The sequence below is a fragment of the Fistularia commersonii genome, chromosome 4, assembly GCF_037954325.1.
Source record: "Fistularia commersonii isolate RoL2024-O1a breed Wild chromosome 4, RoL_Fcom_v1.0, whole genome shotgun sequence".
In the NCBI taxonomy this organism is placed as follows: Eukaryota; Metazoa; Chordata; class Actinopteri; order Syngnathiformes; family Fistulariidae; genus Fistularia; species Fistularia commersonii.
In genome coordinates this window covers 7,244,103-7,307,105 of record NC_141287.1, presented here as the reverse complement: position 1 = coordinate 7,307,105, position 63,003 = coordinate 7,244,103, and the positions used below count along the sequence as shown (strand labels likewise).

At 42.1% G+C, this 63,003-nt stretch overlaps 1 protein-coding gene across 6 annotated transcripts; it reads left to right on the top strand.

The window, feature by feature from the left end:
- The first annotated feature begins 21,786 nt into the window (after nucleotides 1-21,786).
- klf12b (Kruppel like factor 12b) lies at nucleotides 21,787-62,142 on the top strand. Of its 6 annotated transcripts, none has more exons than XM_086144971.1 (7): nucleotides 21,967-22,245; nucleotides 28,627-28,712; nucleotides 39,153-39,235; nucleotides 44,656-45,184; nucleotides 48,400-48,535; nucleotides 54,774-54,931; nucleotides 56,969-57,265. In XM_086144971.1, the coding sequence occupies exons 2-7, from the start codon at nucleotides 28,673-28,675 to the stop codon at nucleotides 57,169-57,171; spliced, it is 1,149 nt and encodes a 382-aa protein (XP_086001097.1). In that variant the 5' UTR covers nucleotides 21,967-22,245; nucleotides 28,627-28,672; the 3' UTR covers nucleotides 57,172-57,265. The 6 variants fall into 6 exon arrangements, with proteins under 6 accessions (XP_086001100.1, XP_086001097.1, XP_086001102.1 ...); XM_086144972.1 differs by lacking the exons at nucleotides 21,967-22,245; nucleotides 56,969-57,265 and adding exons at nucleotides 26,390-26,935; nucleotides 58,009-62,142; XM_086144970.1 differs by lacking the exon at nucleotides 21,967-22,245 and adding an exon at nucleotides 26,390-26,935.
- The last annotated feature ends 861 nt before the right edge of the window (nucleotides 62,143-63,003 follow it).

The window sequence follows — 63,003 nt, the reverse complement described above, 5'->3', positions numbered from 1 at the left end:
GATGTGGAAATTGAATGGAGCCTTTCAGTTCTACTGCTCGTCTCCCCGGGGGTGAGAGACTGGTTGCCATGGTTATCCTGGAATCCTGCCGCTAATGGGTGGGAGTTTGTGTAGCTCTGGCAACCTGGCTTGTCTAGGGTGGTATACGTGTGTGTTAGTGTGCAACGTGTGCATGTGTGTGTGTGTGTGTGTGTGTGTGTACAAGGGAGGTGTGGTTGGGTGGAGGCAACATTTTAGGACACAGCAGGTTGTATGTGAAGACACAATCTTCCATTCCCCTACATGTTACCTCATTCATACATGTACTTTACACTGCAGTGTAGATTCGGTTTCATCAGCATATAAATGAAACCTCCACGCCCTTTGACATACAGTATCTCTCGCTCTGTCCATCCTGATGTAATAATTCAAACCAAATCCACTGTATCGCCCAATAGTTTTGCAAAAATGAGGGGATGTTTGAATTAAAAAGTCAAATTATAAGCACGGTGGATATCGTAATCGTGCGGTGATGAAATAAGTCTCTACTTTTACACTGTTATTGCAAGTATAAAATATAATGCAGTGAAATGGTTAAGCCCTGCTCTCCCCTCATCCCCATCACCATCCTTTAACCCTCAGGCTAGCGGGACTCTTAACTGGGCACAGAGACCCCACCGAACAGGAACACAGTGGCTTGCGGATAATGAAAACCTCCACACCGAGCAGATTAGTGTGGGCAAGGAAACATTCGCTCCCAGTGTCTCCCCTGCTTCACTTTGTCACATTATTTCAGATAAGATTATGAACGCTTGTCCATAACCGAGTTCCACCTCACAATTAAGTGCTTGCCATCTAACGGCTAACATCTGAAAGCTAATTGGGATGTGTTACTCAAATTCCATTATGAATTTGACACAGGACCCTTCATGGGTAGCAGAAAGGCAGGACATACACTGTATAGCATTATGCAGACATTATGCCTGTGATATGCAACGTGACCAGATAATCCTGGTTTTCCTATTCTCAGTGTTCTGGTAGAGGGGATCAGTCTCTGATAGTCACACAGATGTCTTGGCTCCTGTTCTTCCTGGAAGTCTAATCCATATGCTGCATGAACCCCTTTGGATTTAAAGGAACTTGGCTAACAATTTGCTCTCCTCCATTCCAGTCATTATGTATGGCCAACCGACTGTGCCTGGAAACACTGGGGAAAATGTTTCTCTTGTAGATCATCCAGCATGCATACAAAACACAAAGCAATGGCAATATTTTGATTATGATCATGCGTGATATCGTCAGTAAAGGCTCTGCACGAGAGACCGTGAGCTCGGGACGAATTCGTTTCGAACCCCTTTCGGTGCATGAGATCTCCTACGAACACAGTGACCAGAGGCTGAAGAATGTGGGCTGGGTTTGTGGTCGAACCCAGAAAGTCACGGGGGGTAGAAGGACAGCGTAGGGCCACCCCTCGCTCCTCAGTCCAGATTTATGCTAAACCATTATATAATTCAATAAACACTTCCAACTGTGTAGCTGAACTTCAGCCCCGGGCACTCAGAAACCACATGATCATCATTTTCAGTAGTCTTATTTTACCAGTTAATTACAGAGGTATCGGAAAGAAATAAGCACATAGAAGATATTTTGGCTGATTTTTTGCTAATCTGATTCACATAACAGCTGCCGAATTGACTATATGTCGGTTTCCCACATAACGGTAGCTCTCCCTTCCCCGTTCAACTCCAGATGAACTCGAAACGTGCAAAAACTTCCTCCGTGTTTGCCGTGATCAGTGAATATCTCCATGAATCCTCTCCCACGTGTTGATTTTACAACAAGCGAAGGATCGGTGACGTCAGTCATTGCAACTTCTTTCAGAACCTCATCTGGGTACCTGTTCTCCTTCATCTGGATATTCTAGGCCTTGTAGCCTGCACACTTTTTGTGAGTTTCCTCTAATCTCCATTTTTTTTTTTTTTTTTTTTTCTTTTGCATGTTCTCTTCCCCTCAGCCCCTCCCCAACCCTGGGGCTTTCTTTTCTTTTTTTTTTTTCTCTTCAGATTTCCACTCTCGAGCCCAGACAGCCTTAGCCTTGACTTGGGGCCACCCCATGCTCTCACTGTCCAACTATTTAACTAACCACAGTGAAACAGCTTTAATTTCAGTTTACTGCTCAGCCCGTCTCAATGCAGCATCGCTTGGGGGTCTTTCTGGAAAACCATAGTATGGGGCCCAACAGGCCAGACAGGCAGACAAGAGAGAACAACAGCCCTGTGCAGCCAGACCCCAGAGACACATACGTCAGTCAGAGAAGCTTCCCTCAGGAGTCATTCAGTTAGTTATGGCGTTAGCTAACCAAATGTGTGTCCGTATCCCTGCTCCATACATCAAGGTGAAGTTACTGGATAGCCAACAGCCGTGGGTGAAAAAAAAAAAAAAAAAATCAAATTATTCAAACCTGAACACCTTACAAGAAAGTTGTGCATGTTCGTTACTTTAAATATAAACACACAAACAAAAACAAAAAAAACGTGTAAAATTATTATGTGGACATTGGAATGTGGTCATATATTTGGTCATTTAACATCCAGTGCAACACAAGCCAGCTGAAATTGTCCTTTTTTTTTCCAATAAAAGTTGTTCAGATTTTAATGACTTCTAAACCCATTATTTGAAATAAAAATAGAATAAATAAAGACAGAAATCACACGAATAAACATTTTAAACTTGGACCATATTCAGAACTCTGTCTTATAAACTTACACGGTCCAGTCCATAGATTTGGTAAAAATTAGTTAAAAAAAAAATAATTTCACAACACTGCAAAAAAAAAAAAAAAAAAAGGTTCATTTTCCTCCGTAAAGATTCCAGTTTGTTCTCTATTCAAGCGACATCTGATCTGGGTGTGGCTGAAAGTGTGCTGAGTTACACTTGTAATAATAAAAGTGATGTCATGTCACAGCATATTGACACAGCAGTGATGAGTCACATGATGTAAAGTCACTAAAAACTGTTTTTGCTTTTAATGCGTTTCAAATGAATGGACTCTGAGAAGCTTTTATTTTTCCTCCCCCCTTTTAGTGGCACTATCCCTCTAGAATTTTAGTCATATTGTTAAATCCCTTTTCAATACTGATATGACAGTAACACATGCATTTATAACAAATAATAAAGTTTTGCCGTAATCTGAGTGTAAGTCAAAACAGAAAGTAAAGAATCCATGTTCCAGCAAAGGTGGACGTGTGTATGAATGTGTTTTTGCTGACACAGTGGACCGGATTTGTCAGGATGAAGGGGAATACATTTATGGTTTTGTGGAGTGAGGGCCCACACTAGCCACCCTAGGGTCTTGTTATCCTCTCGTATGCCTGTGCTCTTGGGGCAACTTTAATGAATACTCCTGTTCCCGTCTTCTTCTTGCTCAAGTCAAGCTATCTACAGGGCTGAACCCCCCCATCCCACCCCACCCCGCCTACCATCCCAACCCACCCCCGCCAATCCCCTCCTCCTTGACTTTGCCTGCTGAGCAGGTCCTTCTACAGGACGAGGGAAAGGCTGAGATGGAGACAGCGAGGAGGCCGGGTGATCGAAACTGAATAATTGATGTGCTGAGTTCATTTTGGAACGCCCCGTGAGTTTGTCTGAGCCACTGAATGAATGGTTTCAACAAACACTGACCACAGCGTGCACCTGCTTCTTTACAGATTTGAGGGAGAATACGGTTCAAATGTTACTACGCTGGGACACTGCCTGAATGATTGCGCTGCTTTTTATCAATCAAATTGGCACAGGCGTCACGGGGGATTATATACGAAAGTAGCCAACAAAAGAAAGCAGTGAAATCATTCTCAGCGCTCCGGCTGATAAGAGACACTAAATGTTTCCAATGTGGACGACTGATAGAGTCAAGCAACAAGTGTCGGAGCACCTCCGGTAACCTTACAGGTAATGGGATTTGACAGTATGAAATAGCCAAGGAATATGAGGCAATAACATGCAGTCGCAATATCCCCCTATTACGATAAAAAATGTCTCACAAATGGTCTCAATAAAAGTTACACGGCAGTTGAACTGAACGAGGAAACATGCTTCATTTATGAAGTCAAGTGAGAGGTGAAACAACAGCTGTCGGTAGATGTGATGTTAGCAGGGTCTGAGCAGATACGTTGATCTACGCTTGACCAAAATAGCATATGTATCCCAGAAAAAGAGCTGCGATAGTATCTGATATTACCGACTAATATTACGCAATGATTTTTTTTTTCAGTGATAGCGGCATGTAAATTACGACAGCGTTATAAAAGTACAAATGAGCCTGTTTCTTTTTTTTTTTTTTTTTAACACCGCTCTGTCTATGTGTGTGTGTGTGTGTGTGTGTGTGTGTGTGTGTGTCTTTGGTTATGGAGGAAGGTTTGGAAAACTAACACTTCTGGAATGCCCCCTGCAGAGTTAAGACTTAAGGATTGGATGTGTGTTTATGGGAGCGTTTTGGCAGGAAGAGGCAGGGACCTGGTCCAGAATAACGGAACAACAGTGGAATGTGGTACAGCGGGGAATATCCTGAGTCAAACACAAGGCAATACTGGGGTTTGAGGAGGAGCACATTGTGGCAAGACTTATATAAACTACATTTTGAAATAAAGATAGATGTCTGTGGCTGACAACACAACATGAATGCCTGAAATCGGTTTTCATTTTACCCTTTTCATTTCACACCGTAGCTAAATTAGAAGACCATGTCCCATGGAATATCTTTCAAACCTGTGACTCATTCACTGAAAATCTCAATCCAAATGTGAGAGCCTCAACTGTGGCGGTGTTGAAGTCACAGTGAATATGAAGTGTTAGTATTTCTCTCCAGGCTGTGCATTAGGCCGGATGCCGCGCACCTTCGCCCACATGCCTCCCACGACCCAGCGCCCATATATAGAGGGCAGAATCCGAGCCCAAGCTGCAAGCAAGCAGATAAAGACAATCTCATTGATGTAGGAGCAGCTCACTGGTAAAAAGAGACTTCTCTGACAAAACTCTGCCTGCGTTACCCTTGCTATAGAATCAGATTAACCACCGCAAACATTTTTTTTTTTTTTTTTCGCTTAGGCTTGAAGGCATACAGTCAGCTTTTACATACATATCAAGCGGTAATAGTGCATTTCTCAGTGATGTTTGTGTACGTGGCATCACACCTGGTGATTAATGGGAAATTCTTGTGACTGAAGCACTTACAACCGACTCAAAGGCAATTCATCGCTAGAAAAACTTTGGTATTAAGCTATTTATATCCATAGTTTATATTGGTTCGACGATCTGCATTTTGTAAATATAAGCATGTCGCTCTCAAATGGAACTAAATTGTATTGGTTTTGTGGTGCTCCTGTGCCAACGAGCTGGGGTAAAAAACAAAACAAAACAAAAAAAAAAGGAACGTTTCCCTCCTTATATCATGGTACTTTTAATCAAGATAATCCACAGACTCTTCTGTTACGTTGGCATTTTGAGGTGAAATTCAACTGAGATGAACGAAAAAGTCCTTCACAGAACTGCCATTGAGTAGTTTAGGGATTGAGGTGATTGCTGTTGCCAGGCCATCATTTCTTAGAAGACACATCGCTTTTTGCGTAATGTTATATGAAATCTGACAGGAATTCGGTTCCATCTTTAAAGAAAGACGACAGCCCTCAGATGATGAATGAAAGAAAGATTTAAATTAAACTACTGGCATTTTTTTTTTTTTTTGTTGAACTCTCCTTTTAAACTATCAATCCCTTCCGCCACCACTTGGATGTTTGTAAGGACCTGAATACGCTTTACGACTCTTGGATTCCTTGTACATTTTAATCTTCAAATAACACATGATGGTCATTTAAAGTACCACACAAAAACAATTTCGGCTTAAAACCGGAACAACTGCGTTGGGTAATTCGAGTGACACTACACCTGTTAGCCTGCTAACATTTGGTTTTGAGGGAGCGACAAGCTTTCTGTGATTATATCGTCGGATCTCCTTGAAGGTATTCAACCTGATTTGATGCCGTTGTTGTCGATGTTGTCGTTGAGCGTGTCATATTGAACGGGACGGCAGAATGTGCCGAACCTGATGAGCAAGAGCCGGCTGGACTTGCTTAGCCTCACTTTTTCCCCCCCTGTATCTCATATGCTTTCTCTTTTTCTCTGGCTCCTTTGCTCTCTCCTTGTCTGTTTCCTCTCGCTCTCTTTGTCTTTGCTTTTTTTTCTCTCGCTCTGCCTCTGCAAGACCTCTATTCTACACTACCCCTCCTCCCTCCTCTCACCCTTGAAACCAAGTCCTTGGCAACCGATTTCAGCGTCTCCCAGAAAGGTAGACAGCCTCTCTGTGGTGCCACAGCAACCTCATGCAACATCAGACAGTGAGAGCATTCTACATTATTAACTAGAAACAGGCAAAAGGCGCTGTCGAGGATAGACTCATGGACAGGAGGAAGAGCGGCTGCAAGGGAAGGAGAACCGAGGGAGTCGTACTCCCAAACTTATGGTAGTTGCAGTGTCGATTTCACTGGGAAAAGCGAACTTGCAGCCTTACCTGGATATTCAAGACCACAGTCATAAACGCAGAGTAACTTGTAAGAACACTCAGTGAGCGGTGTGAGTTTACAAGACGGACAGTGAGAGAGAGAAAGAGAGAGAGTGAGAGACATTTTGGAGCGGTTACATTCAGCCATATCCACAGGGGGATCAATAAGGAACATCTGGGTCTGGGGTGGACAGGGCAGCTTTTGTTTGCAGGCAGTATATTAGCCTGACACCTCACCCAGATTCTCCAGGAGGGAGGAGAAAGGGCTAAGAGTTGATTGAGCCACAGAAGGTGTTTGCTTCTCTTCGAGAAAGTCTTTGCTTCTCTCCGAGCACATTTTTTTTTTTTATTCCGAGTCCAAGGGTACGTTACCGATGAAACGGAGCCGAACTGTTCACCGGTGAATGTATTCAGATAGAATTTAAGATAGTATTCCGATAGAATTAAGGGATATAATACAACAAGACTCTTGACTCCGAATTAAATTCGAGGCACGTATTGTATGCATTCCAAGGTTGGAAAATCAGAGGTTATACAGCATTCCAAAATTACTAATACTTACACTAGAATGATGTTCAACACTATATTACATATTAATAATAGCATGATGTAGTAATGTATTCCCTGATGGAAACATGGACATTTTCTTTGGCTTTATATTTGTGTAGCTTAAAAACCTTTTACCAACATACTACCACGTGTGTGATATTGCACTGGTTACTTTTTTTGAGCTATATGCTGGCATTTACATGGTGTCTAATTCACTCAAAGGTAAAGCAGAGATGCTATTTTTTGAGCATGTCTGGTCGTTTGAGTAAAAATATATAATTCATATGATATTCACATGACTATTGTTTTGCAAGCTTCAAACATTGTTTCTGTTTTTTTAGATGTAAAACAAGACAGTGTGTCTTTTTCAGGAGGGAAAGAGGAAGTAGCTCAGAAAGCTTCGGGGGACATTTGGCAGGACTGTCAGCTGTAAAAAGGCGATTCCTTTGCACACTTTCTCCTCTCATCATCTCAAATAGCTAGTCTAATATCCACTTCATTTGCCTAATAATAAGAAAAGTTGTCCATTTTGACAAAGGGTTTCATTTCCATTCTATTTTTCCTTGGACAGATTATGACACATAATCCAAAGCACCATTTACAAAAAAGAATATTGTCTCGACCGGCCACGATTTTGCAACAAACAGAGACACTGCAAAGATGAGTAAAGGTTTGACCACAAAGGGAACCAACCAAGATGGACTAATTGGGATTATTATGCTTTACTATGACAATGATGTAAATGAAAATGTAATGTTAAAAAAAAGCACAAAGACATTTTTTCTTTAAAAATTGCAATTTATAACACATACTTTCTTTACATGACATAAAGTGGTTGCATTGTGTTAACTTTGGCTTCCCACTCGTGTTAACTATTCCCCTTTATTGTATGGTATATACGGTAATAATGCCACATTCCAGTCCAAGGGAAACCAAGGGAGTGATGTGTGTGAGTGGGAAATTGCTTGTGGATGTACAGAACTTCCTCAGTACCTGCGGCTGTTCTCACCACCTCTCTCCGGATGCATTTGATGCATTTAGCCGAGCTAAGCTTCTGAAAGAGCTCACAGGTGCTGCTAGTTTTAAACAGAGGCTATAGCCAAATGCCATGTCCGCAGTTTTCTTTCACAAGCATACAAAAGGTCCTCGGGAAATGAATGAAGCCCGCTTGAAGAAACACCACAAGCTGGAGACACTGCCCGGCGAGGATGTGAGCAGCCCGCTACTGTAGAAGAAGCATCTGATGGTGAAAGACCGGGCACCGGCACGATCACGGAGGACACTGACGACGAGTCACCTGGTCAGTCAACACAACAACAGTCCGTAAGTCTGCAGTGAGCAGCCAATGACAAAAAGCAGAGCTCCTTACAACAGATGCTTTCTCTCCCTGTCAGCAAAGTGAGCCAGTTGCCACACAAACACCAGTGACATGGGTCGACTCTCGCCTCTTCGCACCTTTGTTCACTTTTCATTTTGAACCTTATTTTGACTCCTGTCTTCAGAGATATTCTTGGGTTCATACTGGAAGGGTTCCACAGATTACATGTTTTTTGCAGCATAGGGTAAAACAGGGGTGTCCAAACTTTTTTCACTGAGGGCCACATACAGGAAAATATAAAAAGGACTGGACCACTCACTAGTGCTCAGGTATATAACTTAGCTTCTATTGTATTAAAATTAGCAAACTCAATAAAATGTTAGTTAACTATGCTTTTTAAGTGAATATGGTTAGAGTAAAAACAACAGCATACATCACAGCTTTCTATAATGGATTTTCATTAATTTTGTTACCAAAAGGGTAAATGTAATCTGCAGTAATCTGAGAGACACAAAATAGTACACAGCAACATCATTTTTTTCAATATTCAAAACAGAACACAAAAAATGTACAACTTAGTAATACAGTGTGAAGAGATTTAACTGCAAGTTTCATGCGTCGGACATATTCAATTACCGTATATTTTTAGAATTTGCTGCGGGCCAATTTAAAATTGACCACGGGCCGCAGTTGGCCAGCAGGCATTGGTTTGGACACCCCTGGGGTAAAATGAATGGGACCAGTGTATCCACATGACATCACAACCCAAAAAACAAAGCGACGTAAACAACAACGGTGGCTTATGAATAAAATTTTTGTTTACAATTTTATACAAACGGAGACGACAGAGTAACAGGGGATCCCTTTACCTTTCCATTGCAGATTCAACAGAGTGTCCACAACCTTGTAGAGATAGTTAGTGACCAACCAGTTACTAGTTGTTGGATCGTCTCAGTGACCATCCTCACCTCTACTATCAAAATGCTTGTTAAGGCAACTGACTTTTCATTCAGAGGCCCTTTAACAAGAACTCAGTAGGTCCATTTTGAGCCTCGATGATATCATTGTCATCACACAATATGTGCCCACTTGCACATGAATCCCCAAACTAGATTCAGAGCCACAGTGTTGAAGAGGGGAAAAAGTGCGGGATGTGTTTTGCTTCCTTTTGAGTGGGAATTCCTTCCCATCCCTCAATGAGACCCAAGGCCTTTGACTGTAGCCTCAGGAATGCATCAAACGTCCAAATAACTATCCAGGGGCTTGAGATTTGCCTGAACAACAGCACCCGAGTCAAACCCACCAGGCAATTTCAAGGCTTGTATTTACCCACATGGTATCTTAACTTGAGGCCTCTAACCGATTCTGAGAGTCAATCCCGTTGACAGAGGAGATTCGAGAGTGCAAATCGGTACCTGACTCTGCAGATGCTGTGGCCTGTGTTGAATTGAAGCACTGCAGGAGAGTAGCAAATTTAGTTTCTTGACCAGCAGCCTTGATGAAGAGTTAAGGTTTCCTGCACAAGAGAGCATGGATCTAGCTGGAATCCAGGGACTCAAGGGTGGAGGAGGCAGCCATTATTCTGCACACAAGTTGGAATTGAGGAGCCAAAAGGGCCTAAATCTTGTGAAACACCAAGGATTTGAAGGAGCACTGGTTAGAACATTTTAAAACCTTGATGTGAAACGGCTCATAGCAGAACAGATACTGTGTAGCTGTGGAGGATGTATGGCAGGGGTGGGCAATTATTTTGGCTGGCGGGCCACATTTCATATTTAATTTTTATGCGCGGGCTACCTCGGTATCATGTAAATTGAACAAAATGAAAATTGTAATTTAAATATTTGAATTTTTTGGCATTTTATTTCAACTTTAGAATCATTAATGATCATATAAATGTACCGACATTATTCGGGGGTAATCATCCATACAAAATCAAACACAAGTAAAGAAATAAGGAGATTCTAAATTCAATATTGATTGAAAATACTAGTTAAAATATTCAAAGAAAATTGTTTAGCGGGCCGGATAAAAAAGCTAAACGGGCCGGATGTGTCCGTAAAATGCCCAGGTCTGATGGATAGGATGGTGTTGAGGAGGGACACAAAAGCAGGGCAGTGATTATGCATTTGGTTTAGCATTTGGAAATTGCACAACCTACTCTACAACCTAGCTACAAAAAGACAGAAACTATCAGTCAGTGCGCTGCAGTCCATCCAACTTGCGTTCTGCCTGTGTGAGAACGAAAGGCAAGGAAACGGCGAAAAAAAATACCAAAAAAACAACCAGAATTAAAGTTGAAGACTGGGGAAAAACTAAAAATCTAACTGAGAGGTGAAGAGTGGTTTCCAAAGTATGAGAAAAGGTAGCGAGGGGGGAGAAGAGGGAGGAGAGGTAATGAGGCCAGTGACTGGCTTTACACCTCATCTCTGTGGAAACTAATTGGGAGAAAGCTGGAGGGCACTAATTTGACCACTCTGCTGGGTAAATGTGGTGCAACGAACTATGAAGGGTAAATCAATGTACTACCTCTCCCTACACCTTGCCCCCATCTCTACACTCCCCACCCCACCCTCAAAAAATATCTATCTAATAAAAATTCCATTGACTCCAACTATGCTTGTGGGCATAAAGGTATTGACCTGGGTATACATCATGCTTGCTGATGAGGTGCAGCTCACCGCAGAGTTATGCTTCTTAATGGAAAAAATACACTGCATCATCAGACGCAAGATTTCTGTTCAGTCAAGCTGGAACACTGAGGCGTCAACATGTGGCCTCTAGACGCGCTGCTATTCTGAACATACTGTAAGATCGGCCGTGATCGGCCAACACATTTCGGTCTGAAGAGACACGCAAAGCGAACTGTGATTGAAAGCTCACAATGTACATGAAGTACTATGAGTAGCGTGTGTGCGTGTTGTCTCCCAGGAGGCGACGCTCCCTGGTGGAAAAAAGGAAACAAAGTGTGCTGGTACCCCCTGCAGAGAGCCCAAGGGTGGCTGAACAAGGAGCCAGAATTTGGGAGGTCTAAAGACGAATTATCCTCACCCCTTAGGCTTGGGGCTCCATCAGGTCTTTCAACGTCGCGTAAGAGCGGAACCCTGCTCTTGTCGACACACACGGGGAGAAAATACAAATAGTCAGCCCTGTATTCAAACTACACTGCTCAAAAAAATAAAGGGAACACTTAAAAAGCACATCCTAGATCTAAATGAATGAAATATTCTTATGAAATACTTTGCTCTTTACACAGTTGAATGTGCTGACAACAAAATCACACAAAAATGATCAATGGAAATCAATTGTATCAACCCATGGAGGTCTGGATTAGGAATCACACTCAAAATGAAAGTGTAAAAACAAACTCCAGGCTGATCCAACTATGATGTAATGTCCTTAAAACAAGTCAAAATGAATCTGTGCTGCTTCCTGAGTGGACACTATGATTTCACAGAAGTGTGATTGACTTGGAGTTACATTGTGTTGTTCAAGTGTTCCCTTTATTTTTTTGAGCAGTATAGTATTGGAGTTTCAGCGATCACTCGTTTGTCAGATGCAGAATTTTTAATTTGATTTGGCATATTTATCCACTGAGCATTGTTGCACGTTTTTATTTTTTGTTTTTTACACCGTGCATGTTAACAGAACAAAAAGTCGCTCGCTTTAAGAAAGAATGCATTTCACACCTCCGTGGTGTAGTGAGTGATCATTTGGGATTGTCTAATTCCACCTTTCATTGTGGTACTTGAAGGATGCTGATCTGCTCTGTTCAGCACCATCTGCCCCCTTCTCCTGGCGACTGTGCCTAGCAGCTCGGCCTCCTGGGAAATAGCTGCGGATAAGTTATTCAATTAGAGGGGCATTATTGGCCCGCTCTCTCAGAGGACACAGCTGATGATGCTGTGATTATACTTCGCCGCATTCCTTTATGAATCTCAGACCTCTGTCCCCGTGTGTGCGACGTATCACGTACATGTCCTTACATTTAGATGCACTCAATTTGTGGCGCAATGTGTCGGATACCTTTATTTTTACAACTAAATGTCCGAAAATCCGTTCGGTGAGGGGGGGGGGGGGGCGCAAAGAGGCCGGTGGTAGTCGGGATCAGTGCTTTTTCACGATTAGCTTGCTTTCAGAAGAGCCCATCAAAGTTTGAACTGAAGTACGTGAGCAAACACTCACGTCGGCACATGTTGGCTTCTCATGTATCACGTCGGAGGGGACGGAGACATTTCACAGCTCATCCCGACTGTCAAAGATAGCTCATATTCAACCGCATTTATATAAAATGGACACAGAGGTATGAGTTATTTTAAACAAGTATTGTCATGATTGTTTCCTGATTTTAGTGGACAACAAGTGGCACGGCGTTATGACTTCTGGCAGATTCATATTTGGACGATTTCTTTTGTTACCAGAATCCTGGTATAATAAAGAAACAATGACGCTTGAGACAAAGATGGAAGAAGAGACATCGCAGCAGGCCAACACAGAGGGCCACTCACCCAAATCCAAATTCATCCCCCCTCCACGGACCAGTGAGGTGGTCTTTAAAGTGCTGCCATGATGGGTCTGCCCTATCTACCCAGTGCAGACCCACAGATGCCCTCCCGGGGGGACAGGCTAGAGGGGAGCAGGGCAGCGGGCCTGGAGCCTCATCTGCTCTGCCCAGAATACAAATAGGTCAGTGTGTGGTTAGAGAGGAGGGGCACAGGGAGGGACGCACACACACAAACACACACACATGCGCGCACACACGCGCACATACACAAACTGACCATGAACAAGAAGGGGTTCTGCCAACTGAATTCCTCCATTAGCCATGATGGGTAGGGCCATCTGGTATCAGTGTGGTGAAGCAACCAAGTTTGCAAGTGCGCACACATTCACACACACCCTCACACAACAGACATGATTTTGCGTTATTCCAAAGAAATTCAGGACAGCATCTGAACATTGTGTCAGTGACCTCTTAATGCAGCATTCACCTAACCAATAGGAAGACACATCGCTGCCTTCCATAGTATTGAAATCAGTTATGATAACGGACCGTCTGTTGCATAGCGACATTGGAAATGTCAAGTCCATTTTATGAGCTAATATTTATACATGTGTGTTTTTGTTTGTCCTTTCTAACTTCCAATGGAGCATCCCTTTACTGAGATTAGATTAGATTCAACTTTATTGTCATTACACTGTACGAGTAAGGGGAAACGAAATGCAGTTTAGCATCTACCCAGAAATGCAAAAAAGCAGCAGGTGCAGATAGAATGAATAAATTAAATAAAGTAACAGCCAGGCATGGTGAGTTATGTCAGTGATACACCAGTGATAGAAAGATTGATTACTATGTACAAATTATACAGGTGGATATATACATTAAATGTCATAGGCAGAAACTATGGACATGATTTCCAAGTGAAAATGTACAGATGATAAATCATGATATCCAAAATACACAGTCGAAATGGAAATCAAATAATGCATAATTGAATAAATATACGCAGTAGGTACCTAGAGTTACCAACTAGTGTGGTATTGTGTTGTAGTCTAGTTCTGCAGTGCTCGTGAATGAGAGGAGAGTGGAGTGGAGTGAGGTGGTGTGTGGTGGTCACCAAGAGTTCATAAGGACATAGTTCTGAGTGGGTGGGTGGGGGGGGGGTGGGGTTGTTCCTCAGTTGCTGGTTCTTGTCTGGAAAGTGCCAGAGGGCAGGAGGGAAAGCAGTCCATGGGCAGGGTGGGAGGAATCCTTGGAAGTGCTGCAAGCTCCATGCAGGCAGCGATCAGGACTTCAGGACTTCAGGACGCTCTCAATGCTGGAGATTCAAGATTATGAGACTGTGGAGCAATCACATTTAAAGTACCAACCATTGTTTTGCTTTCTCCAGGTAGGGCTTGAACATGTTAATCTCATTGGCGACTATATTTCTCATGCCATATTCATACTGTATTTATATAGCAGGCTCAATGCATTTGCTGTTTAAACACTCTTCCAACTAGGAAAAGAAATTGTTACCTTTTCCGAGGCAGACACTTGGAATCAGTCAACTCAGCAATAATCTTTACACCCGATAGATTTAAATGTTTAATCCATGTTCTAACCTCGCTTCTATGGTCACACTTCGATTCAAATTTGGCAGATCTATGCTCAATCTTTTGGGTTTCTCCTGTTTTGGTAATTCCTGGAAGTCAGAAAAAAGTATCAGCCAGGTTAAAAATAGAAATTGTTTCGCTGTGATGTAATTCTGTAGCTGTAGTCTAAAGTTTTCCTTTTTACCACTGGTGCAGGCTCATCGTATCGGCGAAAAAGGGAAACTCATTTATTTTGGCCTTAAATCAAAACCCTGGCCTGATGAGGGAAGGCTTGCGCAGAGTAAATCAAGTAGAAAATAAGCAGTGTTGAATTATTTTCAAAAGCCAGCGTGTTATTAAGCCAGAGCAGTCATTCGGCAGCGACTCACGAAAAGAAAATATATAACAATTCGCCGTATAGTTTCATGTTTTTAATGTCATCACCTCATGGTAGATACCTAAACAGAGGGACATCAACCTGCTGCAGGGGAGGAATGAAACTTGCGTGCTAAAAAGCATGTGCGGACTCCTGTGTGCAGAGTATCTTCCAGTTACGAAGTGGGCAAATTAGAGTTGAAGAGGTTTGAATAAACACGACCGCTCGTGCACTCCGCGTCGACGTTTCGAAAACTAGCAGAGACGTATCCTCGGAGCAACCTTTGAAATCATATTAACGGTCATCTCTGAACAAGGAATTGATTCGGCTTCCAGACATTGACGTCTTCTTGCTGAGACTTTGCATTTGAAATGATTGTGACTTTAGCTTTCCCTTCTGCACTCGCATTAGTGTGATAAGTCCTGCATCATGGCCCACAAATATCTCATACATCCTTGTCTCCACCCACCACAGTCTTATGTCTGCACAAAAAAATAAATTGTTGTGTAGCAATGTGCGTCTTTTTGATTAACACCCCCATTCTAGTTCCTTGGCGTGCCCGTCTCACCTCTCTTTCTTCCTCCTCTTCTCTTTTTACACACATCCATCTCTATGATTATTTAAACGGGTGCCAGAAAAACACTGTGACACGTCTAATTTGGGCTGCTTGAGAGAGGAGAGAGGGGCTCTGCAATTCTCCACACTCCCTTTTACAGAGTGGGAAGTGACGGGTGAGAGAGAAGCTGTTGCTATGGCTACCGGCTGGCAGCTTCTGTCCTTGTGTTTGGAGAGCACTGGCTGTTCCCTCTCTACCAAACGCCTGGGAGGGAGGAGAGGGGAGGGAGGTGAGGCAGAAGGAAGTGAGGGAGGAAAGAGGTGAGGAGGTAGAGTTTGGGAGGGGTCGGGCTGCCAGAGGGGAGCAACCCGTGGTCTCTCTGCCACGAAAACCTCCCTGACTGAGAAAAGAGCTACAAAAGACCAAGAGTGAGGGCTCCGCTTGATGATCATCCGCTACTAAACATTCGGGCAACTGTTGATGACAGGCTTGACAGCTGTGGGGGATGTGAAGGAGTGGCAGTGGATAATTGTTTCCGTGCTAAGGAACAATTCAGGTGTCTCCATTGCCGAGAGAAGACAGTTCGCGGCGTCTGTAAACATCCAAAACCGCACCTCCGGTTTAACATTGTCCTCATCATCACGTTACAGCAATCGATGCCACCATTTTGGTTTCAGGGTGTTGCGTTTCCACCTTCGTAGCTTTTCATCCTCGCTCCCGATTTCTCGTCATTCGGCGTTCCTTGAGTCCCCTGTCTTGTTTGACTTAAAGTAGTTTCACAATGACTTCAATGTTAAATCCTCTGAAACGGTCTCGCTGTCCAGTCAGATGATCCGTGTAATGGATAGCTACGGAACGGGGATCGTACAAAGCTACTATTTTTTGGACACACTAGTCTTCCTTGCTACTCTCATAGCTAGCCTATCATATTCTTAAGCTCCTGAGCTGAAGTTTCATGAGCGACTACTTCGACTCTGACTGCGCCTTTGGACTTTTCTTTTTCGCCTTATCTCAGTCGAAGATTAAAACAAGAGAGCCGTTTCAACTGGCTCCATTGCATCATATTGACCGTATATCCATCTCTGCTGGCGTATATGTGACTCTACGTGCCCCTGAATGGGTGATAAAGTTCATTGTGTGTGAGTGTGTGCGTGCGCACAAAAGAGAGGGAGGAAGGTTTGCGGTTGCTATTAGATACATCGTGCTGAGGTCCTGGTGGTCATGCTGACGCGTCCCCTTCCCCGCTCCAACCCCCCTCCTGGCAGGAGGCTGACCTTGGCAGGGATTGACAGAGAGATGGCCTGGAGGGGGATCCACAGAGTTCTACGCCAGCCCACTGAGCCATCCCACTCAGTCCGTGCAGGTGTACTGACGCCTGGACAAATACACAGCGAGCCCCACACGCAAATCCACTGGACCAGAGGAGGCACCCTGAGCAAGCAGATGTGCTCACGCTCCATTTCACCGTGTTATCGTTCTTCTTTTTTCTTTGTATCATTTTATACCGTCTTATTCGTAAGCACATTTTTTTTCCCTCCCTCATCAGTTTTGTGAATCACCTTATGTCACATTATCATACTCTGCAGCATGTTTCAAATCTGTTGTTCAGTTAATAAATAGATATATGTCAAAATCAATATTTCATCGCTTAGTGCACGTTCAGTATTATAACACTCACGACGCACAATACTGTGTAACTTAAGCAAAGACCCCTGCGGATGAACAGACCTGCTACAGTATGTTCATTATGTGCGCCGCTTCATCCAACCACAACCCAAGTTATTTGCCGTCAAAATACAGAAATCGATTGGAAATAATCTTTTCTATTGTAAGTCGCTTTGTCTATTGTAAGTCGCTTTGGATAAAAGCGTCTGCCAAATGCAATGTAATGTAATGTAATGTAATCTAAAATCTAAGCCGAATTACTTTGAAGTCACCAAGACACCACATTATATAATGTGAGGCCCCTCTGAGTTGGATTAATCTCTTAAGAAAACATGAAAACAAGATTTTCTCTTCCTATCCTTGGTGTGGACGAATGAGTGACACAGTAATGTGCCGCAGGGGGAAAACATCCTCCAAACATTTTCGGCAGTTTAAGTCACCTTGTTGTAAAATGTAATTATAAAAGAGTTGTGATTGTACGCAGCTGTGAAATGCAGTATTTCCTCATGTTTTCTCAAAAACTGAATACATTACGGGATAAAACAGCTGTCAAACAAAGAAGCATATACATATAAATGCAGATCTGAGACTGCATCAAAAGTGTTTGATAATATAAGCAAAGAGGACCTAAGCAAACAACCACAACATGCATTATTCATCACAGGCCCAAACCGTCATTCTTCTCCGATTTAACGTCGTGATATCATTTGGTTTTACGAGGAATTTAAAAAAAAAAGAACACCTTGCGAGGCTGTGGGCGAGCTTTCTTCCGTTTTTTCCCCCATTGTGTTGAACATTTATAGTGCTCGTAGCACCGTGGGAATGTTGGGGATGAAAAGTTGCTCAAAGTGAGTACTTTTTATTTCCTCAAAACCGCCCTCGGTTTGTGAAAAGAATAAATATACGCTACGTTATTCTCAATCTCTCTGTCGATGCGGTTCTCTTTTTTTTAACTCTTTGTATTGCTCTTTTTTTTTATTACCTTTGGATATTGCTTTGTTTTTTTTCTGCATAAAGTAAGCATGAAATATTTAAAATGTAAAAGAAAAGAAAGAAAGGAAACAGAGAAGAAGGGCGTGTGTTCTATACAGTATATTCTTTCACCCGCTGACTTGGTGTCCCAAGCCGCCTCCGCCCTCACAGGTCTTTCAGTCCAGTGTCTAAAGTTCAACCAGAGACATTCGGAGGGAAGCATCACACAACTCACTGTCCACATTTCACAACTCGCCAAAGTTGTCTTTTGCACGGTGACGACCGCTGCCTGCATCTTGTTGTGTGAGCGAATAAATATTGAATGGGCTCGGGATAATTTGATGAGATCAGGTTATATGGATGTGCACTGATATCAAGAATAACTTTATTTATCCCGAAGGAAATTGTTGTGTCAGAGTTTCAAGTAAAACATTAATAATAATAAATAATAGTAGGAAATTGTATAAACAATTAAAAAAAAAAGGGGGGGGGGATAAGAAATCCAAATACAAAAATACAAATAAAACAAATAAAACACAGCTCATTAAAGTGCTCTAGAAATGCTGTCCTTCGACAAACTCCTGACACCGCGCAGTGAGCGAGCTATGACCGACCCTCCCGGGGCTGACATACGGACATGATGGAGGTTCCCGGTCCTCAGGTATGTAATAAGCCCGGTGAGAAGCTTCTTGTCACTTACCTGAGGATCCTTTCACCTTTGCATACCACTGCCAACCTCTCATGACCCCTCCCCTCAGACCCTGAGACCACCTCCTGTCGTCTTGTCACATCCACCGTCCCTTTTCATCTCCCTCCTCCACCATCCCCCCGCAGCCCGCAAACAGCAGCGCAACCCATTTACCCGCAATTTTACAGGGCGGCTTTCACCGAGCAAAAGCGGTCGGTATAGACGATTAAAGTGAGGCTAGACTTGACAAGTGGGAGAAGTTTGTAAGCCTTCTTCCTTGCACTGACTTCTGTTCCCGCATTTGATATTTTCACACAGTTTTGGTTACATGGCACCTTCTGTTGGGCTGAAGAATGCAGCATAGTTTCTTTGTCTCTTTCCTTTTTTCTTCCCTTTTCGCAACATGTGTCTCTTTTTGAGAACATCTGTCTGTGCTACTGTGAAAATATTAGAATAAGGTTCAATAAGGATGCAGCGATGCTCACGTGTCTTGTGTAGTGTCTTTTCGGGGGTCTGTGCACCTCGGTATCACAGAACATGTTGAAAAATAAAATATCTTGAAGTTTGAAGGGGATCATTTGTAAATACCTGAGCCAGCCAGTGCTGCCCTGTTTTGTGTTTTAATACGGCTCTGCAACTTAAAAAGTGATAATGAGCCAGTGTTGTACCACAGGGTAACTGAACATTTCTAAATTATTTGGTTGAACAGACACTGCATTGCTCACTTCAGGTAAACTCTTTGGGAATTTTCACACCCCTGTTTTTTGTCATGATTTCTTTGGTCAAAATCAAAGACGGAGTTGCCGTTAGCTTTATTTACCCTTTGGTACGGGTTTGTTCACATGAGGGCAAAACTAGATGTAAATTAAAAGACATGTGAACAGTTTCCGACAATTAGGAAACTCCTCGGTTTGTGGAGCAAAAAAAAAAAAAAAAAAAGGATTGTCACAGGATAGCTATGTTATCCAAAATGAACCGACAAAAATGGCTGCTTGTTATATTTTGCAATTATCATTTGGCCCGTATATGAAGACAAAATATGGTTCGGTACATGAATTTCGAGGCAACGATGCGTTCCTTCATATTATTACCAACACTTGTTTGAAAGGAGAAAAGCGGATATTACGCAGAACATTTGCAGCACAAAACCAGCAATGGAAAGCTCACCCTCAGGCCATAATGGGAAGATATATTTTGTATGACAAACAAAGTTTATCATAGATTTTGTGTCTCTTCTCTGAGAATGGCTCTCTCATGAAACCACAATCCTATTATTTTGGCCGATTCCAGGATCAATAGCAATGTTTACACCCATCCAAACAAGTTGCATCTGATAGGATAATAAACAATTCAACAGAATTAAACAAGACAGGTATGGAAATACCACCAGATCCCAACGTTATGCGATGTAACCATGTAAGCTGAAGAGAGTCAAACCGGGCTGGTGAGAGACTGCGGCATCAGTATATAACCTTCAGTAAAAATACCAGGATTGGGTCAAAGACAATTCTATTCATTTACCTCAGAGCCATGGTGTTATATAAGTAAAGTTAGATGAGTGAGTGAGTGAATGAGTGAGTGAGTGTCGCTTGATGTTTATGCGTGTCATTTACAGAAATGGATATAGCGGGTGCTGCTTCACGTTAACTGTATACTTTTGGACCATTGGATGTCCTATTTTTTTTTTTTATATGTGATTTACACTTCATTTTAGATGAATTCAAAAAGTAAATTGTTCAAATCGATCACTAATGATATCTTTAGTATCGGCAGACGTTCGAGGAGGTGATCACAAGACTGCAGATGCGTGTTCGCTTGCTGTCGAAATGCTCAAAACAAACCTTGAAAGTCATATCTAGCCCACCCGTGGATGGATTGGGAGTCTGCAATTTTATCCCATTAAATATCATCCAGCTCTCCCTCCATTAACCTATTCGAGCAGCCTCTTATCCCACGTTAGACACCTATAGCCACTTCCATCCAGACAGACACGAAACACATTTCTTATTTCAGCCCTGCGCATAAAGCAAACCTCTTAAAGAGCGAACCCCGCCTTATCCATCGCCCATTTTCACCGCAACCCTTTTCGTTTCATCCTCTCGCGTCCACTCAACCATTCTCCAAACGGATACAAATAGTTGACATACAGCGCCTAAAATGAAACAAAATGAAGTTGAAAACACTAAGACCGGGCTCGCTTTGACCTACTACTGTAAACAATAGTAATCGAAGCCTGGTCCGGTCGGCCCCCTCCCTTTTCCAATCACGGTTCTCCGGCTCCACGAGAAGCCCGTGCCATGTTGAGTGGTGTGAGCTCCATCAGCCATGCAGATGAGTCCTGTTTCCTGCACCTTAATTAGAGCTCCCAGAGGACCGACTGTGGGCGCTGAGCAGCATCAGCCTCTCGTACCACAGAAATACCTTTCATCCAGCCGCAAAACACCAGGAGGGTGACAGAGGTTCATGTGCTCTTAGGCAATTGAAAAAAAATAGTCATTATGAAGAAATATTCAGTATTTTTTGTAAAGCTTTCCCTTTAAACTAATTCATCAGCCGGCAACTTAAAAAACGAAGGCCACGCGGAGACGCTCACACTATTATATTTATACACAAACATATATATAAACACACATAAATATAAATATGTATGGATACATGTTTTTTTTTTTACTTTGGGGAATGTTATTCTGAATATACTCCATAGTAAGCACATTTAGAGCGTGATATTAAAAACCACACACATTTGTTTACAAGTTTCACGCAGGATTTGTGAGATAAACTTGACTTTTGAGCTCCACCCGCCTCCTGTGACATCAGCTGAGGCCAATAACGGCAGATTGCATGGCGGATACGCGCAAAAATACCGAGTAAGTTATAAACCCGTCGGTGCACGATTATCTTTTTTTTTTTTTTTTTTTTTTCCACGAATTATACGAAATTAAAATATTATCTTGTTTCCTGTCTCCACCTACACCTTCCTGATTGTGTCCCCTTTAAACGGGGAGGTGCTCCGGTGCTCACCCCCTGCCCGGGGCTCCGCCGCTGCGGGAGGGGTGGAGAGGGAGCTCGGGCTGGCTGTGAGCGGACTCGTCGGAAACCTCCCCGGAGGGGCCCCGTGTAATTCGATGCATGCTGTTAAAGCTTAGACTATATTGTCTTCCCTTTGCTTATGAAGCCTCCACCCACCGGCCCACCCTACATTTAGCAGATCATGTGATTCGGGTAAGTCATTTGCAAGTACAACAGAACTCTGTGCGCTCCCATTCATTTCCTGAGAACTGCCTGAGCAGAGCAGCTGAGAGGCAGAAGGGGAGGGAGCTGCTCACTCACATACACACACACTCACACTCACTCACACACACACACACACACACACACACACACACACACACACACACACGCACACACACACACACACAGAGTGATAGGAGAAGAGGAGAGGGAGAGGAGACAGAGAGGACTGTAGAAAGGAAAACAGTCTCCTAGTCTCCACGGCTCTGCAGCTTCTGACAAGGTCTGTGCATTTTTCTCATCCTGTTCCTCTGCTGGCTGCTGCTATGTGCTTCCATTTGTCAAGTTGCTGGGCTTTGTGCTTGTGTTCAGTTGCATCACTTTTCAGCTGTCATTGCTCTGTCAAAGCAGATGACAACTCAAATCATCTATAGTATTGTGTTAGGTATCAGTGAGGAGAACAAGAAACCCCTGCATGGTGCTGACTGGACATGTTGCATATTTCCCCATTTACGTTCACCAGTTGTCATGACAAGAGTTAAAAAGAATAAGTGATGGCTGTCATAACCAGCAGCATCCTGACATGATCCTACCGGCTGTAGTTTTTATTCATTCCTTTTTTTTTTTTTTTTTGCCATCGTATCACCACATACCATGAAGGCAACTTCAAAACATATCAGTTTATTAGTGCAGATCCTGAAGACTAACTCCGACTGAAGATCCTGCTGGTGAACATAAGAACTAATGCTGTGACGCACTGAACTCCCTCTCCCTGCACTCCTCGCTAGAAAACTTTACTGCCTGTCAGAGTTTCGTGCGTGTCTTAATGCAGTTTTGTGTGTGTGTGTGTTTGTGTGGGTGAACATTTGTGCGGATTACTGTGCTGTGCCTGTATGTGTGTGTCACAGGCTTGTTTGCCTACCACAGTACTTTGCCTGCTTGGAGACAGGCAGACAAGGCTGTTAGCAACGGGTTAAACATTAGGTGGCTTGGGTAGCGGCGGAAGGACACTAGGGGTGGGGGGTGTTTGTGTATGTGTGTGTGTGTGTGTGTGTGTGTTGCAGAGTTGGTGTCTTGGATGACATCGGCAGTGCTCTCACTTCCAGGGTAATAGTCATTGGTATTGATGGGTAGCTGTCAGAGAGGCAGAGCGCCACCAGGCCGGGGAGAGTAGCCGGGGGCTGGCCCTTGGCTGTTATTTTCAATTACAAGGGACCGGGGCAGAGCTGACAGCAAAGGCATTTGTAAATCTAGTGAGGAGGAGGAGGAGGAGGAGGGTGTGTGGGGTGGGAGGAGGGGTGGCATGGAGCAAGAGAGCAGGAGGGAGTGAGAAAGGTGGGAGAGGGCAGGGGGGGGTTGGGTGAGACTCTGGCCTCTGCTCCTGGTTTTGATGTGGAAACAGAGCACTGACCTCTGTGACTTTACCCCGGCACTGTCGAGAGGCCTCGCCTCGCTTGTAACCGTGCGGCAGCCGCGGGGTTTGTATATGTTTTGTGTGAGTGCGTCGCAATGAGTTTCATCTATGAAAAAAGTATGCGTACATACGAGACCCCCCGCGGCGCACGGATGTTCACCGAGCAAGATTAGCGCCCGTTTGAACTCTCGCTTAAATCCATTTACAAAGGGGCCGATCTTGCCCCACATGCGGGCTGCAAATTGAATGAATGTATATTACAGGATTTGATAGACTTGAAGCAAACTAGATATTTTGCATGAAATCAGATGGTGTTAATCGAACGTTATTCGTCAGGGTACTTTACTATACAGAAGGATTAATGTGGCGGTATCGTAGCACGCTAAAAACGAGGGAAAGTGTCATTACATCACTGAACAAGACTTTTTAGCTGCTATCAAAGAAGTGTACAAGTATTCAGTTAGATCTGAAACGAATCCTCGGAGTTACGGTTTCCTCTTAATCAAACGAATCGCATATATCGGCTGACGGTGGAGCTCTCTCGGCCGGTGACTCACATAATAGTGGTCAGCTGCACAGTGATGCACAATGTTGGATGCTGCCGTGTGAAAATTAAAGAGGCAGAAAGTTGCAGAAACATTTATGATGTCATGTCATTGCAACTGCCCGCTGAGCTTTTTTTGTCCCCGAATGTAACAGTTTGAACTAGCGACAGCCTGTGTGTAGTGCTGGATTGAAGCTGGTGCGAAGCAGCGCTAAATGTCACAGTACTACGAGGCAGTAACGCAGCCAATTTCTGATGGATGCATGAAAGTGCATTTAAATGGCAAAGGGACTGCTTAGCTCAGAGGAAAGAGAGCAATGTCTGCGCTGTATTTTTACGAATTCTTTCGAATCGTCTTTTCCAGCATTTGGTTTGGCATCTTCAGCCAAAACAAAACTTAACCGCTGTGGTAATTTCTTTCCACTGACTTAAACTTCATGTTATGTGGCTTACCAATGATTCAGTTATTCTTGGGCTAGCCTTTGTAGTCTGCCTGCATCAGCTGTTACGCTCTCCTCATATGATTCCTCCTTTTCGGATTTCAGCTTCGGCTTGGATCGATCAATTTTGTTGTGCGGGTCCAGTTTGCAATAAAATGACAGATCACATATAAAATAATCCTAACGTTATCGCAAGCCGATACGCCGGCGCACCTCCAGCCTTAATCCTCTTCGGTCGCATCTGCTCAACCCTCACTCCAGATGTGGTCCGGGGCTCGTGATAGTGATCGGCGCAGGTGGGGTTGGACTCAATTAAAAAGGCAATCATCAATGGATGGACTCTATCTGGCCGTCAACACCGCTCTGGTCAGGACATTTAATTACTTGTCAGGATTCTGCTACTAAAGGCATCATCCTTCTGCCACAACTCACAAATTGGCTGGATGTTGACAGATTTAATCTTTCAGGAAGAAGTTCCGTTCCCTAGTATGTTCGATGTACCGTGCAGGCCCACTGTCTCGCTCAGGGAGATGTGAGAGTCTCTGTATAACCCCTAATCAGCAGGGTTAACTGCTGGCATATTGACATACTGCTGTATCATTGATCCAGTTGGGTGTTACGGAGTGTATCAGCATTGATTCCAGATAGACTGCAGTGCACAATATGTTAGATTCATACGTTTGTCCGACTTTGAGACAAGTCCAAAGGGGCTGAGGCGGGTAAGAGACAATGGATATGCTCCAGTGCATTGTGGGATATTCTGGAGGTGACGGTGGAGATCCATCTTTGAAGCTGTCAAGTACGGATTTTTTAACCACAAGAGATTTTCATATGCAAAGATCCTGAACACACACACATTTCAAGATGCTCTTATCAAGTTGAAGTTTATAAAACTTGAGATAAAAATTACTCCAAAATGTCTCAGTTGACACAAATCTTAAACAGACTGTTAACACATGTGTCATGTATCATTATGTGTTCTGAACAAATTTTGGACCCATTGTTGCTGGTTAGGTCACACTGACCCGGAATGATTGATAATGAAACAAATCGAACTTTTCTTTCTGTTATCGAAAAGACAAGTCGCGTACGCTGTGGCAGGTGCGCAATTTATTCTTTTTGTAGGAAAATGCCAAATGAACCCTGATATTTTAAATCTTCATCAGACAGTACGTCATAGCTCTTCTGGTTGAAGACAAATAGAAATCCTTGTATCTTTTTTATTTCTTTTTTCATTTTTTTTTTTTTCGCAAAAAAACTTTACACGGGTCAGCTCAGTCAAAACATCCCACCAGAGTCAAACATCCACGCCAGTTCTTTATTCTGAATAATATAACATGTGTTGAGCATCAGGTTATGTACTTTCCTGTTACCTCTGCCAAGCAGGTTGTATTTTCACTCATGCCTGTTGCTTTGCTTGCCTGTCAGTCAAAAGGCTTACATAAAGCACGAACCGTGGTGAAAGGGAGTGTTGTGGAGCCAAGGAGAAACCTCTGGGAGGTTGTTGAGTCCAATTAGATTGTTTTTATTTGAAAGTTACTTACACACAGAAAATGCTGAACCTGATCAGCCACGTCTTGGTTTAGTGACTTGCTGCAGAAAAAGCATTTAAATTTGTGAAGTCGAGTCAGAATCTTAGCAGCTACGGTGTAAACATCTCTGCCAATTCTCGATCTGTAGACCCGTATCCACCGCCATATGCTGTACTGTACATCGTCATATTTCCAATGAACCCCAATGAGCATTTTGGGATAGATCTTCTTAACAAATTGGAATCTAGCGTCTTCTCACTTTTTCCTCGGCCGTGATTTGTGATCTTCAAAGTGTCCCCAGCAATATTTCTCGAGGACGATTGTAAACCGAATCCCGCGTCATTTCATCATGTCAGATGATGACAAAATGTTCCCTCCCTTCGCGTTTTCTCTTGTTGATTCAACCTTTGACCCGTGTCTATCCCACATTTGTTTACCAAAATTGAGTTAAGGTTGTACACGGAGTGCTCGAGCATGTGAGTTTTTTGACGAGGAGAGAAAGGGAGGGGTGGGGGCACGGAAAGTGTTGTGCAACAGCCACTGACTTGGAGTTTGATAGTCTAAACACTGAGCTCAAATAGCAAAGAGGTTCAGTCCAACCTGGGTGATTACAGCTTGTCACACAATGTCAGTTTTTGGTTTTGGAATTATTTTTGCATGTCATTGTTGACTTCTTGTTGAGAGCCTGTCAACTTCCAAGCCGGCCTCGGGAAACCAAGTATATCTTTAAATATAGAGACTATCATTAAACAACACGCTGGACTTGAAGCAAGTTTTAAGATATCGTTCGATCAACTCATCGATTTTTTTTTTTTTCTTTTTTTTTTTTTGGTTTTTCTTTTGTTTTTGCTTCGTTAGAACGACACGATTTCCGCCGCTGGGGGCATGCCGAGGGGAACTCGTCTTCGAACAGTAACAAATATGCAGTCACATTTTTCCGGGGCTTAGAGAGACTATCTACCTATGGAAGGCCTGCTGATCTGTGCTACGCGAGTCGGATTTTAAGAACAGACCCCTTTGAAATTTGCATGCATATCGCCCAGGTAAAGATGCTGCATGGATCCCTGTGAAATTTGTTTCCAGTTGCACCATAAGTCAACTGTCAGAAAAGGGAAATTATTTAAACAACATATGGAATCCATTAAGGGGCATGTGGCATTCCACAGGGTCTTTGGCTTTAAAAGAAATGACTGTCGGTTTAAACTGCGGACCCTAACTCCCCACGAGTGCAAGCTGTTTACACCAGGTATTAGGATGGCACCGCATTAGCTCAAAAAAAAAAAAGAGAAAAAAAAAAATAACTGAGGTGATGGTGTGAGTAATATGAGTGATATGAGAAAACACAGATGCCAGCCTTTATTGAATGATGTTGGAGGGACGAAATGGGTCACGCCAAGGTGAAAAACGAAGAGAAAATAACCATATGCACATTTCATCTGTGACTGTCAGTGTGCCGCTGTGCTTTGGTCGCTCCATTATTATTTGTTTCCATCTCTTATGTGTTGAGGCAAATTTGCTTGTGTCAGCATAAAAGAAGGGAAGCAGGGTCACACTTGTGGTGACTGGATCGCATATCAATAATCAAAGAAGTGACCTACAATTTGCCTTTGTGTTACTATTACTGGGCAACAGTTACAAAATGTGTTTTTCCTGCCAATACATTATACTGGCATTTAATCAAATTGATAACATTTCAAATTTAAGGATAATACGATCAAAGAATATGTAGTGTTGTTGCACTAGAGACCGATTGTAAGGCATTAAATTCAAGCAGTTGTTTGAAAAGACGAGACGGTTGAAATGTCCTCAAGAAAGTTTTAACTCCCTTTTCGAAATGTTTATTTAAATGTTTGTAATACTTATAGACTGTTGTCAATGCTGGCCTTGACAACCCCTCCCGAGAGTGGGATCAACTATCGGTGAAGAACATGATTGGCGGAGGCGGTAGATTGTCCATCTCCCTGTAGTTTAAGCTAAGCTACGTCACAGTGATAACCCCTCAGACGAGGCTCACCTTTACAGCAAGTTTTGGATTCAACTGTCTGGCCTGAAATTTGGGGGGATTCCCACTTCTTTATGCTTCGTCGGGCAAATATTGATTGTTTTGCATTTACAGTTAGTGGCACTAGAAAGCCCGGATCTTCTTGCCACACAGATTTGGGTTGCCCCAGTCTGCGTCAACATTGCAACATTCACATGAGCGATAGACCCATTTCGGAGGCCTAGCTCGTCATAGGGGAGCGACTGCGAGAAGAGGAAATACCCAAATGATGAAAAGTGTGATTGTTAATCATATGCAGAATATATGCACATGAAAATCATTTTTGATTTAACCTGTAAAAATTCTTTTACGTCATCATTCTGTATTCCACATATTACAGAAAAAAAACCCCAGCCAGTGTTTCCCAGTAAGCAGCCCTAACACACACACACACAAGTGCACGCACACACACACACACACACACACACACACACTGATCACTAATTTGAAGACTCAAACAGAGCTCATATTCAGCAGGTGGCCAGAAAAAGGACTCTGGCTAATTTTGCTCAGTAATGGCTGAATGTGTTAGACTGTCAGCTTGATATGTCAGTGTTGTGTTCACAACCTTTACCACCCCCTACCCCACATTAAAAGAAGTATCTGTAAATATAGATCGGAGGAATTTTTTTTTGGACTGAGTACCGTCGATGAGTGTGTACATTGATGCCCGTGTGTGCTTGTGTTTTACAGTGATACTGGAACATCTAGGTCGACGTCTGAGTGCATGTGAGTGCACATGTGCTCTGATGCATTCAGCAGACAAGCCATTGTGAAGAGTATGTACACAGTCCGTATGTTGGGGGAAGGGGGACTGTTCACACACCCACACACACACACACACAGATACACACACACATATATTTAGACATACATTGCATGTAAGAACACAAGCTCACATATATGAACCACCAGAGCCTTAGGGGATAAAAGGCAGCAGCCTACTCAAAGAAAACCCCATTAGGACAGGAGTGTACTGACTTCCCTTTAGAGGAAAGGAGGAAGATAGAGAATATGTGGGTGGTTTGTGGTACTGGAGATGGGAGGTACGCAGGTTATTGTGAGAATGCTAATCAAATGAAAATGACCTTCTTGTTTAGTAAGAAGATCTGAGCTGGTTTTCATTCTGACCCTGAGAGGAGCTACAAACTAACCTTTGCGTTCGCAGAGAACCATCATGATTCATGCATCCGTGCCCTCAAAATACAAACAATTTCAGTTTACTAATTTTTTCTTGCATTGCGGCTGCAGTAACATTTATGAGAACATATCCAGCAGGGTTACAGTATTCCATAAGGGACCGTGTCAATGATGCTATGTCAGCTTGCACTGATTATTAAGTACTGCAGTGTGGTCACCTCAACCCAGTACCCGGTGCAAAGAGGGTAAACAAGAGACTGGAATCGAGTCATCGAGTGCCTTCCGTATTGATCCATCGGTGCTACCTCTCCTTTCTCTCTCTCCCTTGCGCACACACGGGCCCAGACCGCTTGATAAGCACACAAACAATATTGGAATATCTTAGTGAAAGATCAGGTCAATTATTGCACACATGTGCCCTGGTCTGCTCGCCTCCACCTCCCCCTCAAATGGAGCAAGTGAGGTTTTTGTGTCAGAGGCTATTTTAGATGCACAGCTACTGACCCTACTGCTTCTGCTCTGTTGAGTGTGTGTGTGTGTGTGTGTGTGTGTGTGAGTGTGTGAAGGGTGTTCTAGAGAGGTCACCCAATTATGGTGAAACATAAGAACCTTGTAGTGTATTACAGCTATGGAGTCTGTTGCGTGGCTTGCTCTTATTGCTTCTTAAACACCGAAGTCATTTCAAGAAAATAATTAACTGCTTCTTTCCCATGATTACATCAAAATCTTCAGTTGGAAAACAACTGTTCAGAATGGTGTTACAAATCGCTTTGGCTGGATCTCACTTGAGTAATGCCACCTCACTTTAGAGCTGTCACGGTCACAGCTTGTTTAGCTATTTCTCTGCTGCATTTGAGGCACATGATGCAAGAGGATGTCAGACTCTTCTGTTTACCTCTCTCCGGAGCAGGAGGGCTGTGCATGTATGCATTAGCTTGTTTGCGTGTGCATACTGTAGGTGTCTGTGGGTGGCTGTTCATGTTGAATGGGCATCCAAACTGCTCTTTGTTGAGCTACTGAGCGACAAAGTTGTGTGTGGGAGTCTCTGTGTGTCTGTCTCTAAACCCAATATAGGTATGGTTCACTGCGGGTGCAAGCATAGGTCACAAGGTTTGTGCGAGTGTGTGTGTGGTAGCCAGATTGTAGAACAGAGCATGGGATCAGGAAGTAAGCCTTATAAGAAGTCGGTCTGACACAGACAGAGACGCAGACAAACGAAACGACCATTGGCTCTTCTTTTTGCTTTGAGTGTTGCCTCTCAGAATGAATAGCCCCTTCATTTCCCACACTTTTTAACAAGACCTGAAAAGTACAGATGGGATGGGGCAAAAGCTGGAGGGGATTTCAAAACGACAAGGTGCGGGCAAAGGTGGTGGGAGGGAAAAGGTGCCACTCAAAAAAAAAAAACATAAAAAAAAACCGATATGTAAACATTTCGAGTCTGCTATATTTAAGGACAATTGCTTATGCAATGGCATTTTATATGTAAATTAATCAAGTGCCTGACATTAAAAGAGAGACATGCAAAAGAAACATTGCACATGGATTATAAATATAGTGAATAATGAGCACAAAGCTTGTAAGAAAAAATCATAGCACCAACAAAGAAATACCTAAAAAGGCAAATGAGCATTATTTAGGATGATTTGCAAACAGCTTTTCTAATAACAATGTTTCTCAAATAAACATATAGAAAGCAAGATGTGATCTTGCTTCCTATAGGAAACAGGAACATGACTTGCATTATTAGTGTGTTCAAGCTGTACTTTTAAGATTCATGATTGCACAAGCTGGCAGACGGCGAGTGGCAGGGATACGCTGAGCATAGGCACTTAATGACCCCATGTATTGCTTGATGATTGGAATTTAATTATTACCCATTTACATGAATTCTGTCTTCTTTGAGACTGAGCTACAGGCCTTTCTCAAATCTCATTTTCTCAAATATAGAAATTGAAAATACTTCTTTTTTTTTTTTTTTAATATCAATTGTTTAGATGAATAATTGAAATAAATGACACATAAAGGGCTTTTAATGGGAATCTCCAAGAGGCAGCATTCATAAAGCCAGCAACACTGTACCCAGAACAGAACCCTGTGGAACAGCACACTATAGGAAGGCTGATTTTGAAAAAAAACGGACCCATAAAGTAAGAAAGATTGTTAGAAATTCAGATGTCTTTTGTCTCCATTTATTCGTCATTGACATACAGTGTAAGATTTATATAAACTCCACCACTTTATTTTTTGTTGTCCTCACAAGTATTGCTTTGTTTCCCTGTCAGCAGACCAACACATTGGCATTTTAACACAACATAGCGGAGAGATATTGCAAGTGGCCAGGAAGAGTAAATTAGATTTCAGAGTGGCTGCATTGGACATACTGGAAATAGCATATTTTTTCTAAACAGTGATTAATGGAGGCCGACAGTCCAGACTTGCTTATGTTCTCTTAGATATAATCTGCAGTGGTGTAGTTTGGAGTGTAATGTTTGCTTATTTTTAATATGTAAATCAAGGCAAGTGATGAAATTTCCTTTTGTTTACTTTCTAGTATCTTTGCTGTTAAGTGCCCCAACACATAATGATAATAATAATAATGATGATGATCATGATAATAATAATTATTGTTATTATTATATACATTTTTGACCTCAGAAACAAATATCATATTATCAATTCATGAATATTTTCATTTTAGGAATGTCTAGAAGATCAGAAGGTGAACTGGAGTCACACTTATGTCTTTGATAGACATTTTGCATTCAATGTCGTTTGTCTGAAACATTTTTGCAAAAAAAAAAAAAAAAAAAAATCATAATAACTGATTTGCGTCAGTTTATCAAGACCTGCTAATTGCAATGGACGATTTGTGCAGCCGAAGCAATTCTCTGAAGGATCATCATTTCAGTGGATTTTCACCTGTTTGCCACATGTTTGCCTCCCTCCCATTCAGTTTACAATATATACCATCCTCAAATGTATAGTTAGCACATATTTAGCCAGCTGTGATTAAATGTAATCAGTTTGGTTAGAGAACACATATTGTTGAGCGCACACAGTGTTGATATGTTACAGGTTTAGAAGCAGACTTGTCATGATTTAATAACCTCAACGAAAATATCAAGCCTGAAATGGAAAGAATCCAGCTGATATACCTTGATGACATTAAATGCATGTAATACTTATTTGCCAAGTGATTAATGCCTGCTTTTGGCACTCATATTATGTTTAATATGTACTGTATAGCTAACAACTTGTGGGATCTGGACAGGTTTTTATTTAAAGCAGTTGACATAACCGCCGTTCTCTCTAATCAAACTTGTCTTTATTCATTTACAATAATATGAGCATTCACACTCGGTACCTGGGTCTGATAATAACTGATAATAACTTCATAGACCTGAGAAAGAAATGCACTTCTGGTTTTATCTGTCTTTGTGAGCTGCTGTATGCTGCAAATAAGGTGGCCCTTGCAAAGCTCCATCTTTTTTAAACACATACATATAATTATATACATTCAACATTCAGTCAAAGATTGTCACATGGCAGCTGGTATGTAACAAAGATTACATTAACAGGACAGCTTGGGCTGCAGAACCACTTACCATTCTTCAAGTGCTTCCCTGCACCTCCCATAATCAGCAACATCACTAGCAATTAGAGCAGGTGAAAAACATTCAATCAGGAAGATGTTCCTCAACTTTTCTGATTGGCTGCAAGTTTTGCGGATGGCCGTATTTGCCTGTTAAGGCCGAGGAGTGTTTCTGCATCCGGTGACCTCATCCTGGCAGGATTACTGACACAGGATCCCCCCTGTCCAAGGCAGAAATAGCAAGGACCCAAGGGCAATCCACCAGAATATGGGAACTTCCGTGAGCTGAGTGCGTGCGTGTGTGTGTGTGTGTGTGTGTGTGTGTGTGTGTGTGTGCATGAGCGCATGTGTTTGTGTGTTGCCCGAGTATTCACGTGGGTATCAATTCTCTACAAATGGCGCTTGTTTCCTCCCAGGTGCAGCACTCCCTGGCTCAGATACTTACAACAGGAGTTTGGTGCTGTCTCAGACCCAACACACACCACACACACACTCATACACCTATCTAATATTTCAGTTATTCATTTAGCTTTTTATTCTATAAATCAAGGCATGTTGTTTTCCTAAAATGTTTGCAGCAACATGCATAATGAGGTCATTGTGTGAGGATTAGAAAAAAAAAAACAAAAAAACTGGCAGACCACAATGTTTCTGAGGCCATTTCCATTGGCTAATACTGTATCGGTCCTCATTCTTGATTTTTCATTTGGTGAAATGCTGCAAAGCACGAGATTATTCTCTCAGAAAGAAGGTAGTGTACGCCGTTGTACACCAGTCTATAACGCTTTAAAAGCAATTCTGTAGTATTTAAAATGAGCTCAGCAGTGTGAGAATTCTCACATATTCATTTTATATTTCTCTTCAGCTTATCAAAGTGCTTTTGGCCTCGTTTGCTGAGGTGTGACTTTAAAAGATGTGAAATGAATGTCAACTTTGATTAAATGTATTAATAAACAGTTCAATTTAAGACCATCTAATCTGAAAATTAATAAAGTACATTTGATCCTTTCTTTGCAGGGTAGTTTTAACCATAGCCACACGATATTAATAATTGATTTATTGATTTGTGCTCTTCTCAGTTACAGTAAAGGAAGGGTAAAAACCCAGAACATGAATATTCCTGGATGGAATGTGGGAATAGAATAATTGTTAAATACGTAATTGGTTTTCCAAAGACTGGACACTTGGATCATGTATGTATGTATTTATGTATATTCACGGTTTCAAAGTTAATAGTCTTTCAGTGTGTTTTCTATCCCAACTGTCTGTAACTGAAGCCACCAAAAACATGTAAAGCACTCACGGAAATACTATTTTCTCCACCATTTTTGCACCATTTGCCATTTATACAAGTACTCATAGTTGTTAAGCTGCGCACATCAAACTTGTGTGCACGGTAGGAACTCATGTTTGACTTCATTGGTCCGTTTCAAATTAAATTTTCGAATCAGGCCCTTTGTCACTTTTCTTCTGTCTTGTCAATTTGTTCTATTTTAATGATAAGAACCACTTTTCTAACCAATTTTCACATCGGTCATCCACTAACGTCATGAGCCAACGTGAGCCCCTGTACTCATTTTGAATCATCTGCTGTTTGTCTCGTTTGTTTGTCATATCAAGAAAAGGAAAAGACTTCCAAATGTGTAGGTTTTCAAATCGCACACTACTCTTCCAGTCTGAGTACAAGAGAGCCGGCGAGTCAGTTATGCCACATCAAATCCAACAGAAAGCGAAGCCTGAAAAGAACCAGACGGATAGAAGGTGACATTCAGTTCAATTGATGGGACTAGATGAGCTCCTGAAGTTTGGGCTGTACGCCTCAGAGATTAAAACATCCAAGACATCAGATATGTATTCTACCTAATAATAGTAGTGTTCCTGAAGAGAGCTGCATTCTACTGCAGTAGAACTGATCTATTCCCAGAGGAAAGGAGCCGGGTGTTTTGAGGTAAAGTGCATCAGTTGAGTGCATCTCTAAGGGGGTTTTAACCCTAAAGGGGACACTTTTCTCTCTCTCACTTTTTTTCCCCCCCATCAAAAATAGTGCACATAAACTGCCATGGTTTGATGCCATTGTGCTTATCAGCGGTTAAAGAAGTCCACGCTTCTATGAGCAGGGAGGTAGCAGCACTTTTCTGTCTTGAGCCTTGTTCAAAAATGTCCCAGAAGCATGCAAAAGACTTTGCTAGCTGCTCCTGCCAGGGAAAATATGGCTTATGAAATGGAAATTGTGAGACCATTCACCAAGTGCCAGAAATAATTTGGAAAAAAGTGTCCATCTCAGAACATGGAGGAGTGAGGTCTCAGTGACTGCTCCCATCCTCACCTCTCACACCACAAATAAGCAGCATTAACGATGTCGCTTACTTTTCAGAGCCAGAAAGGTTAATACCAAAAACTTGACTGTCTTATCACGGGCTAGTTTTCTGTAAATTTGTATTGTTTGACTCTACTGGCAGCTCTACCAAATCTGATTAAATAAAACTGACAACGATGATGCACTCTGGATTGAGTTTTCTAGATGTCAAATATCTGACGAGACAAAGTCCTGCAATTTTATTGCGAGCAGTTTTTCTTTTGTTGCACAGGGAACGGATGGGCTATCAAGATCAGAAATAAGGCAACGGCATGAGGTCATGGAGAGAGACATCATAATATGCGCAGCTGGGGCTATACTGCTCTTAACATTCTTTCTCTCTTTTTTTTTTCTTTGCAAAACATTATTGATATTTTCCAGCATGAAGTCAAACTAAACAACAGCAGTATTACCCCACCAATTCAAATTTCTTTTCTTTTTTTTTTTTCTCATTTTCTAGTTTGTGGGAGTGATTTCACCTCTTTTCAAAGGAGTGATTGCAAGTTAAGGAAGTGGAGGAGTGTGCTGGTTGGATGCTGTGCAAATTGTCAGGCCAGTGTATCAGATTTGGGAGTCTATGTGCAAAAACTAGGAATGTGAGCCTCAGACGCACAATGGCTGCAAAACATAGTAAATACTAATTTCACACGCCGACAGCTTCATCACATTTTCTTCAAAACACTTGCACTGGTGGCCCTTCATTGTTTGTTTACAATCTTGGAAGTTTAAAAATATTTCATTTTCCGGTTCCCTCTCTTGCTTTCCTTCTTCTTTTTTTTTTCCATCTCTGCTCTGTTTTGCGGAGGACGGGGCGGGAGGGGGGGCGGGGGGGTCTGTTGGCATTCTTGCACTATGTGCTTTGCGCTCGACCGGGCCTTGGCTCCAATCCATATCCCCTCTCTACCCTCTCTCGCTTCTCAGAATCCCACCCCTACTTCCCCTCCCTGCACCCCCTACCCCGAACTTCTTCAACTGCACTTGGTTGCCTTCTCGCCGCTCCTGCCAGTAACCCCCCCCCCCCCGAACACGAACGTACACACTTCTCCTGCTATCACCTTCTGCAATCCTCTCATGTATCCCTGATAATTCATTGCTCACTTCCTTTCCCCCTCATGCTTTTCCATCATGCTCCCACCACCGCCAGTGGCGGCAGGTCCAGCCTCTGTGACAGATGCACCCAGTTGCCCTGGGCTCTCGACAGAGGAACAAAGCACTGATGCAGCCTGTGTGTTACTGTGTTTCGGGGTGTGCCATTATATACGTGTGAGCATGTAAGTGCTTGTGAGCGAGAGAGAGAGAGCAGACTAGTGCGGGAGAAAGAGATGGTGGTAAGTGGCGAGATAGCACACACAGCAATTTATTAAATTTGGTGTCATGAGGTAGTTAAGCTTAACTTTCACCTTCAGAAATAGGGTTTCGTTGCTGTATAAGCGAACACCCAGATCAGAATCCGGGGGGGGGGTCAGAGGGAACATCGACTCACAGTGATTATGCGGCATTCTCAACCATCAACCGTCTCAACCACCAGCTTTCAGCCCGTCACCAAAAAAACACACATGAGTTTAAAGCATATAGGACTTTCATCGAATCCAGATTGTTTTGTGTGTGTGGTTGTGTTTGCTAAGAACTTGACTGGACAGAAACCTGCATCATGGAAAATTAAAAGTTTGTGTCTGCTTTCCTCTTGAAAATATTTCCGTTTTATTCCAAACTCAGTCATTTAAATGCATAATTGAATGAAAGCACATTCTGCTGCTAAAACTGGCCTCAATTTTCACCTGCTCTCTTTAACTTTTTTTTTTTTGGAAGGATTTTGTTGAGGATGGGTGGGTGTGCGGGTGGGTGGGAGGGCAGAATGAAATGTCTCAATACTCCACTGCCCTCCCCTCTCCATCCTACTCCCCCACACACCTGGGATGGCCATTTCATTTCAGAGTGCAGCAAATGGAAAGGTGATCTTAATCTTCCCTGTTTCCCTGTAACCCCCCCCCCCCCCTCCCCTTCCCCTTCCCCTCCGATCTCCCACACACAGAGCCTCACACCGCTGATGGACAGCACACCGCCGGTTGCCTGAGCCTGCTGCCAGTGGACCAAATTTAGTGATAAAAATATGGGATGCACAATGTTCTGCAAGTTTGAACAAATGCACTTCATATCAAGCTACTGTCCCCGTCCCTATAGACCTTGGATTTTTCTTACCAAAGGTACTGAAAGGCACAGAATCCATTCAATTAAGCAAAAACGGAGGACAGTTGCCTTTAGTCAGGCATTTCAACATGACCTCCATAGTGCACGTCGCATCTCCATTAGTTCACTAGTGGGTTCCACCAGTCACTGATTTTGGCACTTTGGACGTGTTAGTCACTGGCAGAGGTATGGGCTGGCCATTGATTTCCTATGAATAGCTTGATGCTAGCTAGTTCATTAGGACGGTGTTCAACAACTGCCGGATTATCGGGACTAGAGGGAAAGGCTGTCTGGAGAAATGCTCAGTGCTTGTGCACAGATATTTTTATTTTGTTCATTTTTCCGTTTTCGTGTGTTGCGTAACAGGTGTTCACATGTGAAGCGGAGAGAACTTTTTCAAGGCTTACGAGAAAACATCGCGACAAAGTAAAATCACACCGAAACATCAAGATTTTATCCCAAGCGCGTTCTTCTGGAAATTATATATATTTTTTTTAACTCTCGGGAAGAGCGTTTTTCTGCGGGAATGAATGATGTCATTATAAGACAAATAAACCTTACTTTCGGCCTCTCTCGGTGCGGTCCTTTCTCTTCTTCTTCTCCTCGACACATGGCTCGAGGCTGGACTCATACCACAGCTCCACCCGCCCAGCCGTTACTATGGCAACGCTATCTGGGCCTACCAAGACCTGAAGCCGAAGGACATCCTGGACAACAATACAATAGCAGCACAGCCAGGATACCTGAGGGACTTAGACCTGAGAGGCGTGAACTGGGGGGTTGCAGATTGAGGGAGTAAATCCTCCCTCTCTCTACCTCCATCACACACAAACACCACCAGGATTAGCCTTGAGCTTGAGAGTATAAGAACCAAGGGAACAGAATGTTGCATTTTATTGGTGCGATGTAATAAAATTGATTCAAATATTTTTTTTTTTTCTCTCCGTAATAAATAACTTGAATCAACACTCGACTCGAATCCCGACTGTTGAACAGACCACAGGGGGTGTTGTGTAAGAGTTCTTCAGCGCAGTTTGGTGGTCAAGCAGAGAGCGGATAAATGTTATTCACGATTGGCTGAAGTTTTGTCTTTCATACAAGAGGGACCACGATGCTACAACGCTGCCAGTGCCAGCAGTGGAGAGTAATAGAGATGTTTAGAGTCTCTTTGCCTCGCTTGCATTCTTCCATGGACTGTTGCTAGAATAATAGGCGGGAGTGTTACTCCAGGTTGGTTCCAGCTGAGGGATACGGAACATGCATTGTTGTCATTGGCTCTATCGGAGTATTCCTCTTAAAGCCGTAGCACTGAGCCCATGTGCTGGGCACTCCTGCCCTCCGTACAGAGGCAAGCCGCTCAAAAGTGGCAACAGGGAAGACGATTGTCAAAAGGATTTTTTTAATTTTTTTTTATTTGTGTGAATGTTTGCGTCCTTGCAATTGCCGTTTGTGTGGTTTTTTTTTTGTTTTTTTTTTCGCTTGTGTACCGGCTCAAAAAGTCATTCGATGACATATTTGTTTACTATTTGCAAAGCGCTATTTTTCTTCACAGAATTACACGCGTGGTTTATTGTCTAAACGTGTGCTGTCATCATTGGAAATAAAAGCCAGCACTTGTACAGCGGTGAAATCGAAAAGAGGATTTTATTCAATATTATGAATTGTTATTAGCCCTGCAGCACCCCCTCACCAGGCAACTGAGAATCTTTATTATAGTAAAGGGGGAGTCGTGCTGTGCTCTGACAGTGCTTATGCAGTTAAATGGCATCTTATGTCTGTCAGCTCCAGCGCTTTCAAAAAAATGAATTTATGTTCATTTTGAATTTGTTTATTTCCCAGTGGGTGCGAGCGCAGAATTGAATGTGTCTCATAATTGAGTGTGGGACCTGCTTAGTCATGCTAAAAACACCCATCTTACACCTCCTCTGTGTCCCTTCACAGGCAGCCGAAGAAACAGGATGTTAATGCTTGACGGAATGCCTGCAGTCCGAGTTAAAGCTGAGCCCCTGGAATCGGAACAAGGGGTAAGAGAGCAGTTGTTTTCCAGACAATTCCTTTTTTCCCCTCCCTTCCTTTCCTTCTTCCCCCCTCCCAGCAATGGGCAGATAATCACTCCCAGGCCTAAACCAGTGAGTGAGACAGTGAGCGCGGGGGCTAAGAGGAGTGGTCGGAGATCATGGCAGTGAGCGGGAAGAGAAGAGGAACCACGACGAGGAGGAGAGCAGCTGGTGCTGGAATGTTTTTGGGTAGGGGGGCCAACAGAGTCTGTACTGGCTGGGGATAATTGGCAGATGCAGTCACTGCTCTGGGGACGGAGGTCACATGAGAAAATCTAAATCTTATCTATCTGTCTGTTCCTGCTGCTTTCGGTCTTCCAGTTTCCATTCATCCTCCCATGCCCTTCTTTATTAATATACATGAATAATAGCGCTCTCATCCAGATAGACACTTACACACAGCGACAAACAACACACCGGGCTGCAACGCTTCCTCTGCAAACATTATCACAAGGCAATCTCTTCTTTTGCTCCATCCACCGTATATCATGCCTCCGCTCTCTCGTCGCTGTTCTTTTCCATGTGTCGTTTCTATTACCAAATACGAATTCATCACAGACCGCGTCGTAAGGAGTCACCGTTCTGGCCGTGCGAAAGTTGTTGCGTTTGCTCCGACGGTGTCATTTCAGTGGTATTGCTCCGATGGCTCTATTTGAAAATAAATCTATTTTCACAGATAGATAATCGGTGATGATGAGCGCATTGACCATGTTTGGTATAACACAGTTACCTCACAGGGTTTTCATGGCCCTCGTACAGTATCAGTGTTCTCTGGTCCAACATACCTATAAATAAAGTGGTCTTGTTATGGAGAAGCTGTTGCTAGGTTACATGGGCTTTGTGTTGCTGCCCTAGCTATGCGCTCAGTGGATGCAGGCCACAACATTTTAGCAATAAAGAAAAATTTGTTTTCAGTTCCCATTGAATTTCATTCATAACGTACCGATAATTTCACGTCTCTCGGATACACCGTCGGGGGACGAATACCGCGCCGAGACAAACAGCAAAACTATTTGCTCACAGTCAGGAGGAAACACCCTATTTTCTCGAGACACCTCGGTTCGATCTGAGGTTTTTGTAGAGATTTGTTTAGTTTTAGAAGTTCTTGGTTAAGAGTTTTGTCTCGTCTCACGCAAGGACGAGACCGATCCGGCGGGCGGCGACTTTATGGGTGTCCTTCTCTCATCTGTGGCTCGAGAGTTTGAGTGCCGCAGCTCCTGCCCCGTCATCTAATATCCGAGGCTTGAAGTCATTCTCGATACGTGTCATGATGTCAGTCACAGACAGGATGTGAGTGCTGCAGCCACACAGCTTTGAAGTGCACCGAGATTCAATCGCGCCCGAACTGACTGAGCTTCCCTTAGAGGGCCGACAGACAGACAGTTTAGACTGCTGCAGAAATATGGTCTTGATTTGGGTGGCGAAGAGCCAAGGGCTGGCTGGAAATGGTCTGCCTTGTTAGACTATTCACCCGCAAGGGGCTGGAAAATCTGCCCTGCTAACCAGTATCCCCTAATAAAGACAATAGTATGAGGATGGAGGCAGGCAGGCGACTCAAGCATATCTTTATGTGTGTGCGGGTGTGTCGGTTCAAGTGCATTCGTGTGTTTGTATCTGTCAAAATGAGAGTAGGGGAGACTTAACTTTTCCACTTGTTTGCTTGAGTGGTTTGAGAAGTAATGTGCAGAATGCAAACTAGTTTCTGTTTTTCATTTCACGGCATGATACCGTTCTGAAAGAAAGTGGAGTAATAACCCAGTATCAGTGCTTCTACCTGCCGAATAGAGACCTGTTGCGCTTTTTGCCACGATTTTTAAACTTTCCGTCGATCAAATGCCGCCGACTGTCCCGTGTTGTTTTCCCGAGTTGTGATTAAGTTTTATTTGCGGTAGAAATATCAGGACACACCCTCTGATCCTGCCTTTCTTTTTGATCTTCACATAACACCCAAGCAGTTTTGTGCGTATCTGGAGTAGCTGAACAACCGTTACAGTAACGAAACCGGGGAAAAAAAGAGAGTTTTTCTGGACATTTAGATCTTCAATCTTCGTCCAAACCATAATAGCAGATGCGAAAGATGGATAAGACCACAATCAAGACGCAATGAGCTAAAGGGGGCCGTAGTCCAGATCAAACTGAGGCTTGTTGTTTGTTTGCAGTATGAAAACATTTGTTTGTATGATTGAACTTTCGCTCAGAATACAAGAATTTGGAGCGAAACTAAAGCTAGTGATTAAATAACAGCAGAGGGCAAGGAAACCAAGTATGTTTTTAGTTTAGTAAGAAATAATCAGAGAATGTAAAATTGCAGAAATTGACATTTTATGTTAAGTGCAAAAGTACAAATTTGATGTTTTGTATTTTTCTCCTCTCTGTTTCAAAACAGGCTGTTCTTCGTTAGTTCAGCTCCAGATATTACATACCTGATTTTTTTTCGATCCTAAAAGGAGAATCTATGTTTATGCATAAAAAGAAGTTAAAAAAAGCCTTGTTTGAAGCTTCCTGGCAAAATAAGTAAGTAGTGACACTGCAAATGAGAAACCAGACACAACTCTTACCCATTTGTTGTGTTTAATTGGTGTTTCCCTATTGTTCGATAGAAAAATGCAGACTTTTCTCCAGCTTTCCTTTTTTGTTGTTGTGGTTTTTTTCTCACTGGCGACACGGCAGTAAATTCAGTAGCCATCGACTTCCACGCACAGAACGCGCAGCCCTTAATGAAAAAGATAACATTTCTAAAGGACTGAGATCAGCGGCATTGAGTCTTAAGGTTTCAAAGCCTTCAGGCTCATCGCTCCAGGCTGTCTGTAGTTCTCATATCCTATATAGACCTTATAAACCCAGTGAGATCATGTGCAAAAGACGACTGGATGATAGTTTGAGGTACTGTCAAGAATCACATCGGGAGTTGATGTAGAGAATCAAAAGAGTTCTTTTTTAAAATCTTTATTTCGGTGGTAGGAGAAGCCACCGCGGACGTGTGCTGGCAACACATTTGAATGATGAGAGCAGCGATTTGGTTTAAATTTAGACCTTTACAAAGAGGGTCAACTCTGATTAATTAAACGCAAACTTAAAAGGAACACAGTGGCTTTGTGTTGCCAAATGAATGAAGGAAAACCCAAAGCACTGCGGCTAATTTCTCTCAGTGTCAGCATCACAGGGTAGCGCGTCCCCACCCACCGGAGTAATAAACCCAACAATCATCTTGGGATCGTATATTTGTATTCATAGACAAATGACCCGGTAACCAGCGTTTTGCCGCTGTGTAATGGAACATTGCGTTAGTTCTGGAAGAGCAATAAATGATAGCCGGCATCAGCTGATAGATATCAGCCGCTTCTTTCATGCTTCACTGTAAGCGCCTCTTTCATTAGCTGCTTTTCTACAATGTGATTAGTAAAATACATTCCTACTTATTGGGCACGGCCAGCGCAAACCAACTTCTCTCACTATTATCGTATAATGTTACGTCATTCCGGTGACATTTATAGCTTCGGCTATTTGCTACCACAATGATTCTAGTGTTGTTGAGGCTCATGTTATTGTTGACTTTCCAGGATCTAATAAATGTGTACTTGCATGTTTATTAGACAGGGTCTGATCTGTCTGATTCTCCAGACAGAATCCTTCTTCATGCTCGGATTCATTGTGAGCTGCGATCGGGAGCAGATCCATATCGTCCAAAAATAACATAGTGCTTTTACAATTATGGCTATAAATGGTAATTTCCACAAGTGAAATATCTTTCACTGAACGAATTGAATTGCGCTACAAAGTTAGCTCTGAATATTGTTTGCATTATAGGACAATAGTACAAATTGTCACCCATTACTACAATAGTTTTGTATTTGGCATTTTAAAGCTATGGCACAGATCTGATCTTTGCACAAACAATTAAAGTCATATTTAAGTAAACTCCTGGTGAAAATGCTTGGTGGGTGGCACTATGAGGCAGACCATATTGTGAAATAAACCTTGACCTGACACTGTTGACCCTAAGCTGAACCCCACCAAAGGTTCAGAGGCCATCAGAGGGCATATTTCACGCTGCAGAATTTGTTTTCCAACTGGGAGGGAGTTGCACAGTGAAAAGCATTTTTTTGATTCATGGGGTCGTAACATTTCCTGTAGGCTGAAAACGAGTATACAAGTCTGGAGAAAAAAAAAAAAAATAGTCGGCTACTACATAAAAGAACACCACTCTGAAGAAAAGACGTAATTCACCACAGATCCACTCTTAGCCAGCGTTACATAAGGGGAAAGAAATGTGAGTCTCCAAAACAAAAGTTGGGACGAACTGGAGCGATCATTTCTCAAATCTGCTGCAAGCACCTATCTGAATCCAAGTTAGAATTCCTCCGTTAGATTTCACGGGTTATCCTCGGACGTTTACTAAAACTCCTGGACGTCGGCTTTCCGCGACCGCCGCAAATATGACTCAGCATCCGACAAGTTTTGGGTTGGCACTAACTCCACCAAACTCCATCACATGTAACACCGATTGACATTGCGACAAAGGAGGATTCAAAGTTTGAGTAGTTGCCAAATAAAGGTGGCATCCTCCGTGTTGTCCTTTTTCCCACCGTGTATGTTCACCATTATCTCCTCAAGGTAGAGAGGTTCCTGATACTTGAGCGGAGAGACAGAGCGGTTGTGTTACAGTCTGTTTAGTGTTAAGTGAAAGATACGTTTAGGGATATGCTGACCCACCAGCGTTGGCCTTAGGAGGTCTTTTGCTGAGAGACAGAGAGAGAGAGAGACGGTCAGGAAATTGAGCCCATATGATGTTTTTCCACTGTCACAAAGGAGATTTAGGAGCGGGGGAAGCCAAGAGAACTGCTTTTCTGTGAGAATGATGGAAAACAGGAGGAAAAACAGAAAAATTTACGCCAAGAGAAAAGACTGGGGAGCAAAAATTAGACCGTGAAAGGTGACGAGCGCGAGACACCGCCGAGTCTGGGTTTTCACCCAGCTTATGACATCACGCCGAACAAGCGGACTTTACGACAAACGTTCGGCGCTTCATTGACCACGAGGAAATTCAGAATCCTTTTGTTTCAACTTATTTTAATTGGCAACGTAAAGAATTTGTATAGACAAACTGATGAGCTATAATAAACCCAACCGCTAAAGAGTCCTCATGAACAATTCTTGTCAAAGTCTTCTTCTCATGGCAACTTCTAGCAAGGCTTCTCATCCGAGAGGCTTCTTATATTTGAACTGAAGAAGCCGCCGGGGTGGGAGGTGAAACGTGTTCAAAGGAAGAAAATCGAGCCCAAATGCTCTGAAAAGATGATTTTTACAAGAATTAGCCATGAATTAGCCATGACCTGAACCTCCGCAGACATCTTCGTGAGTACTTACTGCATCTTTTACTTCCACAGTCACCTAAAGTGCGCCCTTATTCTGCGATGGACGGCGTCCCCTTCTTCCTCAGCAGAGTGAAACCCGAACCTCCAGAAGACCTACTCGCCCACGACCTGCACTTCCACACACAAACTGAACCTGTTGACCTGTCAATCAACAAAGCCCGCCCTTCTTCTTCATCCACCACCTCCACCACATCATCTTCCCCTTTGAGATCCGCTTTCTCGCCATCTTCTTTGTCCTCCTCCTCCTCCTCTCCGTCGGTCATCACCTCAGCCTCTTCGGTGCTCACGCCGGGCCCTCTCGTTGCCCCCGGACCTGGGATGAGAGGACAGCCGTATTTGCACATTCTGCACTCGGTGCCGCCGCCTCCGTCCAGCCCGCTGAGCCTGCAGGGAGCAGGAAAGCTGGGCAGCCATGTTCATCGAATCCCGGTCGTCGTACAGTCGCTGCCCCTCATGTACACCACTGCTGTTCGATCACCCTCCAGCCTCAACAACACCATCATGCTACCTCTGCTGGATGAGGCCAAAAGCCAGGGCAAAGGTGAGCTCGCAAACCCTCGATATTTATGAGGCTTACGCTCCCCTGCCTAGATTTTTGATAAGCCTCCAGCTTCCAGGTGAAAAAATGCCGATCAAGATTAATAAGAAATAATAATAACTCAGCAAAAAAAAAAAAAAAATGGATACAATTATTATGAAATTGTTGATTTATAAAGAGAAAAAAAAGGTATGTATATGTATATACACACACACACATATGTATATATACACACACACACATATATATATATACACTGCTCAAAAAAATAAAGGGAACACTTAAAAAACACATCCTAGATCTAAATGAATGAAATATTCTTATGAAATACTTTGCTCTTTACACAGTTGAATGTGCTGACAACAAAATCACACAAAAATGATCAATGGAAATCAAATGTATTAACCCATGGAGGTCTGGATTAGGAATCACACTCAAAATTAAAGTGTAAAAACACACTCCAGGCTGATCCAACTTTGATGTGATGTCCTTAAAACAAGTCAAAATGAATCTGTGTTGCTTCCTGAGTGGACACTATGATTTCACAGAAGTGTGATTGCCTTGGAGTTACATTGTGTTGTTCAAGTGTTCCCTTTATTTTTTTGAGCAGCATATATATATATATATGTGTGTAATATAATTGATATGTAATCATTCTTGTCTGTTTTTATCTTTTGTGCTCCACATAACCCCGCATTAGTCTGACTTGATGCATCCCAACATAAGAAAACCGGCACTCCTCAACTTTATCTGACTCCCTCACTCCTATGAAATTCGGCTTTTAATTATTTCTAAAATGATCAATTGGCAAAGCAAGCCAAGTGACACGGCCTCAGAAATCACCCGGAGAAGTTATTTGTCCGACCATGATGTCCTGTGCAGTTTTTTGAGTGGAAGATCTTGCACACACACAACAAAGTTCAAGTGTGTTTTTCGAGATGGCCCCCAAGGCCATTTCTCTGCTTTCAACCAGGTTTACGGGCTTTTTTTTTTTTTTTTCAAATCATCAAATTAAAGATATTTGTTCATTATTTGAAAAGCAGAACGATTCCCAACTGTCAGAACTTGCTGGCTTTACTCAGTGTGTGTTATTGGTTTTCTGTCTGGGTGTGGTTTTACTGCCAACCCTTGGGAGTGAACCTACAGTAAGTGTGCTTGTCTGACTCCCAGCCATACACAGGGCAACTGTTAGTTATAAAAGAAGGTTGCTTCGAGTCACTTCCTGCAGGATGGACAGACATTTAGACTTCAACTCACGCCCATGCGCATATATACAAGCAAATAAACAGAGGTGTGTAATTAGGGCATTTGCTCAGAGAGACACTTGGCCAGTTGGGTGTGGTGGTCCTCTGAGATAGATGTTTTAAAAATCTGGATGTCTGCTCTCAAGCAGTGGGAAAGGGGAAAAAAAAAAGGCAGGAAAAACAAGACTTGCATAATAGGGTGTGGATGGATATTGAAGATGGGTGGCACTTAAACAAACAAACGCAAGCGTTCCAATATGAGCTCTGCCCTGTGTTGGTGTAGTCTCTGTCAAGTTGCTGCTAACTAGTAGCAAGTAGGACATAGAGATTCTGTGTTTGCTGACATTATTCTGACATGATGAGATAATTTTACGCAAGTTCAATTACTGAATTCTGTTGATAAGTCATGTTCGCATTTGCTTTTCCTGCCATGGTCACCTTTTCAGTAGGTTTTTGCTTTCAGCAGAGTCACCCCAATACAGACTCCCTCTATTTGACATTTAACATTCAAAGTTTAATGTTTAATGTCAAGAGTTACTTTGTTTGATGCGACAGCCATGTGGTGTGATGCAACTCTCAGTTATATTGAAGCTTTCAGCACGGATACTAAAACACTTGTTCACACCTCGAACTACACACCCACAAGAGCACAGGGGCGCTCACACAGAGGTGCACACACTGAAGCACACACACACACACATACACACGCACACACTCACACACACACACACATGCACAGGTTGGCCATCCTCTTTAAGAGAGGGCGGTTACTCTTCCTTTCACTGCTGTCTCCCTGTCTCCAGCAGGAGGTTGCTATGGAAACAGGGCATGACTGGAAACAACAGGAGAGAAAGAAAGAAATCCAGTGCTCTGCCCACCTCTCCACCACTCCTCCTTTGTTACCCTTGCTCAAAATACCCCTTTCTAGCACATCATGCATTTCTACCTAATTACACTACCTAATAACAGGTTTGGGTGCGGGTGACCAATGCATGTTGTCTTAGACAATAGTTGCAACCTTTAAAAGCAGCCCCCCCTCCACCCCACTTCTACTGTTTCTTACTCTATACCCTTATTACGTGCCATTATTGCTACAGTCTGAGCTGAGAGGGCAGAGGAGGTGATGTGCTGATAGCTTAGAAAAGTGCCGGGCATACATTAGACCGAGATTGCAGAACTCACTGGAAAGTGTGTCAAAATGTATTCCGCCGGTCTCACGAACTGTCTAGTTTTTGCTGTGCATATTTTCCTAACAACCGCGGAACTTAATCCGAGTTTAATCCGATCGATTTCTCCGACGGTGGTTTCAAGCAGGCCATTGGGTCAGAGAGGACTAAGTGGTTAGCCGGGAACGAACTGCCTGAAGGATCGGCAATTTCCTCGAAGAACCGATCGGATAATCGGTTCTGACACTCCGAAGAATAGAAAACCCACGCTGTTCATTGAGATACATCTTGTCGCTTTCAATGAAAACCGAACGCTGAAAGGATTTGAAAACAACTGGGAGTTTCTCTTTGTTCATTTTTGTGTGCGCCCCTCTCCTCCGGGAGATAATGGGAAGTTGTAAGCCCCTCGATCCTTACTTGGTCGTCGGTCTGAAAATCGTAACCCCTTGCGTTTCAGGTGGCGGCCAATGCAATAGAATGCTAGTCGGGAAAATTTTCGGCAGTCACGACATACAAAATGCAACAACCAGTACAGTGACAAACAATGCTATATCCAGAAATGTCTTAGCTAGGTCCCGGCTAAGATTAGGTTGATAAGGCATGAGTTAGTCATGGTAAAGGTTAGGCTGCCCCTAAAGAGTTGAAGCATGGGAGTCACTGCAATATCTAGTAGGGGTAACAGTGCAAACTCATCACCTACCATTACTTACATTGTGATACATATATATATATATCATTATATTTATAAGTTTCCACAGCTCCTTTCAATATCATATGTCTGACTGACGTGTCTGTGACACATCCACAGCACACACAGACCCCAATGGCCTGTCGCCAAGGCAGATCAAAAGTGACAGCGATGACGACGACCTGCCAAACGTGACCTTGGACAGTGTTAACGAGACTGGCTCCACTGCACTGTCTATAGCCCGCGCTGTACAGGAGTGAGTATCTTGATCCCTGTGTGCGTCGTAGGATGTGTCGTACTAATGTCCCGACTTTAGCCTTTTTCACTTACCTTAGAAATACACAATAACATCTTCCACCAAACTATATCTGCCTGTATGGGGCTCCACTATTGAGTTGTTGTCAATGTTACCAATTGTACCCCTGAATGACCATAAAATAAAGGACAGTCACAAAGTGTGTTTTTAAGACAAATTTTGTAATATCATTGTTAAAAGACAACTGTGTGGTGCCTCTACTCGCGCCTGCTCGGGCCCCAAGATGAAGATAGCAATTGGAGTTTTTAAGTTAAAACTATTAAGTTAAAATTGATTTCATATATTAAAACACACACACACACTCACACATTCAAGAGTTTTCAACTGGTCATACATATTTTATTCTTTATTATAGTGCACATAAGTATAGATTTTGACTTACTTTTACTTACACACTGTGTGTGTGTGTGCGTGCGTGCGTGCGTGCGTGTATGTGTGTGTGTGTGTGTGTGTGTGTGTGTATATGTATGTATGTATGTATGTGTGATTCTGTAACTGCTCGCTCCTCCACATTTGTTTCTATTTGTTTGGGAGGGCAACTCTTCCGCTCTGACATATTTATGCCCATTCGGCCTTTAGACGTCTCATCTCCTGCGGTGCCGGTCCATCTGTGATGAATGGAAAGTCCTCACTCCTCAGTGGATGACAGCTTACAGTCTCCCGATCAGTAACAGGAAATCAGATGCAGGGTAACATTTGGCTCAGCCCTGCCCTCCTCTCACACTACACATAGAACCAGAACAGTTACAACTAACTTCCTGGCAGGGCTCAAGTTATGTCAATTGGACAGTTATTTAGTCTAACTGTAAGGAAAATATTCCAGGAATTTAAGAGAATCTTGTGAACAATACAGCAACATGCGTGTAGGATGGTAGCTCCATCTGGCTCTTGTCTGGTTTCTGTATCACCCGGTGTGTGAACGTCTACGTTTACAGAACTGAATCGAGTTTGTGGCGGTGCTGTGCAACACAATGTGGGTAAAAAAAAAAACAAAAAAAAAAAAACAAGTGCACAGGCTGTGTTTGTTCTGTGGCGCAAGCAGCAGTTACAATGTATCAGCAAAGACACAAGCACTTGCTGGGGGACTCAGGTTTCGATGCGGTTTATTGAAAGGGACAGCCATGCCCCTGAGTGCCACACGTGGCACTAGGTGCTCGGAGGAGAACAGAGGTTGGCAGGACCCAACCTTTCACTGCCCAAGCTTTCACTATGGAGATAAATCACCAGCCGGGTTTAGCAGAGCCCTGCCAGGGCCTGCCCACACACTCATCCCTACATGTGCAAGGTGCAGACTTTGTGCATGGAAACTCTGCTCCGGTTTGCCTGTGACTTTGAATGTAAAAGAGAATGGGTGCATATCTTATGAGTGTCACTTCAGAGTTGTGTGAAAGGAGTGTTTCCGCACGGTGTACAGAGCAGCTGGTTCCAGAAGGAGGTCATCTGTTGTCAACATGGACACAGACTTACATGTTAGTCGATGAAAAACAAAGCGATCTAAAATCGACTTGAATCGCAGGCCGGCTTAACGTGTAGAGGAAGAAGGTACGTTTCTGAATTGACGTCTGCGGTGTTTTCAGTTGACATCCACACGGAGGCCGAAACTGACAATGCTTATTTGATATCGGTCAATTATGTTTCCTTTTTCTTTTGTGTTAATGAGTATTAGTCTTGTCCCAGGACTTGCTTTATATCTTTTAGTAACACTGTCTACATAGTCAACCGGAGCGCATCAGAGAGCAAAAAAGTAAGGGATGAGGATGGGAGTGCCAGGAGCTTTCATTTCAGGTATCCATATATAAATAAATGAGTGAAAGGAGAGAGTCAGGTGTGTGTGTCTATGTGTGTGTCATGTGTTTCTTGGGCATCCTCCTCCATATTTATGTGTTTCCCTGGGGACCAGTGGATAGGCTATTGTGGGAGAGCTTGAGAGTAAGAGAGGAGAGGAGAGGAGAGAGGGTGTGTATGTGTGTGTGTGTGTGGGTAGGTGGGTGGGTGGATGGGTGTGCATGTGTGAATACCATATACACTTCATGGTTTAGGGCAGAAATATGTTTGTAGGACATATTTTGGTATGATTTGCAAGTCCCCTATAAATCATTATATGTAGCATTGGGTCAGCTTAAAATTAAAGTAAGGGTAATGGATAGGTAAGCAGGTTATGATTAGTAATCGTAAATAGTAGTGAATTTAGTGAACAAACAACATAAGAATTATCCATCCGTGTATGAAATGAATACAGATTATTTTACAGTAATGTATTCAGAAGTATCAGAACTTCCCCATTAACAATGATCTCAGCACACAGATCTGTTTATAGTCAGACTGGCCAGTCAACATCCTGATTACAGATTAGACAAAGAGTAACATAAATAGGTCACATTTGGTTGAGGGTGAAGACATTTTTAAATAAAGTTAATATTGAAGATAAATCAGCTATATTATGAATACTCTGAGAGTTAAGAATAGGTATTCAAGTGATAACAAGTAAGTATTATTCAATATCTATACTTATATGTACAATGATAAAGAAAAAAATATGTATGACCAGTTGAAAACTCGTGTGTGTGTGTGTGTGTGTGTGTGTGTGTGTGTGTGTGTGTGTGTGTGTGTGTGTGTGTGTGTGTGTGTTTGTAGGTAAGATTATTGCTGATTATTGCACTATTCATGTGGGGGAACACACACACACACACACACACACACACACACACACATGCACGTTCACATTGTACAGGTATTTGAGCCTTTCCTGTTTTCAAGGAAAAACAATAACTGTTAATACAGAAGTGATGTTGCGTCGCTGGAACAGTTTGTTATAACCTAGATCATTAGAATTCAAAAAAAATATGCATTCAACAAAGAGTTCCGTTTATATTAAGGGAATTCCCTGCTAAAGGTCATACACACACACACACGTTCCAAGTCAGTGTGGTTATGCACACATTAACACATGCACACAGTTTGCTTTGTCTTTTTCATACTGGACATTGATCAACATACATACAAACAAGTCAGTAATAAATACATAGTGTAAAACGAATGTCAGAAATTTAGCTCTAAAACTCATTCAATTTCATGATTGAATTTCACTTTCTGCTACAATTTGTGAATCCTGTGACCATGAATTTGAGGGCGTCGAAAGACAGAAGAGATGCAACTATGCTCATATCACATTATCAGCAATGAGCGTCCCTAAAAGCCCTTTAATTCACGACTCGTGACACTGCTTTGCTGCTCCGCACCTGAGGGAGCATTGTGAGGTTTTTATGTCGACGCCAGTCCCTAAATCTGAACTTTGAATGTTCTTAGTATTATATTGTCCATCATACTGGCTAATTGATGGATTAGTATTTCCCCCCCTCACTTCCTTACTTCAGTTTACTTTTAAAATCCCCAAAGTTCTATTGTGACACTTGTCATTCAGGTGTACTAAAGTTACTAAATAACAGTTAGTGGCAACACACTGCCAATAGCGGTGGTGAGACAGCTTTGAACTTTACCATGTTCACCCTCTGAATATGTTAAAAAAGTTAACTTTTGATTTTTTCAATGATTAATTCAATACTCCGTAATCATGGAGGGACTCTTCTGGAAAATTTGTTTCGGGCTGTTTTTGGATGAATACTGATGTTAACTTTTAACATGGTTAGAGGAAAGAAAACCCCAGTGTTCATTCAATTACATCTGTGCAATGGTTTTCAATCATTGATCAATTATCTTAAGTCATCATAACTTCTGAATGATTCAAAACATGGTTTTTAGTCCAATGTCCACTATGCCACTCTATGCCACTATATGCAATGCGCACTATACATTTTTTAATATTTACAATCATCGACCTAACAGAGTTACACCACAGTGAATGATTTAATTTGTGACATGTGATTTTTTTTTGTTAAAATGATAGGGTACTAAGACCTTTCTAAATGATATCATAGTCATGGAGTCAACTCATAGATGAAGTCAGAATATAAACATCTACCTCATCAAGCAAAAAGCTGAGCTCTGAGTTTTTCCTCCCTCTGATTTTAACCCTCTTGGACTCCCAAATGCAGACACACACAGGTACAGATGCTTGGATTTCCTCGGCTGTTCATTTAGTCGATGTTGTAGATCAAGACATTCAAAACACCGGAGCTCCATGAACCTGCTACCATGAGTAAAATATTAGTTTTGACATGTTGCATGAGCAAGTTAGTGAGAAAAAAAAAAACAAACGGAAGGTTTGGCGTTCAACTTCAGGGCCGCTATCTTTACAGTTAAGATCAACAGGTACTATCCAAGTGTGAGTTTTTCTTCACACACGTTCATCGTGTATTCGTGTGGAATTTCCTCACACACACTTCTCAGATTTTGCATTTGACTAACTGCTCTTTGGTAAAAGACAGAGACTGGAAGTGGTTTGTGTGGTGGAGACAGTTCACCGTAGGGCCTGTCTGGCAGATTTGTTATCCCCCACACACACACTTCACACACACCCCTGAGACTCTTCCTCTCTCACTCTTCCCCAATTATCCTTGCCCTTATGACTTCTCACCTGTTTCTCAATATCCACAGCACAAGACTATGAAGGAAACCTCAGCCATTGCCCTTTTAAAGATACCTTACAGATGCCACTCCTCCTGTCTTGCAAGTTTTCCACATGTAATTGAATCTTAGTTTTCTACAGCTGTGTAAAGTTTTGCGCGTGAGACATCTGCTGTTGACGACAGTGTCGGTATCTTTTTGACACTTCCTGGATTTCTTTTCTGTGCACGCAAAGTTGTGTGTGCGGGGGTGTGTTTGTGTGTATACATACGCTCAGAGAAAGATGAGCACAGTTTTATGTGCCAGTGATGTGATAATATATGGTAAACACACATTAACTCTTTACATCAGTTGTGCATTTAGTACTGAGCTTCTGCAAGAAGCAGTGATAAGCTGTGATAAATGACATAATCAAAAGTGATATTGACCACTTATGAAAGAGGAAATGTCACGCTGACATTTACTGGTGATAGAAATAACTCAGCAGTCATTAAACCCACCGAACAAGATTGAAAAATAAAACAGTCTCTAAATTTGATTGATGAAAGTATGAGTGCAATGATCTGCTCACATATCAAGGCGCCTGCATGCTTATCTGATTGCAGTGTTGCACCGCTACCTAGTGGACAAAAATCTCATAGCCTCCAGTGCGTTACTTTACATGTGATATTTTTAGTTGATTAAATGGAAATAAATCATAATTGAAAAAGAATTTAATCATTTTTTTGACAAACAGATCTTATTGTATTAAGATTTTCTGAATAGTTACTCTGAAGAAACATATTTTATCACTCGTAATAATGGCATCAGTCTTTATCAAATAAAATAACTAATGTCATTGGTGAGCAAAATTGATTTTTTTTTTAATTTGTTTATTTATTTATTTTTTTATTGATTTTATTTTATTTTTTACAAAAAGGGTGTAATGTTTGTGACTGGACAAAAAGTAATTTGATTTCATGGTGTGAGATCTACTCAATTTTATATTCAAATCTAATTTTTTGACAAACAGATCTTATCATATTAAGATTTTCTGAATAGCTACTCTGAAGAAACACATTTTATCACTCATAATAATGGCATCAATCTTTATCAAATAAAATAAATTATGTCATTGGTCAGCAAAATTGATTTTTTTTTTTTTTTAAAAAGTAATTTGATTTCATGGTGTGAGATCTACTCAATTTTACATTCAAATTTATCTGGAAAGGTGGTCACTTAATAGAACTAGTATCTTCAAATTTCCTCTTACTTAAGCAAATTCCATGAAAGGAGCTTTACAGCAGGGTTTACATTTCTGGTGGTTGAAAAGGTAAATCCTGATATCCTGGTGCAGCTGCAGATGTGCAGAGGATGTAAGAAGAATGACCATCATAATTGAATGAGTTATTAAAGACAACTGTTTGACTGTTAATTTGTGAGATTTTGTGTGTGTGTGTGTGTGTGTGTGTGTGTATGTGGGGTTAATGGCAGCTTTTGCTCAGTTGGTTACGCAGCTGTCCCTCTATCCAGAAGGTTGGTGATTGGATCAGCAGTGAGCACCTTTCATACCTAGCTTTTCTCCAACACAGAATTGCTGACCAGTTTAGAGTAATTTTACTTGTTTTTGGAATCATCAACTAATAAAAATTCTGTTCTGACTCTCCCGTTACAGTTCAATGTCTCCATTTAGCATTGACAGCATACGACGCCCTCGAAGGTCAGAGTCACCGGATTCCAAAAAGAGAAGAATCCACAGATGTGACTTTGAGGGCTGCAATAAGGTGTACACCAAAAGCTCCCACTTAAAAGCACATCGGAGGACACACACAGGTGAGTCCTTTGGAATCGGAATGCGTAAATGCAAAAGCTTGGTTCTCATGAATATACAATGGAAATCGAAGGTTGATTCAGCTGCAGCCTTCAAAGCTTAGCCAACTGCAACTGGACGAATCAGTAATTCAAAAAAAACAAGGAAAAGAATCGGACAACATGTGCGTCTGGTTTCAAAAATCTTCTGTAAACCGAAACACTACGTATGAATGAATGTGAAGCGGTGCAAATTTCTCAGACTGGTATCGTCTTTTGCAGTTTACCTAAAAAAGTACTGAATTAAAAGTTACATCTTGAAGATTCCAACAAAAATGTTGGTGATATATGTGTTGTTTAGCACTTTATTTAAAATGACTGGATCATATCAAATGAAATGCAATGGAAGAACCTGCTACAGTTGTTCATGAGCCAAAATATGTGTAAAATTATTTCTAGGTTATAAAAATCACCTTGCTGCAAATGAATAGAATCTTTGTTAAGTCCCACTTATAAGCACTTAAGAACTGTGAGCTTGAGTCACTTGAATTTTGTTTATTTTTTGTTTTTGTTCATTAAACACCATTTTTAGTCATGGGGAAATTTTCACTGAGATGAGCTTGTTATTGACTATTATCAGTCATTTATCAATTATTCACAAATTGTCACTGCCTGTCATTACTGGAAAGATCATCACTTTTGGGCTGACAGTTCTTGAACAGACATTTAAAGACAAATAGAGTGTCAGTATTGTTTGTATAGGATGTGTAATAATCAGTTCAGTGACACCCACAGATGAGAGAGAAGGAAATCAGTAAAGATGACTCATAGTTACTTTGCTCTGCAGTCTATCTATGTGCACACATCCTCAGTGAAACACCAGTTTTCCGTCAAGAAACTAAAAAAACCTGCAGCCGCAGACTTAAAATCTGGTCCGGTTATAGGTTATGGTGAAAAAAATTCAAAAGAATTTGCACAGTTCACCGGTTCACCATTTGGAACATACCGGACCGGATTTTAACCATTTCACAAACTGCACTGCAGAATTTTGGAAGGGCTTTTGCAGCAATGAGGTGGCACAGTCAGTGCTTCCACCTCAACACGCTCTCGCTGTGTCCGTGCACGTTTCCTTCGGGTTCCCCCGGTCCAAAAACGCGCAGTCGGGTCAGCGGAGAACCTAAAGTGCCCAGACCTGTGAATGAGAGAGTGAATGGTTGTTTGTCTCTTTATTATGGCCTTGTGATGGAGCGGCGGCAGGTCCAGGGTGAACCACGCCTCTCACCCAGTGACAGCTGGGAAAGGCTCCGGTACCTCCGTGACCTTGAGTGCAGGATAAGCAGTGTTGAAAATAAATGACTGCATTTGCAAAAGCTCTCTCCCGGATGTAAAGCAGGATGTTATGGTTCATCACTGAATGTGAAGATAATCAATTAAATACATGTGACCTTAAACTCTCATGAAATGAAGTACAAGGATGCAGCAGAATGAAGAGATATACGGGTTTAAGCATCAATTTTGCTGGAAGTGGAGGCTGCTGTTGTCTCTGCACTCTGAAATTAATCGATGTGGCTCGACGAAAACTCCCGTTAGATTTTCCGATAGAAACTTGGCCTCAAGATGAGCACGCCGATAGCGCTGTCATTCAATTTGGGTTATTTTATGTGTCGGGTCAGTCATTTTCAGAATGAAATGGGCAAACTTTAGTTTTTAATCATAATTCTCAGTCCTGACTACCTCCTCCTGTTTTGTTTACATTAGATTATATTTACATTCCACCATCATGTAATGTGACCTTCACTGATGTCGGTTATTTAAAATTTTTCTGTGAAATACACAATCAGGCCATTAAATTGGCAATCCTGCACCTTAATTTCTGTGAAGTGGCTTTTAAAGCGGAGTGAGGAAATTGTTAAGTGGATATAAATTAGAGGAAGACGTTGCTGTGTCTTACTGAGTTATAAGCGGAAACTAGGCTTTCTGTCACTTTCTGGAATTCATCAAGCAAAATAATCTTGTCATTTCAACAAGAACTTTTGGGGAATTTTCTTGTCATTCATATAGCAATGGCAGTCCGGTTTAATCATGCATGTGGTGCAAAGTCCCTGACTCCCCGAGAAGTTGCTGTCCATCCCCTGCAGGACTTCATCAAATTGCTCACAGTGGTTGATTTTCTTTTTACCATTACTGACTGCAATATTTCAAAGTACACCCCTGTGAAAAACCCTTCAAATGACCACCATCTTGTTTTGTCTACTTCAAAATGATAAACGAAAAGTGTGCCGCACACTGGCAGCCATTTTTTTTATGATTGCTTTCCAATAAAAAAAAATCACCCCTTGTTGCACGAGTGAAATGCTTTTATTCTGATGTAATTAAATGCTCATTTGCATTAATCGCAATTTAATATGGACATTACCAGCAATAGCAAGCAACTGAAAAGACATTTGTGTAATTGAAAACACACAGTATTTGTAATCATTGTTTTCTAAAGCTTGATTAAACACTCAATCAGAAGAAACGCAGTCTGTTCTTTCTAAAGTGCTTTCTGTATCTGCCTGTGCAGAAGTGAAGGGTTCAGAGCGAGTGCGAAGATGAATACACAGGGATTTCAGTTTGAAGGGGCCAAAAGTGAATTAAAAAAAATCCAAATCTTTTTTTAGAAGATGTTATGTAACATATTCTATGTACACATATACAGTAAACTGTGTATTAAAAGCTGAATTTCTTACAACCAAAGTAAATTGATTTGGAGAGAAAATTTGTCCTCACATTTAATATTCTTAAATACATCTGTTACAAAACTGAAAAGTGTAAGAGGTAAAAAAAAAATGAACTTTTACACCAGCAGCACATTTGATGATAAATTGTCATTAAAAGTGCTCTGGTGTCCAATAACAATCTAAGTCTATTCCGCAGACTTTATGAGCATTCATGCAAAGAAGATAGAGATTCCTGTAGAAACTGCTCTGACCTTGTAAAAAAACGTGATCACATAACTTTGATATTCTTTTTACGATCCATTATGTAGTAAGCGGGCATTGATGGTGATGAGATCTGCAGGCTATTGAGCATGTGCTGTATTTTTATGTCATCCTCTCTAGGGGAAAAGCCATACAAATGCACCTGGGACGGCTGCACGTGGAAGTTTGCCCGCTCTGACGAGCTGACGAGGCATTACAGAAAACACACGGGGGTCAAGCCCTTCAAGTGTGCAGACTGTGACCGCAGCTTCTCCAGATCTGACCACTTGGCCCTGCACCGGCGGAGACACATGCTGGTGTGAATGAGACGGATACAAATACAGAGAGCAAGATCAGTGGAGCAGACACACATATGGAGGCAGCCGGGGGAGCAGGATCTCCCTATGAATGTTACTCAGCTGGCCTGGACACACACACAGGCACGTGCAAAGACACACACACACACACACACACACACACACATACTTACACACACACACACACTCTAATTGGTCTTGAGAAAATAAGATGGAAACGTGCACAGAGCTTGTGGGGCACAAAACAGGGTCACTTCTGGATTGGTGTTGGAAGGAATAGACGGCAGGATCTTTTATCATCATTTTTTTGAGTATATTAGGGAACTGTCTTTTACAGCACTGTTTGTAAATGTTTTACTTAGATTTTTAAGATGAACTCTTACTCATTGTTTGGACATAATAATGCAATCACAACTGTTTCTTTTTTTTTTTTTTTTGTTTTTTTTTGGTATCTATTTCTTCATCGTTGTTTCAAACGGCTGCTTTTCGAGCATTCATAATGTGAAAGACCCCATTTTACCGATTGGATTTCCCATGTGAGGTTGACGGAAGCAGAGGAAAGGAAGGACCCCGGCCCAAATGGAGCCACTGGCAGTATTGTTGCACCGTCCCTCCCTTGTGAGTCTGATTTGAGATCAACAGAGGGCGCCGTATCATAATACATGGCTCCCCCTTTGCTGCTGGTGCTTGCTGTTAAATGGCGGGATCCCTTGTGGAGTCCAAGAGAAGGCTGGAGTTTAATTCATCACATCGCCAGCAAATAACAGGAAACACTGGGTCAAATATCCAACACCCGACACGACTGACAGCGACGCTCACCGTTTCGGACATCTACTGCCCGACTTCAGTATTTGAAAACAAACGTCATCACACCAGCAAAGAGACGCCGTTAATGACCCCCCCCCCCTCGAAGGGTCAGATCACCCCAAATCTCATCAGTGCTATTCTTTATGTTGAGCCTCTTGGCAGCATTTTCTTAAGAAAAAACTTAAAAAAAAAAAAAAAAAAGAATCTTTGTGGGTTTTGTGCTGTGATTAGCAATCAGTAAAGTGCAATCTTAAAGGATAAATATAGTTTCAATATGACAACATTTTGTTTGATGATCCCTTTTGTTTCTTTTTTTTTTTTTTTTTTTTTTTTTTTTTACATGCCTGCTTTGGTTACTCTCAAAAAAAAAAAAAAATACAACCCCTCATGTACAGTGAACTTTGAAACAATCAGAGGAGATTTTCAGTATGTGAAAAAAAATAGAGGCACCTTACAGACTCATGCTTTCATTCTGTCCTGATCTCTCTGTTTTTATTATTCAGCTCTGTTTTCTCAGCTGGTTTTGACAGTGAAAGGAATTTGCGTTGTGGTTTTTGCACAGCAGCACTTGACTACAGGCTGACTTTGACACTGGCTGAGGTGTTACAAATATTATGGTAACTGAAGTTCAATACAGAAGAGCAATACATTCTGAACAAAGCGATGAGAAGGACTCCAACCTCCTCTTTGTTTGTTTGTTGATATCAGTCTGTACACGTGATTCCCTCTCTTAACCGATTTGCTCGCATCTTCGGCACAAGGCTGTAATCTGATGTATGTTATTTTGTCTCCGGCGCGGACCGGATTTAAGATTAGACTTCAGTTTACCTGAGATTTGGTTACAGGAAATGCCGAAAAAAAAGGAAGACACAGACAACCACACGCAAACGCGAATGAAGTAAATCGCACCGTACATAAAAAAACATTTAGCATCCTTAAATCTTACACGTACATGCACTTAGGCGTTTCACCGAGCCTCATATTGGAAGACGGGAATATCTTTCGTCGAACTCATCCCGCATTAATAAAGTAATCCACTTAATTGCCTTTATTTTATAGGTATACGAGATATTTTTGGAAGTATTTCTGCCTCATTCTATAAGCGCCGCAGACATAAACTCATTATGTCCGTGGCCTCCCGGTTATGAGTCGCAGTATTAAGCCAGCTCATATTATTTCATAGTGCTGCTAAATGCGTTTATTGGAATAAAGCCAGAAAGAGGAACTGCAAACCTTTTGGATGATGGCACCTTGACAAAACTACGCACCCATAAACATAACACGTCTGCATACGTGCACTTACAAAGACTTTCACAACATCGTCACTTTGAGTAAAGTAGCCAAATCTAGGAGTTCACATCTACACCTACGACACCCCTTAGATGTAAAATGGTAATGTATGTTATCATTATTTATGTACTGTATATTATTTGTGCACATGTCATAATGCCCAGTTGTATTACCATTTTGGCAAAAGCATATCAGCACCTTGTTTGTTTATTAGTATGATTTTCAAAATTATTTTATTTCAGATGTCAATTTATAAACAAAATAATCATCCTCATATTTTATTATCCATATAATATATAACATTTATGATTGAGGGGCACTTCGTCATTGCATATAACTTTTTCTGTAAAAAGGATCTTTTGAAATGTTGTAATATATGTGATAGTGAAGATTTAAGACAAACATATTACAAAGTTATACAGCCTGTATATACATTGGAAAAATAGGGCTTTTGATTAGTAGACGCAGGAAATACATTTATACATGTAAAGTCTTTTTCAGAGACTGTGATTTATCTAATTTGATATGAAGCGAAATGGGGCTAACGGTGTTCATCCTGTAAATTTTCACTTTTTTTTTTTTTTTTCCCCTTTTTTCAGTATGTGGTTTTCTAAGTTCAAGATCAAATCATTTTTACATTAATGGCTGAACCAGTATTTGCTATAATCAAAATTTATTTATATACACGATCCGTACTCGATTCCCTGTGTTGCTATTTTGCTCGACCCAAACTAGAAACGATATTGATCAAGCACATATCAACAACATGTGTACTCATATTCAGTACATGACGCTTCATGCCTTAATCTGACATTTTGTGGAAAAATTCAATTACACTTGAATTTTGACGGTGTCTCCACAAGACAGGGTGTATTGTATTTCTCTTCAGCATCGTTTTCCGCATTTTGAAGCATAATTTTGTAACGGTAACCAGGGTCAAAGTTATGCAATAATAATAATGAATAGTGCCTCACATCAAGAACTTGTAATATCAACTGCTCTGTGCAGAGATTCAATTTAAAGCGAGTGTGCTCAAATCAGTACATTTCAAATGAGAAAACCATGACTTCTGAAAAAAAAAAGCACAGTCAACAATATGCAAGTCGGACCTCTAACGTTTAACTCTCTTTTCGCTCTCGATCTTATGACATTACGTCAAACGCAGCATCCTCCCGTTAACACGTTCGCGGGACGCGCTCGCAACGGGTCCCTCCCCCCGAGGGGAAGAGGGCGCGTTGCGGCGTCCCTCTCGATGTTTCGGCATCGTCACGCTCATTCCATGGAAGACGACGAGGAAAATCTTCCGGGAAAATCTTGCTTTGAGATTCCAGCTGTAGAGTGATGCCTTTCTTTACGAATACTGATCACCCGGTTCAATATCTATTTTACTTTCTGTGTAACATCCTCTTTTGATTTCCTGGCTTTGGAGAATTTGAATAGTGAAGCCAATGGCTATGTTTCGAGTTTGCTGATATTACGTAAAGTAATTGTTGTTCCTGTATTTATGTAAAGTGAGTGTAGTGTAAATATATTACAATCTTTTCATTCTTACCGTAACAAAATGTGATATTGCTCAGCATTGCTTCAAAAGGGAGATTCTGCTCAAGGAATACCACACCAGTAAAAGAGATTTTTAACCCTGATATTTTTCAAAAATGTCAAGAACAGGTGCCCTTTTTTTCGGTTATGCTTTTCTTTTCTCCGAGAGTTGTTTAAGTAGCCTATCCGATCGGTGGTTTGTCTTTTTCTCTGTATTTTTTTGGGTGGAGCTGTGAAATTAAAATAAGTTCAAACACATAAATGTATATTAATATGAATGAAGGCATGAAGGTTAATAAAATTGCATTTTGTATGTAACACACTGGAATGAGGCCAGTTGCTCTCTGTGACTGAGATAAATGGTATGCGGTTTCGGTGTCACTCGGCCCTCTGAGCACTGTACTCGCATTTGCTGGCATTTAGAAACTTAATCTCGGTATTAGCGAAGACATTTTGAACGATGGCTGTTGCGCCACGCGGTAGCTCGCGATGAATCCGTTCACGACGGGAGGAAGAAAGCCGCAGCTGGTCTTTCTTGTTTCGACTACCCACGGACAAAAAAAAATCGCAGAGAAGTATTTAAACGGCCGAGAAAATCATTACATGCCTTAAAGGTCGATCGCGTCGCTTTGTTATTATCCAGCACCGACAGAGTATGATATTTTAAGACCCGCTTTGTTACGACTCAGCCTGTATCGAATACACCCTCTGAGAAAACAACCCGTACGTTCTGTACAATAAAACTGGTTGCGGGCGAATGTTTTTTTTTTTTCCTCGGCAGAGGATTCCGATCATTACAACGACGAGGTTTCAATTCCCGCTTCGCTCGACGTTTTGGCTCGAAGAAGCCCGGACCGCATCCGTGCTTTAACGTGACACAGGCGCAGCTACGCCGTAAAGTCTGAGGAAGCGAGGAAGATGAAGAAGGAGCTAAAACACAGCAGGAGTGATATGATAACAGTTCCCGAAGGGGAAGGAGCACAAAACGCTCCAGACAAGCCGAGGCATCTGCCCTCGCTCGCCCGGTTCCTTGTTTGTCAGCGGCTTCGCTTTGACCTGTTGGAGAGCCGTCCCAGGAGGAAGAATCAATACGTAAATGCATGTCGTCGGGTTTTGATTAATCGGCGATGAGGGCAACTTTGTTAAAAGGTTCGTGTTTGAATCTCTTTGAATGATGAAGTAC

Excerpts from the sequence above, each read along its gene's own strand:
- klf12b (XM_086144971.1), top strand. The coding sequence starts at position 28,673 with ATGTGCTCTGATGCATTCAGCAGACAAGCCATTGTGAAGA. Across the intron at positions 28,713-39,152 it reads CAGACAAGCCATTGTGAAGA|GCAGCCGAAGAAACAGGATG; the intron begins GTATGTACACAG and ends GTCCCTTCACAG. Across the intron at positions 54,932-56,968 it reads ACATCGGAGGACACACACAG|CAATGGCAGTCCGGTTTAAT; the intron begins GTGAGTCCTTTG and ends TCATTCATATAG.